The sequence below is a fragment of the Zea mays genome, chromosome 4, assembly GCF_902167145.1.
Source record: "Zea mays cultivar B73 chromosome 4, Zm-B73-REFERENCE-NAM-5.0, whole genome shotgun sequence".
NCBI lineage: Eukaryota > Viridiplantae > Streptophyta > Magnoliopsida > Poales > Poaceae > Zea > Zea mays.
The window spans coordinates 178,867,929-178,938,014 of NC_050099.1; the positions used below are offsets into that span (position 1 = coordinate 178,867,929).

The 70,086-nt window shown below is 44.2% G+C and overlaps 5 protein-coding genes, 1 long non-coding RNA gene and 1 pseudogene across 11 annotated transcripts; 5 read left to right on the forward strand and 2 right to left on the reverse strand.

The window, feature by feature from the left end:
* Window positions 1–4,288: 4,288 nt before the first annotated feature.
* Window positions 4,289–4,901, reverse strand: LOC103654171 (60S ribosomal protein L39-like). Its single transcript, NM_001377485.1, has 3 exons — window positions 4,841–4,901; window positions 4,644–4,747; window positions 4,289–4,555 (listed from the first exon to the last, which is right to left on the reverse strand). The coding sequence occupies exons 1-3, from the start codon at window positions 4,841–4,843 to the stop codon at window positions 4,507–4,509; spliced, it is 156 nt and encodes a 51-aa protein (NP_001364414.1). The 5' UTR covers window positions 4,844–4,901; the 3' UTR covers window positions 4,289–4,506.
* A 6,999-nt stretch (window positions 4,902–11,900) lies between these two features.
* LOC103654172 (ethylene-responsive transcription factor ERF003) lies at window positions 11,901–13,109 on the forward strand. Its single transcript, XM_008680995.4, has 2 exons — window positions 11,901–12,235; window positions 12,381–13,109. Exons 1-2 carry the CDS (start codon window positions 12,153–12,155, stop codon window positions 12,760–12,762), a joined length of 465 nt encoding a protein of 154 aa, XP_008679217.1. The 5' UTR covers window positions 11,901–12,152; the 3' UTR covers window positions 12,763–13,109.
* Window positions 13,110–13,879: 770 nt separating this feature from the next.
* LOC100274234 (uncharacterized) lies at window positions 13,880–16,547 on the forward strand. Of its 2 annotated transcripts, NM_001148604.1 has the most exon segments (7): window positions 13,885–14,168; window positions 14,959–15,261; window positions 15,368–15,402; window positions 15,483–15,545; window positions 15,674–15,806; window positions 15,888–15,938; window positions 16,020–16,547. In NM_001148604.1, coding segments are annotated over 6 exon segments (702 nt in total). In that variant the 5' UTR covers window positions 13,885–14,032; the 3' UTR covers window positions 15,920–15,938; window positions 16,020–16,547.
* A 606-nt stretch (window positions 16,548–17,153) lies between these two features.
* LOC103654173 (uncharacterized) lies at window positions 17,154–28,864 on the forward strand. Of its 3 annotated transcripts, none has more exons than XM_008680996.4 (12): window positions 17,154–18,095; window positions 18,198–18,272; window positions 18,728–18,850; window positions 19,106–19,151; window positions 19,226–19,386; window positions 20,781–20,860; window positions 21,776–21,881; window positions 24,026–24,202; window positions 24,280–27,201; window positions 27,382–27,617; window positions 27,695–27,830; window positions 28,330–28,864. In XM_008680996.4, the coding sequence occupies exons 1-12, from the start codon at window positions 17,895–17,897 to the stop codon at window positions 28,507–28,509; spliced, it is 4,443 nt and encodes a 1,480-aa protein (XP_008679218.1). In that variant the 5' UTR covers window positions 17,154–17,894; the 3' UTR covers window positions 28,510–28,864. The 3 variants fall into 3 exon arrangements, 2 of the variants coding, with proteins under 2 accessions (XP_008679218.1, XP_008679219.1); XR_004857877.1 differs by having other exon boundaries at window positions 17,446–18,095; window positions 27,533–27,617; window positions 28,330–28,836; XM_008680997.3 differs by having other exon boundaries at window positions 17,465–18,095; window positions 19,071–19,151.
* A 3,291-nt stretch (window positions 28,865–32,155) lies between these two features.
* On the reverse strand, window positions 32,156–39,223 carry LOC118476986 (uncharacterized). Its single transcript, XR_004857878.1, has 2 exons — window positions 38,920–39,223; window positions 32,156–32,690 (listed from the first exon to the last, which is right to left on the reverse strand). It is a non-coding gene; the product is annotated as an uncharacterized lncRNA (long non-coding RNA).
* LOC100383601 (uncharacterized) lies at window positions 34,871–39,451 on the forward strand. 3 transcript variants are annotated; one of them, XM_008679395.3, is made up of 6 exons: window positions 34,871–36,057; window positions 37,125–37,161; window positions 38,165–38,401; window positions 38,510–38,557; window positions 38,651–38,915; window positions 39,114–39,451. In XM_008679395.3, exons 1-5 carry the CDS (start codon window positions 35,531–35,533, stop codon window positions 38,912–38,914), a joined length of 1,113 nt encoding a protein of 370 aa, XP_008677617.1. In that variant the 5' UTR covers window positions 34,871–35,530; the 3' UTR covers window position 38,915; window positions 39,114–39,451. The 3 variants fall into 3 exon arrangements, with proteins under 3 accessions (XP_008677617.1, XP_020407276.1, NP_001169720.1); XM_020551687.3 differs by having other exon boundaries at window positions 39,012–39,448; NM_001176249.1 differs by having other exon boundaries at window positions 35,584–36,057; window positions 38,651–39,409.
* Window positions 39,452–44,732: 5,281 nt separating this feature from the next.
* LOC109945869 (L10-interacting MYB domain-containing protein-like) lies at window positions 44,733–45,675 on the forward strand (annotated as a pseudogene).
* The last annotated feature ends 24,411 nt before the right edge of the window (window positions 45,676–70,086 follow it).

Sequence of the window (70,086 nt, forward strand, 5' to 3'; positions counted from 1 at the left end):
CACCATCCCCTTTCCCTTAGGATCCATCTCTTCGGGCGATTAGTCCCTTAGATGAAGAGTACGGCTCCGATACCAATTGAGAGCACCTAGAGGGGGTGAATAGGTGATCCTGTAAAAATCAAACACTAATAGCCACAAAACTTAGTTATGAGTGTTAGTACGGCTAAGTAGCTTGAAGCGAGTTCTTGTGAACACAAACAATCACAGAGAGATCAACACAAGAGACACGCGATTTTATCCCGTGGTACGGCCAAGTAACACTTGCCTACTTCCACGTTGTGGCGTCCCAATGGGCGAGGGTTGCACTCAACCCCTTTCAAGTGATCCAATGATCAACTTGAATACCACAACTTTTTTCCTTATAGTCTTCTTCCCGTTTGCGAGGAATCTCCACAAGTTGGAGCCTCTCGCCCTTACAAAATTGATCACAAGGAATGCACAAGAGTAAGGTTGGGAAGAGCAACACACACAAGACTCAAATACGCAGCACAACCACGCACACAAGTCACGACTTGAGCTCGAAACACAACGCACGGAGTTCACAACTCAAATGGAGCTCAAATCACTATCACAAAGAATCGAATGCGTGAAGTTGGAGTCTTAGGATGCTTAGTGAATGCTTGGGTGACTCCTCCATGCGCCAAGGGGTCCCTTTTATAGCCCCAAGGCAGCTAGGAGCCGTTGAAGATCAACATGAAAGGCTATCCTTGCCTTCTGTCGAGTGGCGCACCGGACAGTCCGGTGCGCCACCGGACAGGTCCTATAGACGGTCCGGTGCTTGATCTCATTCCAAATTTGGCATATCCGACCATTGCTCCTCTGGGCTGATTGGCGCACCGGACACTGTCCGGTGCACACCGGACAGTCCGGTGCACACCGGACAGTCCGGTGCACCAGCCGACCGTTGGAGCAGTCCACGTGTCGCGCAAAGATTGCGCGGCCGACCGTTGGCGCATGAGACCATTGGCTCACCGGACAGTCCGGTGCACCACCGGACAGTCCGATGAATTATAGCCACGTCACCCCTTTGCTTTTCTCGAGGCCGACGAGTTCACCGCGAATGACTCATCGGACAGTCCGGTGAATTATAGTCGTACGCCGTCGTCGAGTCCCGAGAGCGGCCTTTTCACGCGGACCAGTCTGGCGCACCAGACATTGTCCGATGCACCACCGGACAGTCCGGTGTGCCAAGCCGAGCTGAAGATTGGCTGCATAGAGCCAAGCTTTTCCCTTTTCCTTTCTTCTTCTTTAGTCACTGTTTCTAGCACTTGGATAACCATGTTAGTACACAAAACAATTCACCAAGTCTAGAAACATACCTTTTTCCTTGATTTGCACTTCTCACTTTATTTTGCACATTAGAACTCAATTAAATGTGTTGGACACTTAATCACCAAAACATTATAGAAATTGTCCAAGGGCACATTTCCCTTTCACACCCATCTAACATAATTGAGCAACCATATTCCTTCCAAGCCTCTTCGTGCTTAGCTCTCAATGTCGATGTTCTCTTCACTGCCCTTTCAAGCCAAGGTACCCTAGCCTCATGATACGATAGGCCACGATATCCAGGATCGTACTGACCAATAGATTCCAACATAAGCTGCCAACTTCTTGAGTTTACGACATTCAATGGAATCTTGTTCTCATATAGAAAATCAACTACATGGTCGTCAACAATTTGTTGCGCTTGTGTCCCTTTCTTTGCGCAGTGCTTAAGGGTGGCCTGAGAAGTTTTGTTTTTATGCCTCTCTGCAACTACTTCTGGAGTCTTGCAAAGCATGGCACTCATTGATTTGCTTGCCTTCTGGGTACTTAGTTTTGGAGGAACGGATACAAGAAATGAGGACATGGCAGTTTGGGCAATTTTCTTCTTTGCTTGCTTGTTTTTTGTCCCAGAACTTGGTTCAGGACCTTCATCATTCCGCTCTTCTCCCTCTTCACCTTCAATATTATCAGTAATCACAAGTCTCATGTTCCTTTTCAGATACATGTGCATTTCCTTTGAAACCAATTCTGGTACTCTAGCACACTTCATGGTGTCACCAAACCCACTGGCAATATGCTGCTTGAACCTTTTGATTCCGGAAGGAACAATCTTCGAACAGAAAATACACTGAGCAAAATCTTTTTTGTTGTGTCTCGCCACCACCCAAACTTCCATCCTGGGTCCTGTTACCTTGCCTTTCTTTTTGGGTCAGTTGCTTGTGCACTAAGCTCAGGAGGGAGTGCTGCAATAGCCTTTTCAGCAAAACTTTTTGAGTCTGCGGCAGCTGATAATGCCGAAGCAGGGTCTGTGCTATCAACATTTGAGGTCACCGGAGGAACAGAATCACTTGCAGTTGCATTGCCATTGCCAACCACATTGGACCCGGGGAATAAGACCTCAACATCAGCACCTCTTCGTCCACCAGCAGCATGAAACTCTGAACATGTCAACAAATAGAGGTCAAGTCACTACTAGGCACTAGATATGTGCCATTGCTGGACTGATGGAAACTGGTAAGAATAAGATCATTGGTGCTGCTGGACTGCTGTGATAAACTGGTCGCTGCTATGAAGCTAAGAACTATTGAAGGCAATAGAATATAAAAGTATAGAACACTAGATGAGCAGGGCCAGGGCAGACTGCAAACAAATGGGTATTGTTGCACAGAATGCAAAACTGCAAACAAGGGGGAAGGAGGGGAGCAGGGATGACCTTCGGATGACGAGCTCATCTTGTGTGTCATCTCATCTTGTGCCTTGTAGATGAGCAGGGGGCAGGGATGACCTTCAAGCATGAGCTGCATGCCGACGCTGGTGGACGATGGAGAGCCCTGGAGGCTGGAGCAGCCGACGCCGACAGAGCCACAGAGGACAGAAAGTTTAGGAGAGACGAGAGGGGCGCAGGCACAGGGGAGGCTTTAGAGTTTAGGGGCGCAAACAGATTTATACAGATTTATGCAGCTACTTGACCAAAAAACGGTGAAGCCCAATAGCACATCTAGCCCGCTGCACACTGGTCGACCAGAGATGGCTAATCGAACGACTAATCAGACAATTTGGACGCCTAATCAATGATTAGGACGACCAGAAAAATAAATGACGTCGTCCCCCTGGTCGGACACTTACAGGCGACCAGCCCGACGAATCGCAATTAAATTTGTAAATAGAGGCGTTGGGGCATCCTCAGCGTTCACTGGAAATGCCAGTAAACACGTCCGAAACTATACAAACCAAAAAAAAGCAAAAACAATAAGTTAGTTGCAACGTTTAACATCCTTGAATTTCACAAGCAAAGAAAAAAAAGACAAGAATGAACAAAATAGCGCCAGCACCAGATCAACACCACGAGAACAGCGCACGACAATTACTCTGTAAAACGCAATTCAAAACCTGACAGTATAACACAAGGTTTCGACAAAATCATGTAGCTAAGCTAATAAAAAAGACGGGCATGTTAGCTTGGCTTTAATCCGTATCTACTGTTCTATTTCTTTTGTGTTTGTCTCTATAGATTGCATGCTTAATGAGAAGTTAACAGCCCCCACAGATGACATATACAGAGTAAAAGCGAGTGCAACCAAGAAGCCTGACATCATACACCGACCATACAGATTAGTAAAAATGATCATCTCATCATCGCAACTGGCAACGCGGAAAAGGTTTCTAAAACAATATAGTGATCGATCATTGATAATAGAAATAACAGGTAATCCTATCCTACATCCTGAGATGTAGTGGCCCTGACCCCTGAGCAACACACGCAACGGCACAGACTAATGAGACAACAGTTCATTGCCTGCCCCATTTTTTGCGTCCGTCAGCCACGATGCCCCTGAACCTGAAATTCTTCTCTTCCCTGTTTCCGGGCACTGATGCCAGATGTTGGAAGATTTCAACGTCCTCTCAACCATAGAAGAGGATCATCTAAATACCAATAGGTTACCAACTTACCATCATGTACATAACCACTAGGTTTATCCTTCCAAGAACCACACAGATCTACTACAACATATGACTGAGTCAAGCAATGAGCTCATTACCAAACACAGGCATTCACTATTCATATACACAGAGCTCGTTAACCATCTACAAGTCAAACAATGTTAAAACCAACAATGCATGCACCACTGCAGACAAAAACTTACATGGGGCACCTGCGCTGACAATTTATTCTATGAAGGTATATGAATGGCTTATGTATTCATTTCATTCCAGCGTAGTCAAAGAGAGACACCACAATCCATGCATCGGAACTGACCCAGTGATCAAATCTAGGACTCAATCACTGCAACACTACACATAAAGTAAGGTAACAGAGGTTCTTTAATTTAGCATCGCAATGCAGCATGGAATCCTGAGTACAGCATAGTAGCATCAATCCTCTTAGCGTCATCAAAATCTTAACAAAAGCTTTCTGGAACTGTTTGCTAGCTTACAGAAACACAAGAGACATCGATAAAACCAAAGGAAAGGTAGAGACCCTAGAATTCCGACGCAGGAGCCGGCCGATCCGCGCGCTCAGAAGCCGAGCTTGGTGCGGCGCCAGTGCCTGCGCTTGGCGTTGTACCTGAAACAGCACAGTACGCAGCCGCTGGGTCAGCAACAGCCGGATCCAGATCACACGAGCGGGAGTTTAGTGAGGTCGAGGCCGTCACCTGATGGTGTTGTCCGTGCGCATGCGGATCCAGTAGGGGATGGGGCGGTTCTGGCGCATCTTCTTCGCCAGCTTCTTCTTGATCCGGAAGGTCTTGTGCGACGGCTGCGCGAACAGAGGAGCAGACCGGCAACCATGTCAGAGAAACAATGGGACCAAGGCGGCACAGTGCAACACCATGGAAAAGGCGGCAGTTACCATCGCTGCGGCGGAGACGACGAAGCGGCGGCGGCGGCGGCGCGAAAACCCTAGAAGCCTGAAGGCATGAAATGGCGGATAGTGAGGATTATATAGTGGAAGCGAGAGGCGCGGTGTTTGGGTTGGGCATGCTTGCCTCATGGGCTGGACCCCCGTGGGCCGAAGCTGGCCTGTTCCTGGGCAACGTAATAGGCCTTGTATTGCATAGAGCCCATTAGTTTGATGTAAGGGCAAACATATCTTGTGCTTTGGATAGTAGAAGATATTCTTATGATAACAGGCGCGACAGGGACGGATCCAGCGGTGGGGCGGGCGGGGCTCGAGCCCCCCCTACCGCTTCGGATCCCATGGAGCCTCACTATAGCCTCCTATAATCTAAAATATATACAATATAGTGTAAAATAAGTTTTTATACTACAGCAATTTAGTCCAGTCCCTCCTAAAGTTTTTTCTGGCTCCGTCCCTCGGCGCGTATATGGTGATTTTCTATTGAGCACCGAATCTACCAGCCAACAAGTACGACGATCTGGCCTTATGGCTCAAACAATTCGCTCCTCAGTCCGTGTGTCAACCTGGATAGTATAGGATTAGATTAGGTCGGGCTGAAGTCCTTATTCTTCACGGGATTATTCTAATAACTCACGAGGAACTGTTGGGTTTTTTTTAGGAACGGGTCCAGACTCCCTACATATACAAAGGGGTACGATCGATTAAATCAACCAACAATCGATCTATAAAGTAGTTTTTTACTTTTTTTTTCTTATGCATTAGATCTAGAAGTTGTTGTAGCCATAGTTTAACTATAGTTGTAGTTTCTAATCTTAATCTTTATCTTGCTTCGGCTCTATGTCATTTTTAATCTTCACCGTCCCACACCTCATGCTGGAATGTCTGTTGTGACCGGAATATGAAAGTCATATCGGAAGCCATATGACCACCGATTTGACACCATCCCATACCCGTAAGAGACTAGAATATTGGATTTCCAAAAGTTTTCTAGTGAGTGTGGGTAAAATCACACACAATCGCACATGCCAATTTCTAGCATAACTAGAAGAATTGGACCATAGAGAAGCTTTCTGTTTTCGCATATTTTCTTTGCCCCTTAGTAGTAACGCTTTTGCATGGCATATTGTCTTGCCTCCCAACTATATTAGCTCTTGGGGTGATTTAGAACATAATATATATGAGCATTTTCTCTCTCTAGGAATATGAGTTAGAATTAGTTGACTTAGCATCACTTTGGCATGAAAGAGATGAACCAGTTAGTGATTATGTTTAGAGATTTCGAGATATTAGAAACCGATATTTTCAGATCCATGTTACAGATAAACAATAGGGCAGGCTTTTAATGGATTGTGCTCGTACTTAAAAGGAAAATTAGACGACGACTAGTTCTTCTCGCTAATTCAAGTGCATCTTACATGATCTTACATGAGGAAAGAAGAAGATGTGAAGTGGCCAGTGCAAAAGGCCTCACACATCTGGCTGAACCCTTGGTAGAGCCTTAGGAAGATTTGAGTAGTTTGATTTTTTGATCCCCTTATGGATCTATATTTGTATGCCTGTTTCTGGCCTCCGTAAGGAGGACTGTAAACCTTTTGTTTTGTTTTGTTTTTCTATTTCTATGCTTAATATATAATGGAGCGCAGTTCTCCTGTGCGTTCGAGAAAAAAAAGACTTGTGAATTTCGTAGTAAAGAACCATCTAAAACATCTCTTCATAACAAGCACATGGTAGGATGCGATTAAAGTACCTCAGATGATGAGTCTAATGATACATATGCCACTGAACTTGTTCAGCCAGCTAAGGTCAAAACCTCCAACATGATTATCGATTCAAAAGAATTAGCAAGAATAAGTTAGATTTACTTTTAGTTTTGTCAAGTGCGATAAAACAATCGGTGAACCATTAAAGATTGACAATGTTAAAATAACTCGTACCATTTAATCTCTAGATAAATTAAAGAGAGAGATGCTTATTGTAAGTGGCAGAAATTCTTTTTCTTGTGCCACTAACTATTACAGTGATTTCTGTCGACAGGTGCAATCCGATATAAATAAAAGTCTGTAGAGCTTTCAAGAGATGCAACGATATAAAATCTGATTCCTATATGTACTGGATTTCGTTTGCAATGCACTTCACAAAAGGTACATATGGACAAAATAGCTTAGAACTGTGAGAGTACTACGTAGCTGTGGTAGTAGGAGACAGATATTCACCACTCACCAGGCATCCTACCATTGGGTCGTCAAGCTAAGATCAGGATTTTAATTAACTTTTGGTGCACGATTCCATTCCCATCGATCGGTTTGTTGGCGCCAGCCCTTTCTGCCAATTTGGCAGTTAAATAACAACCGTCATGGCATAGATCCTCCGTGCTACAAAGGCTCCAAGTCGTAGCCGCAATTCCCGGGGCCGTCCAAGTCCAGATCTCTCTGTCTCGCCAGCATACGGCTACGCAACAACCAAAGCCGGTCACGCACGGCTCGACACTAAACAACAAGAAGGAAACAGAAACGTCCCTCTCAAGCACAGCCCCAGACATCTCTCTCTCTCCGACCCAATCCAGCCCCCAAAGAGAGCAAGCAAACCGCGTCGTGGAGACTGGAGACTGAAGACCCCCGGCCGGATGAGCTAGATGCATGCATCAGGCAGGCACAGAGAAAGCTGCACCTGATGATGCAGGGTGCCAGGATCCTACGGGACATGGTCGGCATCCTACACACGAACGTCGCCGTCACGGACATGCAGCTTATTATCCCGTGGCCGCCACATGGGGGTTCCGGACGCTGTCCCGCGCGCGCGCTCTCGCCGGTCGTCGTCGCCGCCGGAAGTCCAGCCGTTCGGACACCACAGAGCCGCTGGACGATGCCGACGACGACCACCACCACCACCAGGCGGGATGGAGCTCCTCCGTTGATGAACCGACCGGGATTCGGCGAATACGTACCGACATGCATGCCACACATGCGTACGTGGCAGCAGCGCTAGCGGCTTCGTCGTCCGCTGAGCATTTCGCAGGAGTGATCCCCATGATTGACATCTCGTTCGCGCGCGTTCTAATTAAGCTGCATGCATCATGCATGCTGCCCGGCCAGTGCCCAGATACACTACACATGAGATAACAGGTCGCGATCGATCACCCGATCACGGCCACATGGGCGTTCTACGTGCTGTCTGCCATGATCCATGGCGCCTAGCTGCCACCTGCCATGCTTGCTTTGCACTTTAATTTCATCTCATCTCATCTCGTCAGCAAGCTAGCCGTCGGCGCTGGATAAGGCAAGGCAAGCCGCAAGGCATATGCATGCAGGTTTCATCGCGAATTAATTGCACCAGGATCTAGATATAGGGCCCCCCTGTGATCTTCATGGCTGATTGTTTGCCTGTACATGTTAACAATAGCAAAGACTCTATTAGCACATACTAGCAAGGTCAATTAACTGATGGACAAATGATTTGCTAACTCTCTTGTTAACAATTAGCTAATTTATTAGTCACCTCGTTTGCAACCTAATATATGCTAAAGCCGGCAAATTATTTACCGGATGGACGGTAGCAGTTTCTCTTGCATTGGTTGGGTGCGCCGATCAGCTGGGATGAGCTTCTTCAGCTCGCTCGTTAAGTCGCCTCTGGAATGGAATACAGCGGGAAAAAAGCACCACCGCGGAAGAAAACAAAAGCAACAATATACGGCAGGGAGGGTTTGACTGGCATATCATTTTTTCTCTCCTGAAAATATAAATCCAAGTGCTGGCCACGTACAGTACGGGGTTGCTGTCGAGTTGAACGAGCTCATGGCATCCTAAGACGATCTTGTCCCAATCATTGCGTGTCACCCTGTGTCAAAATACGATCCCACGAAATGCGGATCGCGGGCGAGGGCTAATGACTGCGTTTGGCCGGCCGCGCAAAAAAACATCGCAAATCCGGCTCCTGCAAACTACTAGTACGTGCTAGTACTTAGCAACAACTGCTAGGCAATGATGTGCAAAACTATCTTGAAAACCGTCCTTGTACCGAGCTCACGCTTGGACAAACATTGCATGAGAGCTAGTTTGATGGCATGGAAATGGAGGGTATCTTTGAAAAGAATTCTCTTGCTATTAAAAATTGAATAGTAAGAGGTTATTACCTCATTATCTCTTTCACCTATATGATCATCAAATCAGCTCTAAAGGCTTGTTTGAAAGCAAGGGTAATAGAGGAGATTGAGAGGGCTCAAATCATTTACTATTCAATTTCGAATAATAAGTGATTTAGACATCTCAATCCCTTACATTACCCTTGGTCCCAAACGAGGGGTAACGAGACAAAAATCCCATCAAGAATGGTCTCATCACACCGTTTTCAATGCTGCAGCTTCAACAAGAGTAAAATAAAATTAAGGACCTGTTTAGGAACATAGTATTTCCTTAGTTCCAAGGCAATACTGTGTTATTTGAATTTTGAGCATACCATTGTATTTTAGACCAAAAAGTGTTTGAGAGCGCACCTAAAAAATTGTATTTTTAAATCATGATTTTACCAATACCATAGTATTTTTGGGGTCAATTTTTTTTGGTGTGGACAAAGTTTTTTTATTCTTGCACACAACTAATGTCTTTTCTTCTCGTACACCGCAACTAAAATAATAAGATATTGTGTCTTCAAACAGGTGTTGAATTGAATTGATGTAAAATATACCATAATTATGTCATGACATACAATAAAGTATGGTATTATAAATCGTGGTTTTGAGAAACATAGCTCCCAAACAAGGGCTTGTTTGGATCTCATGAGCTAAAACCAAAAAAATGACTCAAGTTTAGTTATTTGGCAGAAAGAGCTAAAAGCGACAAAATAGCAAAAAAAGTAATAATTTAGTCACTTTCAGTTGTTCTTGTTTGGATCTTTATCTCCTAAATGATAGAACTTCATTCACTTTTGCTTTAGTAACTAGAATTTAAACAGGCCCTTTATTTTAGTCCTGTGGTCTAAATAGTTACTCCCTTCGTTTCTTTTTAGTCGTCGTTGGATAGTTTAATTTTGTATTATTCAGCGACAACTAAAACGAAACAGAGGGAGCACTAGCTACGCATCTGAGACCGTTAGCGCTGCGCAGCGGGAACGAGAGACAGGGCTTGTTTCGTTGACAGTCTAATTTGCATATTTTATTTAACATTTTTTTTATGTAAGATTAGTTCTTAAGTTCGAACAAGTATGACACTACAACTAAATACGCCTAGAGTCAGCCGTAGGCTCGCAGGTATCTGAGCCTACTCTACTCTGCGGGCTGCGGCGCTGCGCGGGGCGTGGGCGTGGGCGTAGGCGTAGGCGTAGGACTGCTTGCGCTGACGAAACCAATGGGCGCGCGCGCGTCTCATGCGCACTACAGACCGCACATGCTGACACTCACTAGCTGTCACCGGTCACCTACACTTGCACGCACGCCAATCCAACCCCCAACCCCCCCCCCCCCCCCCCCCCCCTTGCTCTTCTTCCCAAGGCCGACGTGGAAGAAATTGGCGCTGGCCCTCTACGCCCGCCGCCTGCGCTAGCGTCACCGCCTTGTCGGCTGGCCGCCCGGCCGGCATGGCATCCGAGTACCGCCATGTGCTATCTTTCATCTGGTTCTGCCTGCACACACATGCACACGACGGCCGCCGTGGCCATGCATGTCTCTTCGAGCTCGAGCGGATCAATGCACACGGGCACCATGTACTAGTAGGCGTAGGTGTACGCGTGCTGTTCCTACGAACGGCACAGGATCGTCATGTCGTCGTCCGCTCCTCTTGACGGCATACATGATACGGCCACACCCCAATCGCTCCCTAGTAGTCCTATCTCCGTCCATCCATCAACTTTAGCACAGGATCGATCTCTAGCTAGCTATACTGCCCATATATAGGACGACTGATCGATGGTGGTCACATGTGATGTGTCTTGTGCATGCATGTATATATGCTGCTCAGTACAAGTAGCTAGCTAGCAGGTAATCTAATCCGCGGATAGCATAGCACGCACGCACCAGAGAATTCGGGGTTTCACCCCCACGGCCCCACCCCACGTCCCCACCACCCGCAACACCCCGGCCGGCATCTCATGTGCCCGGGTTCCATGTGGCCTTGCGTTGTCTGACTTGCACCGGTGCACGTTCCCCCCCGGCCCGGCCGACGCCGCTGGCCACTGGGAGTGCCAGGACCAATCTCCTGCATGCCCCCTTGTCTCTACGGCGAAAGGTCAGCTTGCTAGTAGTACCAGCTAGCTAGTAGCTAGCGCTAGCGCAGCAATCAACAGGGCTGCGGCCCTGGCGCCCTGCTGCGTCGCCCACTGCTTTTGTTTTTGCTTTGCTATGCTCTCGATCGGCTGATTGGTAGAGACTAGAGAGAGCATCAAATCCTTCGGATGATGTGCGATCTGCATCAATCGACCAGATGAGTTGCTGTGCCTAAAAGCTCAACTCGATCCGCACAGCTGGACGACCAGTTCACGAAACACACACACACACACACACACGAGTACTACCACCTCCGGAATGCAAACCTCACGTTTCCCTCCTTGAGGAGCCAAACGATTTTTGATTCAATGGAATATATGAAAACAATAAAAAACAAACATTTATGATACTAAAAATTATTATTATTTAATCGACTGTAGAATTATTTTTAATAAGTTTTATTGGAGATACAAATATTGATGTTGTTTTTTTATGATCTTAATTATTTTTTTAAAACAATTGGTGTAAGCATGAAACGTTTTTTTATTTTTTTGCGACGCATAAGACTTTTGTTAAGGTCTTGTTCGTTTACGTCGGATTGCACACGGAATCGTTCCAATTAATCAAAGTTTATATAAATTAGAGAAACAATTTAGCTAGGATTTATTCCGACCCATCAATCTGACATAAACGAACAAAGCCTAAAGAAGGGAGCAACCGTGACGCTCGCTGCCTTCCGGATTTGCGAGGGGGAGAGGACGAAGAAGAAGGCGAGCAGTGACCAGTGGAGCCAGCAGTCCAGCACCAGCCGACCACCACGCTGAGAATGAGATCAATGACGGCACGAGGCGGGGCCGTGCTCGTGGGACCCGCCTGGTGGTAGCCTTTCTCCGGGCGTCGTGTAGATTCCAAATTTCCCCATCTCTCTCCTATTTATAGGCGCCCCTTCCATATCCCGCGAATGGCGAATGTCTCGCACACACTCCCCTGCCGCTGTGCCGCACCCGCACCCCTCCAGCGCGCGCGGGCACGAGCACGAGTACGAGGCTCCATCGCCGGACGACCAGGTAGTTGCACTGCCGCCACCGTCGACGACGACCGAAGGCGACGATGGCCAGGCCGCAGCAACGGTACCGCGGCGTGCGGCAGCGCCACTGGGGCTCCTGGGTCTCCGAGATCCGCCACCCTCTCCTGTACGTAGCTAGCTTAGCCCAGCAGCGTATAGTATAGGCCACGGCCACCTACGCTACGCTACGCGCGCCGCCCCTGTTCCTCACCTCGCATCGTCCCGTTCCCGGAGCTGACCGCGCCCGGCTGGGGCTGTTGATTTGCATGCAGGAAGGCGCGGATATGGCTGGGCACCTTCGAGACGGCGGAGGACGCGGCGCGCGCCTACGACGAGGCGGCGCGGATCATGTGCGGGCCCCGCGCGCGCACCAACTTCCCCGCCGACGCCAACGGCCCGCCGCCGTCGTTCCTCTCCGCGGCGCTCGTCGACAAGCTGCACCGGTTCAACCTGGCGTCCGTGCAGGCCGCGCAGCGGCAGAGAGAGGCGGCGGCGGCGGCGGCGGCAGCAGCAGCAACCTCCGCGCCCGCGACGCCTCCGACGCCGCCGGCCACGCAGTGGGGCGGCGGCGGTAGGTCCCTGGAGGAGCAGCACGTGGAGCAGATGATCGAGGAACTGCTGGACTCCGACTTCTCCATGGAGATTTGCTGCTAGTGCTAGGCTAGCCGCGACGCGACCTGCCTAGCGACTGGCTAGCGCCCCCGGCCGGCCCGTCACCGCCGCGCTCCGCTCCACCTCTCCTCTGTTCTTGTTCTTGCACTTGCACCATGCGTCGCGCTCGCGCTCTTCTTTGTACTCGTGCCGACGTGCGTAGTATCGCTCAGCCGCTGCAGCGTGCGTAGGAGCCTGATTTGTGTACGCCACGTGTATAGCTGTAGCTGTACGTATAAGTATATATATGTAATCGAGCATTCTCATTCTTGCAAATTTAAAGGCCGCGTGCGTGCAAAACATGACAGCAGCGGTCAGCACCCATGAGGCCGTGACCCCTGCTGAGGCCATGCCATCTCGTCTCTCCCATGTTTCCTGCACAGGACTCAGGGATCCGAGTGTCCTGCTGCACCAGCACCAGTGCACCACCGCCAAGGGCCAAGGCTGCTTCGCGTGTGTGTGTGGGCCTGGCCCACCTGGCAGCTACCGCACGTTAAGGAACTGCTCTCCTGAGAATGAACCGTTGCTCCTGCGGTCTTGCTACCATGCTATGCCATACGCCCATACTCGCGCGCAGTTTCTTATTTCTGGGCTCTCAAGGACAACATGTGCGTACGTCGGTCGAGGGTTGTGAGAGGGACAGGGAGGAATTAATCATGCATGATGTGTGTGTGGTTCGTGGGACATAGCTCAAGCATCCCTTGTGCTCCTGTCTCCTACTCTGCTGCCATCGTCTATGTTCCTCCCTTCTCTTCAGGTGCCTTCTTTTCTTCTTCTTCTGCTGTCCATTCCTGTGCTGTGTACAGAGATCCTCCGGTTGCTGTTGCCTATCTCATTCGATTTCAAATATGCAGAAAAAAACCATTTCCAATTTTCAAGATCCAATAAGAATTAGATTAATCTAGATGAATTTTATGCTGTCCGACTGTAGAGTGTAGAGTACGGATATACTGTATATTTTTTTCTAAAAAAAAGACATCTAGAACAAAGCGGTCTGTGGTCGCATGCTCCATGTACTGGGCCGTAAGAACTAGTCCGACTCGACTCGGCCCACATGCTGGAGATAAAATCAATCAAATGAATTTTTAAAAACCTGACCTCCGGGAGGCTCCCACAGGCCCGTACCGAAAATCCTCCCACACGCTGACGCTGGTGCCCGTTGCTCTGTCCTCTGTTCGAAAAATTTCCTCTTGTTGAGACCTGGGGCATCTCTCTCTCTCGCCCCCCCCCCCCCCCCCCCCCCCCCTGCTCGCGGCGCAGCGGAGCCGACGCGATGCCGCCGAGGAGGAAACGGCGAGCACCACCGGCCAAGTCGCAGAGGCAGACGGAGCCGGATCCGCAACCGCAAGTGCCCCCTGGCGCCGACGCGCCGCTGGAAGAGCGGCTGATATGGGGCAGCCAACAAGAAAGTACGGCATCGTAACCTCCTCCCTATCCCTCCCCATCTTTGCTACTGGTAGGGGCTGCGCTAGATTTCAGCTCCTGGTTGATGCATCATGCCAGCTGCCAGCATATCATCTGGCCGTAGTTTCTGTTAGTTGGGGCAAGACTACGGTGCGCAAAGAGGATTTCGTTGCTCTGAAGTGGAGTACTTTGTACCGGCTCTACTGGTTGGTTAACCGGAATGGGTGGCTCAGTTGGCCCTGTTTATCAGGAACTCCTGTTGGCACCAACAACCAAATGTTACTTGAGCTAGCTATTCTACTTCCTAGACTGAAGAATCATTTCAACCTGGCAAAAATTAAGCGAAACAGCCTGAAGGTGGTAGGTGAAATAGCATAGGGCCTGTTTGGAAGGCAGGAATCTTACAAAAAAATAGTTAAATCTTACAGGAAAAACACAGGAATAAGGAAAGAAACCAAACAGGCCCTTAAGGCCTTGTTCGGTTGCATAGGGTTTGGTCTTTGGAGAGAATTGAAGGGGTCAATTTTGACTAGCAAGGGATTTAATCCCCTCCAATCTATTTTTATCCACTCCTAACCAAAGAAGCCTCCTAGCCGAACGAGCCCTAAAGTAGTTCTGTTTTTGCACATTTAGAACAGCAGCGTGGAATTATGTTTCCCTACATCCTGCTCAGGCGCTAATGTTGAAGGCCAACTGTTTTCTTTCTGCATCAGCAATGCACGACATAAACACTGTTTACATATTCTCATGCAACGATTAGGATTCAGATTGTTAATCCAGAGTTCCGATAAACAGGCGAGCGCCGGATTACTGCCATCAAAGCCATAAAAGACGCGGAGGCTGGGAACATACATTACCAGTTGCAATTGGCACGGTCCTATTATTCCGAGGAGCAATTGGAGGGAAACGCCATGCAGTATTTTCAGGAGAACTTGCACAATCTGTCGGTTGTTCCGAACGAGGAATATGATGTGCTTGAGCTGAAATGGAATAACGGCGGCGAATGGATGATTGGAGACTTTGCAGATGACAGGACTCTACGGGCTTCGATTGCATCATTCACAGCTGCTGATGGACTTCAGTTCCCAAGGGATTCAGGTTTGATGAAGTCATCTAGCTACTAATGGTTTTTTAACTTCATAGTAACCAGCTAACGTCAGACTGCTTAACTGACATTTTACCATCACATATTCAATCGAGGAAGACTTCTATACGCGCACTAGCAATTTCAGTGACTTTGTAAGTATTTTCGCCTGTAGCGACATCGTATGTTTGTGTTCTAGACGTCACTAGTCTTATGAGTGCATGTTGCTCTGAAGGCTTGGAGTGAGCAGCCTGAAGGCCAAATGGCAGGAGCATCAGAAGCTTTTCAGACACCTGGGGTCTGCATTTTCTTTGTTCCACTTTATGCATTTGGAAAAAAAATTGTATTCCATTGCATTTCTATAGCATCATGTTTCCCAAGTAAATGCCTGCTCCTGGATTGCGTATAAACATACTCCTTCAACAGGCTGTGAGTAACCGGCTATCCTGTGGCATGACACCCAAAACTGTGAGGCTACCCAAGAATGGTGAGATGCTCCTATCTGTGCATGGTTCACCTCTTGGGGTCTATAAAGAAGAAAATTTAGCAGCCATTGAAGGTATTGCTCTTGTTCTCTTGCTAGTTTCCCAGGCAGAAGCCCCATTAGGTGTTTTCCTGTTAACCACTTTTCTTATTCCAGAATCTGGTAACGGAAGTGAAGATGCTCCCTGATAACTCACTGATATCACCTGTAAGAAATCCGTGTGATCGATCTATTGCTACAATTATAATTACACAGCCATCATGAGATTGGCCATTATTTGTATTGCAGGATGGTGCCAGCCTTTGACAATAACAGTAATGCACTTTGAAATTAGTGTTTAGGTCACTCTGTATTTTGATGAACCCTATTGTAGCATGCCGACTTTTATTCAGCTGACATTATTGTGCTTTGAACAGTGTTGTTAGCTTTGCTGCCAAGGAGGTCGGCAGAATCACTTGGCTCCGGCCTCCGTGCCATTTCCACCAGACGAGTTTATTTACGAACTGAGCCGAAGTTTTTCTCTACACAACCCTCGTTACAGGCATTACTGAAATAGATCATTAGAACAAGTCCATTGTTGACCACGGCCACCAAAATCTAGCTTGAATTCAAATTGATTATAATTGGGTGACAGCTTTAGACGACGGGATAGATAAACACAATTGACTCAGAGCTGAAGCAGTTTCGATGCAAAAGTCCAAAAACCTATCTGTGGGCCTGTTTGGTTCAGCTTTTTCTGACCATGGAGAGAATCTGACTTTAGAGAGAATCTGAGTATCGTTATGATTATATACGACGGAAGATAAAGGTGTCCACATGGCTCAGGATCTAGAGAGTGACGAATTCATACTATTACAACGACTTAACCGATTATGTGTTTATATTGATTTTTAATGGTTTTTAGTAAAACAAATTTTATAGAAGCTGATTGGAAAGCTGATTGTTTAACAGTCTGCAACAGCTTTTGGTGGCAAGAAGCTAAAAAAACTGAAACAAAAAGGGCCTATGTCTTCTATTCTATGCGGTAGAATCGGAACACAAGCCGTTTCCTAAATGGGAAAAAGTTCATTTTACTTCCATCACCGCAAGGCATTTTTTTTCCAACTATAAAATTAAACATAGCTTCTTCCTTATCTTTTAAAACCGAACACATGACCTATATATATATATATATATATATATATATATATATATATATATATATATATATATATATATATATATATATATATATATATATATATTCTTCCTATCTCTTAGGTTTGTTTTGATAAAACTTTGAAAAATTATAGTAAATCACAGGAAAAATAAAATAAAATATAAGATACAATTTTGTTGAACTTCATGGTATATTTTGATATAGAGTTTTTGTTATATCTTTAGATATATGATTTTTGCAATTAATTTATAGGTACAATTTATGTGAGCGAATTACGATAAACTTTTTATAATTATTTATTTATTTCACGCTTTAGCTATACCAAAAATCCGTGCCTATTAGATCATGTACGACTGAGCTATGGGTTTATCAGTTATAGATGATTCAACAAGCACGGAATTTTCTAGAGCTCGGGCATGCAATACCTAGTGTACCATAAAAAAAATATTAGAATTAGATCATAGAACTGTAGTTATGGAAAACATATATCTAAAAATATGACAAAAAATTATACTAAAATATGTTATATTACATGTTTACCGCATAGATCATGTTATATAAAATTGAATTAAATTATATTTCTATTTTTATTTTTTTAGTTTACTATAATTTTTTAAGATTCAGTTAAAGTAAACGTAGGAAAAAAATACATATGAAAACAGTCAAAGAGCTTATGTATCTGGTTTTAAGAGATGCGGAAGAAACTATATTCTGTGATTGTTGAGTTTTTTTTGGTTTAGTGAACGGACTTTTTCGACGCCAATTTCCTAATCCTACTGGCCGTGGTCTGCAACGAGGTGGGGCAGCGTGTTCGAGGTTCGAGCCCAAGTGCCCAACACACCGGGCCACACATGACTTGACTGGCTGGCTCAATTCGATCGCCTACGCGGCTACGCCCCACGCAACGCCACGACGTACCCCGCGACCGCAAAGCGAGCAGCGAAGCGAGCCCCAGGCGCCGGCGAGCCGGGAGTGCGTCGCCGGCGGCGGAGGTGGAGGCAGTAATGGGGAATAAGATCGCGCGGACGACGCAGGCGTCGGCCACGGAGTACTACCTCCACGACCTGCCGTCCACCTACAACCTCGTGCTCCTCGACGTCGTCAGCCGCGGCCGCTTCCTCAAGTCCGTCCGCTGCAAGCACGACGAGGGGCTGCTCCTCGTCAAGGTCTACTTCAAGCGCACCGGCGAGCCCATCGACCTCAAGGTAACCCGCGTGCGCAGGCGCCCTCCTGCCCCACTCATGAATTCCTTCGGATTTGGTGCCGGATCGTGGTCGTGAGATCCCGCCGCTGTTTTTTTTTCGCAGGAGCACGAGCGGAGGCTGGAGCGGATTAGGAAGGCGTTCAAGGGGATTGATGGGTCCCATGTATGGCCCTTCCAGGTGAGGATTTCCGTGCTTAGGACTTACCGTCCCGATTCTTATGAACTTTCTCATGTAGGGCGTAGGCTGTAGCTTCAGAAAAGTGGGCCATCGGTGACGTTTTTCCAATGCGCAATTGCATGTTCTAAGGGAAATTTAAGTGGGTTTAGCGATTTTTAGCCCATGTACTGTGTGTATGTTTGGTTCAGCTAAGTTTACACTAAGGTTTTGCGATTTTGGCAATAATTTGGTTTAACTGCCTTTTCCAGCAGTGTAGTATTTTTTTTTCGCTTCTATATGCTGTGGGTTACCTATTTTGATTAAGTCCTGATGATGTTAGTGTAGCCACTTTATTTGGATGTTTTTGCACAAGATAGCAAGTTTCTGAAATAGCCACTTTATAGTATGAATCAATGAATGTACATTGCATCTCAGTTCACATGCTGAATTGGCTTCCAAATTCCTATGTTGTTCAGGTTTGGCTGCAAACAGATAAGGCAGCATATCTCCTGAGACAGTACTTCTTCAACAACTTGCACGATCGACTGAGTACACGCCCTTTCCTCAGTCAGATTGCAAAGAAATGGCTTGCCTTTCAGGTGACTTCTCTTTTCTTTGGTGTGCATGCGTGTGTGGGCGCGCCCACGCGTGTGTCTGTGTTGAATGACTATGTGTGTGTACAAAGGCGTAGAAGTTGATTCTGCTGGTGTCCATAACCCATAAGGACATATATTCTCACTGCTAAGTGAAGATATAATTATTACACTAGAATTAGTGGGGCATGTAAGAGTCATTCTTTATTTTTCTTTTCCTTTCCAGAGATGCTTGCCAACTCAGACCATTTGGTTGTGCAGTTAATTCATGCAGTGGAGCAGAGCCATAGTAAGGGAATTTGCCATGGTGAGAAGGGTTTGTCTGAGTTGCATTGGAAGAAAATTCTCTTAGCTGTTATTTTCACACCTTTTTGTGTTTAGGTGACATAAAATGTGAGAATGTGCTTGTTACTTCTTGGAATTGGTTATATCTTGCGGACTTTGCATCATTCAAGCCAACGTATATCCCGGATGACGACCCATCTGATTTCTCATTCTACTTCGACACCGGAGGAAGACGAAGATGCTATCTAGCACCTGAAGTGAGCTCCTTAATCTAAATTACTTGAAAATAATATGCTATATATCACTGTTCCTGTGGAAAACCGGGAGGTACCTCCAGGAAAATTTGTAAACAACAAGGTTTTAAAGTCGGCTAGTCGACTCTAGTCGCCAGAGCACCGATAAGATGACTAATCGCGATTAGTCGAGCCTAGTCGACTCCTAGACGTCCACCTATAACAGGACCATGTGTGTGTGTGTGTGTATATATATATGTATATATATATAGTTGTAGCAAGACTTTAGGACAACAATACACTATAGCTGTAGCAGGACAACATTAATACTATATTGTAGATCATCAGATCTAAACATGTTTTCACTAAAATTAAAAGGTAAAGATCACTTACCTTGGATTGTACAACAACACACTGATTTCAACTCTAGGAATTATTAGAATGCCCAAATTTGTAGGCTGTTGTCAGTCACTAGGTCGGGACTTCAGGAGCATATGTAGAGTGCTGCCGGAGCATAGCAAGGCGGCAGGAGAGGAGGGCGGCGGCGCTGGAGAAGGGCGCACACGTGACTGTGCGCTGCGTATTGTGTATCGTATTGGTACAGGTAGGGTAAAACAGTGTTTGTGCTGTAAAGATGGTGGGCTGGCCCATGTAACAAAGACCGGATTAGTGGCCCAAAACAGGCATAACTAGTCCACCTTTACCCCTAGTCGGACGACTAATCACGATTAGTCGGCGACTAGGATGACTAATCGCTTCCTAGTCGCTCTAGTCGAGTCAGAGACCCTAATCGAGCTCGCTCTAGCGATAAGGCCGACTAATCGCGACTAATCGTGATTAGACGGACGACTTTAAAACCTTGAACAATTACTCTGGATAGTTTATTACTTGATTATACCTGTTGCTTTATTTTTCCCATTTGTTCCCTTTTTATAAATGCAGCTCGCTTCAGTACATATATTTGCCTCCTGTGTGTAACTGCAAGATAGTGCAGGTTAAAATTATCACTGAACGTAGATGTTAAGACTTAATAGTTAAGACTGGTTAGAATCAATGTCTCATTTAGTTATTTCTGTCAACATTAATACTGTAGTTATTCGGACTGCCCTGCAGATGTTCGGAATGCTACAACTGTAATCCATAGAGATAAAATATTTTAGAAACTGCAGCCGGATTATTATGATTTTGTCTTTTTCATGCCACTTGAAACATTGCATCCTGAAACCTGCTATTGTTACCAAGGATGGAATACTTGCTATACTAGTGCTTATTTTTTGTTAGAAGGGATATGCTCATATTATGATGCGATCTTATCGATATCTGTTATGTGTGTTGTTACCGTTTGTGCTACATCTTTGATCTAACACAACTGTTTCGTTGCTTCTTCTGTATTTTGTGAATGAATTCAATTTACACAGAGATTCTACGAACACGGTGGTGAGTCCCAAGTTGCAGCAGATGCACCTCTGCAACCATCTATGGATATATTTTCTCTTGGGTATGCACATTCATGTTAATTTTCACTTTTGTTCATGACCTTAGAAACCAGGCACGTTCCTCGTTCCGGGAATTAGGGAATGTTCGTTCCGTTCCAGGAACATGGGAACAATCTCGTTCCTGTAGTGTTAAAACCTTGTTTTAGTAGCGTACAACGTCCCATGTTCCCCCGTTCCTCGATCCCATCGATCCAGGAACTTGGTTAGTAAGGTTCATGACTTCATGTTTGACCTCTGCACCTGGCATGACAGTATATGCATTCCATGTCAAATAGTTCGCCTATGATTATGTTTTGCTTGGGCATGCTAGTTTCATCCAGTGGGCTGTATTGCCATTTGTTCTTCTGTGGCAAGGGGGAACATGTTGTTTTACACTTTTAGGTTTAGACTAAAGCTGAATGGTGATGATTATTGTAAAACGATTCTTATAAGTTACTGCACAAAACTCCTGTTATACTCATACCAACAACACTGACCCCCTCATTGTCTCTATTCTTTTCTTTACCCTTGAGACACACGCTGAAATACACAGCTTGAGTATTAACTGGGGGACAGCTTGAAAATATTATGGCTTCCATTGGGGCTTCACGTTTATTCACAAATATCATGTTAATTGCCATTTGATTGCATATATTGGAAGCAAACTCAATTAGAGTTCGTAATAGCTATTTTTCGTCCTCATTAACTTTGTTTTTGTCTACATTGCTATTTTCACATCTCATGGTTTAGTTTCATGGACTGTAGGCCATCTTTAGAAGTAGATTAGTGGTTGCTAGAGCTCTGGATTTGAAACGTGATTTTTGTGAATTTCTTTTCTAGCTCCGTAATTTAGCAGTACTATATTAGGTTAGAATTCTATCAGTCTTTTTCTTTTTTAAAATGCTGAGCATTGGATGTATCATGTATCTTCTGTCCAGGTGCGTTCTTGCTGAACTTTTCCTTGAAGGTCAGCCACTTTTTGAGCTTTCCCAACTTCTGGCTTATCGGCGTGGTCAATATGACCCCATACATACCCTAGAAAAGGTTTTTATGTTTTTTCTTTGCTCTTCAACAGTTTAATCCTTTGTTTGAATCATTGCAATGCTTGTATTCTTCTAACATGTAATCTTGGGTTGCATATCTCGCCACTTACCTCTTAGCATCTATAATACCGGTTGCAACATGAGTTTCTACAGTATTACATCCATCTCTGACAGGACAATTAGTTCATATTTATTTTTTTCTGGTTCGAAAAATGTAGCTGGGTAATAGTTTTGAAACCAAAACACTTATTTTTTTTCTCGAAAGCGTAGAAGAGCTGCGCATCATTATATTAAGAAAGGAAAGGTCCAAAGTGGACCGAATTACAACACCAAGACCAAACCCTCAAGTCTCCCCCACAAGGGGGAAGCCTGACGGGCCCTACGAGACCCTATTTAAAGCGACAATAATTCCCAAACTGTCTAAATGCTTCGCTCCCGCCTTACTCCAACTAATCAACTCATCTAGAAACAACCTCTTTGTCAAATTAATGGAAGGGCTCACTCTATCAAAAACAGCCCTATTACGAGGGAGCCACAAGCACCAAGCTCCAAGGATAATGACACTATTGAAACCCCTCCTCTTGCACCTATGGACTCTTTTAGAGACCCTCTCCCACCATGCAGCAAAGGACTGTTCAGCAGCAATAGGAGTGAAGTTACCAAGCCCGATGGACGACAAAATGAGATGCCAAAAATCCCTAGAAAAACTGCAGTTGCAAAGGATATGCTGGATTGTTTCCTGCTCCTGATCACATAGGGGGCAACTCGCCGGGTAATGTAACCCTCTCCTCTGAAGTCTGTCCGCAGTCCAACATTTATTCCTTATAGCCAGCCAAAGAAAAAATTTGCATTTAGGGGGGGGCCCAAGTCTTCCACAATCGTTTCCAAGGCTCAAAGAAAATGGACCCCAGGAAGAAGGCATTATAGCAAGACTTTGAGGAAAACTGCCCAGAAGTCGTGTGTCTCCAAACAAGCATGTCCGCCTCTTGTGAAAGAGTCACTTGCCCAATCTCATCCCATAATTTTAAATACTGCTGCAGCCCAAGCATAGAAAGATGACTCCCAATATCCTTAACCCAACGCCAGTTGTCCAAAGCTTGAGCAACCGTCCGGGTCGAGCTGACTCTACTGTCCACCAAACAGACAACCTCTGGTGCAATATCAAAGATAGCCTTCCCATTCAACCATTTATCAAACCAAAAGAGAGTGCTAGTTCCATCTCCGACCACATGAAAGACCGAAAGATTGAAAAACTGTCTCACTTGCTGCTGAATAGGAAGATTCATTCCCTGCCATGGTCTGGACGGATCGGTTCTTTGCAGCCATAACCATTTCACCTGTAAAGCCCAACTTTTGAATTGTAAATTAGAAACTCCAAGACCGCCATACTTTAGAGGCCTGGTTACTATCTCCCAAGGAACAAGACAGCTTCCACCATTAACATTCTTCCTTCCTTTCCATAGAAACCCTCTCCTGAGATATTTATTGTTTCTGACCTATTAAAGATCTACATTTTGTAAAATTTCTTGTATTATGATATTTAGCGTGTACGAGGAACATGGGAGTGAATGATTGCTATGCATGATTTTAATTGGTGTATCTGCAGTTCTGCATAAGTATTCCATGTCCTGTCCTAAATGGTTAAAGCTGGACTTTTCATTCTTTTTATGCCTGAGTAGTACCTATGTATCCTATTGGCAGTGGCGAACCCATCCCATATGTTTAGGGCGTGCACAGAAAAAAAAATTGGGAAAAAGAAAGAGAAGTCAGGGTTCGAATTGTGTCTGGCTAGTTCAAAACACAACACTTTCATGTTCTTAGGGTGTGCCGTGGCCCATATGACATGGAATGCATATACTTTCATAGACGAACTATTTGATATGGAATGCATATACTGTCATAAGCGTACCACCCGAGTTTTCCAGTTTGTGTCTTTGTAATATTTATTTGTCAAAACTTTGCGCTTATAAAAGATGCATGTAGACAGTAAGACACCATTTATCCTATGTACCTTCATTCGCATGCTACTATATATCCTCATCATCAGATTCTTTACTGATTTTCTGGTTTGTTTGACTAGAGGATTGTTGGATTCCATTCAGATATTACCTACACAAAGCCACTAAAATAAACTTGTGCTCACAGATACAAGATACTGGTATCCGTGACATGATACTTCACATGACCCAGTTGGAGCCCAAAAAAAGGTTACCATGTCGAAGCTATCTGCAGAAATATGAAATTGTTGTGTTCCCATTTTATTTCTCAAAATTTTTGCACAAGTTCTTCTCAGATATTGTTCCACTTGACTCCGATGCCAGGGTAAGTGTCATTCAAGTCTGTAGTAACCTCAGTTTCACTGTTACTGTTCATCAATGTAAACATAGTTCTCTTTGAAGGTTGAAAAGACTCAAGAAAATTTTGAAAAGATACATGAAATAATGATGGGCAGCTCAACAATTGAACAAATTGAGAGGTCCACATCGTGTGAGCATAGTGAACCATCTGGGAGAAAAGGCATGGGAGGAGAAACTTTATATTCACCAGGAGATTATAGAAACAGCACATCCATAGGTAAGAAAAATACTTCTGTAGACCATCAACATATTGTCGGAGGTATCAATTTCCTCCTCAAAGAAGTGGAGAGCAGGAGCAACAACACAAGCACAAAAGTCACAAAAGACACTGAGCATTTTGTTGCACCGAGCATTTCATGTGCAAGTGGTGTTCAGTCCTTGCAGCTAGTTAATCCAGCAGGAAGACAAATTGGAAGTGGTTTGATGAGCCAGAACAATGCTGTATCTCATGTGAAGAAGATCTCAAAGACTAACTTATGCTCCTTAGTGGCTGCTTATGATGATCAATCAGATACCTATAGTTTTGACATTTTTCAGCAGATAGACACCAAGGTGAGCTGTGAAGGAATGGTTTTGCTTGTCTCGTTACTCTGCTCATGCATACGCAGTGTGAAAAAACCTGAGCTAAGAAGGGCCAGCCTAATTCTTCTGAAGTTCTCCTCCACATACATAGATGATGATAGGCGCTTACAGCTAGTGCTCCCCTATGTGATTGCGATGCTTTCAGATCCATCTGCCATTGTCCGTTGTGCTGCTTTGGAAACCTTATGTGATGTTCTTTGTCTTGTGCAAGATTTCCCTATCAGTGATACTGTTATATTCCCTGAGTATGTCCTCCCAATGCTCTCTTTGCTCCCTGATGATACGGAAGAGAGTGTTAGGGTTTGTTATGCTAGTAACATTCACAAGCTGGCTTTAACAGCTTACAGGTTCCTACTTCGTTCTCGTAGCATCGCGAATATTCGACCTCTGGATGAATCACTGGTAGCTCACAGATCCCAGTCTGCAGATTCACCAGCGAAGAGGCAAGATATTTTTTTTCGCCAACTTGCAGAACTGAGGAAATCTATTTATGAGATAGTGCAAGATTTAGTGATGGGACAAAAGCAGACACCTAATACCCGTAGAGCTCTTCTGCAGGATATAGGTTATTTGTGTTACTTCTTTGGGCACAAACAAAGTAACGATTTTCTTCTGCCTATACTCCCAGCATTTCTAAATGATCATGATGAGCAGCTCCGTGCAGTTTTCTTTGCCCAGATTGTCTATGTTTGCTATTTTATTGGAGCAAGGAGTGTTGAGGAATATCTTCTGCCATATCTTGAACAGGCGCTAAGTGATGGTATGGAGGCTATCCTTGTAAATGCACTTGATTGCTTGACCATGATGTGCAAAAGTGGTTATTTGAGGAAAAGAGTAATTGTTGGTCTATTGGTAAAGGTTCTCCCCCTGCTCCGGTATACAATCAATTGGGTTAAACAGTCTGCTGTAAGATTTGTTGCTGCCTGCAGCGAGAGCTTAGGATCTGTAGATACTTATGTGTATCTTTCTCCTCAGCTACGGCAGTTCCTACACAGGGAGCCACCTTCATTGGACTCTGAAACTGCTCTTCTTTCATGTCTTAAGCCTCCACTACCAAAATCAATGTTCTACGTACCTTTAGAAGATGCTCAGGACATTGGAAACATTTTACTGAAGAGCAGTGGCAAGAAAGAACAGATATTACATGGTGGAAGATACTCTGGCATGGCACAAAGTGGATCTTTGGGCAACCTTGAAGATATTCGTCGACTGAAAGGCACTAATATTTCCAGCAGCGTGTCCTTGGATGTCAAAGACTCCTTTTCTTTTGGCAAATCACTATATTCTGGTTTTGCTCTACATGCATCTGCTGCAAATAGCTCCTTTTATGATGGCTTATCTAAAGGAATACCATCATATTCTTTTTGTATTGATAACCGGGGTTTAGGAGAAACACACATGGTCCCTGATTCATCAGTGTATAAAGCTTCGATAAGGCTACCTTGGTTGGAACCGAATCGTCCTGGCATGCAGACTAGAGATGATCATTTCAGTAGCAAGCGGCGAGATTTAAGCATCAATGACTCTTTGAAGAGCAATTCTTCTTTGCAAGGGGATAGCATTTCAAACTCTGATACTGGAGGATTGCCGTTCTCCAGATCAGCAGTGAACCTGGAGACTGGATGGAAGCCTCGAGGAATTCTAGTGGCACATCTCCAGGAACATCGCTTTTCTGTCAATGACATTGCCGTGTCGAATGACAATACCTTTTTTGTGACTGCTTCTGACGACTCGAGTGTCAAAATCTGGGATACAAGAAAGTTGGAAAAAGACATTGCTTTCAGATCTAGGTTAACATATAGCGTGGGTAATAGCCGAGCTTTATGTACGGCAATGGTTCATGGTACTTCACAGGTTATTGTCGGTGGTAGCAATGGAACATTACACTTGTTTTCTGTGGATTGTGCACGAAGCGTTGGGAGTGTCGTGGAAAGGTATGCTGGAATTGTTGGTGTAAAAAGGAATGATATCAAAGAAGGCGCAATTCTCAGCGTTGTAAATTGTTCACCCGACAGCTTTAGCCCAACTGTTCTTTTCAGCACTGAACATTGTGGTATCCATAAATGGGATACAAGAACCAACTCAGAATTTTGGTATTTTAAATCCTCTCCAGAGGAGGGCTATATATCAGCACTTGTTGTGGGCCAGTGTGGGAATTGGTTCATCTCAGGTTCTTCAAGAGGTGTCCTTACATTGTGGGATAATAGGTTTTTACTACCTGTTAACTCGTGGAACTATTCAATAGTAAGCCCAATAGAGAAATTGTGCTTGCTTATACCTCCACCAAGTTCAATATCTTCTGCTGGAAGGCCACTAGTTTTCGTTGCTGCCGGATGCAATGAAGTCTCTCTGTGGAATGCTGAGAATGGAAGCTGCCACCAGGTATTGATTAGTATATTACGAGGTTTGTTGGTAGAACATCATCGTTTTAAAGTGAATGTTTTGATTCTTTTAGTATTTTTCATAAGAAGTGTTTTTCATGTTCCTTATGCCATTTTATAAGAAGTGTTTGCACCTTTTTGCATCTAAATTGGCATCTGGTATATTTAACAAACTGCGCAGATGTTTAGAACAGCGAGCACTGATAATGAAGCTGTGATGTCAAAGGCACCATCAAGGCCTGTTAACAAGCCAATCATTAAAGATATAATAAGAGCACGTAATTATAAGTACAGAATCGATGAGTTGAATGACCCACCTGTGCGTCGTCCAGGCATTCGTTCTTTGCTACCCTTACCAGGTGGTGATCTGTTAACTGGAGGAACAGATTTGAAGATTCGTTACTGGGATCAAGCCAGGTTCAATTCTATCTGTAGCTTCATAATTTTTTCTTAACACTTCCTGTCATCATGATGTTTTTATATTGACATTGAAGGCCTGAGCAAAGCTTCTGTATTGCTGGTCCCTCGGCGAAAAAAGTCCGTTCAGCTAAAGCTGACATTTTAGAGAAAGCAGCTGGAAACGATGAGTGTTACGATATAAGATCCAGTTTTGGAGTACAAGTCGTGCAGGTAGCCTTCAGTCCATGTTCGGTAGTCCTTTCACCTTGGTCTCCCCATTCACGTTTCCCCATTATTTTTTTACCTAACAACCATGGAAATTGACAAGGCCTAGCTTTAGGATGTGTTTGGTTTGAGGTCAAAGTGGGATGAGGCGGGGACGACACCGTCCCCTCGATTTTTTGGGATTAATGCCGTCACTAAAAACTATTCCGGTGTTTATCTCGCCCCCACATGACTCATCCAAACACTATATAAATTGTGGCCGCCCCTTCCATTCCTCGGGGCTTGTTTGGGTGCTCTAGTATTCACCTCAGTACACATGGATTGAGGGGGTTTCGGGTATAAATTAAACTAATTTACACCTCAATCCATCTCAACATCTGTATTGTACTAAATACTAGAGTATCCAAACATAGCATCCATGTACATCCAACCAAACACACCCTTAAACAAGGTATCCTGCGTATGCAAACTGCTGTTTGTAAATATATGTTTGTGTTGTGCCCAGGAAATGTACAAACAGAATACCACGGTATCCGGTTTGACGCCCAAGACTCAGTTCGCGGAGGCAGCTGCAGATTCTGCCGGGTGCCATCGTGACGCAATACTCGCGCTGGCATCCTTCAACTTGTCTAGCCAGAGATTGATATCAGCCAGCAGAGACGGTGCTGTCAAAGTGTGGAAATAGCTGCTCCAGCATGGGTAAGATGACAAGTCCTTTGGCGTGTACATATTTGCCTGGTTAGTGCTTACACAGTACACATATGCCACTAGTTATTGTTGTACAGAAGATTGATCCACACAAGAGTCGAAATTGACACGTAAGCTTTCATCCTGTGTGACCTGACCTGTGTATATAAATACCAATGGCTTACCTACCTTACAGTAGTATATTCATGGATTAGTAAAAGATATCATAATGAATAGGAGGTAGGAAGGCTGTCTAACTACAATAACATAGGGCTCCAACCATAATCCTCCACACAAAAATGATCTTTTTTTGTCGGTGCTGTTATTTTGGACAATGAAAGGAAATCTTGTTAGTGTTCGGGTTGCAAATTAAAGAGGCCCGAAGGCTGAAGTAGCTTAGCTACATGGTTTGTTGCTTGTGTGCGCCTGTGTGTATTCTATTCTGGTAGCCACATGCAGCCAGGGCCGTAGGGGGAGTCTTCCGTTGATTGGACCCCCTTCTCCCTTTTACCGCTACAGGAGTACAGGCCCGTCAAAGGCAGAGCTGCATGTGGTCCCAGGAAACTTTGGTGGTGTGGGTCCTGACTGTGACTGGTAGGTAGAGGGAATGATGAGGTCATGGTCCTCTTGATGTCCTAGGCACATTGGTCATTTGTGGTACTGTGCATCTGTCATTCAGCATGTGTTAATGGTCGATCCAATCCAACCATAGAAGACTACTTGTATTATATTAATACAAAGTCCAGACAAATTTCCTCCACGTGTTTTGTGTACAATTTTATGTGCAGTAGGAAAATCCCTTGGAACGAAATGCGTGCGTACGAATTCCAGGATGCAGCTGACGGTGTACGACTCCTGTTATCACGTTTTCCCGTTGCCTGGGATAGTGAAATAAGCGGCAGTACTCGTTAGTCGTGACTTTGGTAAAAGCGGCATGCATAATTGCATATAAGTACGTAGAGATGATGCATAGGAGTAGAGATGATGGGAGGAGCATTCATTCGCCAGGAATGCACAAGGCACATTGCACTGAAAAGTAGAGCCACAAAAGGAGAGCTTGTATAGCTGTTTATAGATGTCATGCACTCGTAGAGTACGCCTTTTTCAGACACAGGTCATTTCTCTTCTTTCCTTACATCGTGCGTACGCACATACAGTAGATACGTACTGCCAGTATACTGCCCCTATACTGTCTTGATAGGTCCTGTCTCTGCTGATGCGCCATACAGTAGAATACGTACTACGTACGCACAGATGGTTCCACAGGCTGAGGATTTGAGACGTGCGATGCGACAACATCGCCACGCCATCCTTTTTCCCCCATGGTAAGACGTCCGATGCATGCATTCTCTTTTCCTTTCTTGGTCCCTCCCTCTCTTTGCCACGCGATTATATCATTCTTACGCAGAGGGCAGATGCTTCAAAAGATGAGAGGCACAATGAGAATGTTCTGTCCAGTGCTATACGCGTTAATCATGCGATGTGACTTTACCCTCTCTCTCTATCTTTTTTCCGAGGAGTACAAGTTGCTGAGCATTGCGTTGCGTTGCGTTCCTCAATTTGGGAAATACAGAGCTCACACAGAGGCTCACTGTAATTTTCGTCACTCAGCTGCCAGCTCCATTTTCCTGGCGTCCTTGGCAACTTTCAGCAACCAGACTCACCATCAGCGAGCAAACTCCATCTGCTGCTGGGGCAGGGCCCACGGCATGAGCAGCCATCTCAGCCACTCATCATTTCACTGTCTCCAGTGGCCAGTCCAGTTTGTGCTTTGCTTCGCTTCGCTTCACTTCACTTTTGACCGAATCTTGACCACCCCCCTCCAACGAATTCGTTGCTTCTGTTGATCTGTTCTGTGCTCGGCTCACACAGTCGGAGTTCTCCCTGTCCTGTCAGGGACGCGTCACGGCGTCAGCCTTCACTCACCTCACCTCACCTCACCTCACTTCCTCGGCTTCGGCTCCTGGAAAAGTCAGTTCGCTACGTACACAACTCCTGCTCCTAGTACTGTGTCATCTCCAACGATTCACCCCATATTTCTTCCCACATCTATACTTTCTATTAATTTTATTATATCATCCACATCTATACTTTCTATGATATTTTATTATATCATTAAAAAAATACTCCTCTCATATACAGGACATCTACAACCATTCATCCTATTCAGCTCTCCTATATACTATTCCCTTTGTTTTTTTATTTGTCACGTTTTAGTTTAAAAATAAACTAGCGAACGACAAATATTCGAAAACCGAGGTATTATAATTTAGTTATTTAACATTTTTTCATCAATTTTAAAGTTTTAAAGAATCATAAACTATTTTTGTACCATGTCCCTGCCTCAAATGTCATTTCTAAATGGGAGAAAAAAAGAAAATCCTTATTAGAGCATAAAATATTGTCTAGAAGTCAGAGTGAGTTGTCCTGTGAGAAGAAACTCAGTCTTCTTCACGTCGTCTCCTCTTCGCTTGCATCCCCTACACAAACACGTCGTCGTGCACGCGCAGAAGCTAAGCCCGACCACGTAAACGGGCAAACTGGGCTTAGGCTATCCGCATCGACAGCTGTAAAGCCCGACCTCATATATTTACGGTGTATGGGACAACTGCAGCGACGAACTATAAAGCCCACCGCAAACATACATTTGGCAAAGAAAACCTCACATGTAGTGTACCATCTCCTCCTACTGAAAATTCTCTCCCCTCTTCTGATTGGTTGGCAGCTGTACCGACTCTGCAGCACCACGCGAGATCGGTGTAAATAATATTATATATGATAATTGTTATAGGGTTGAGATATATAGTAAACATGAGTGCAGAGGATTGTGCTATAGAGTTAAGAATTTTGCTGACCATGACATAATATTCTTTTTAGAGTAGAAATTTAGAGCAGCATGAGTGCGGATAGCCTTAGAAAGTTGGTATATTTGGGACCTCGTTTGGAACATGATTTTTGGTTAATAGTACTATAAATTACGGAGATACTCTAATAAACTATAAAATCTTTAGTTTAACTAAAATTTATATTATTATTATTAGATTAATCAAGTAATAGGTGTACTACTACTTATAGGAGTTCTGGAGAATGTCTATGTTATATAGATTTTTGAATTAAATATTTATCCTATTAACAGTTAGTTTAGTATATACTGGTTGCATCAGAAAAGTAAAGAAATAAAAAATTGAAATAGTTGGACATACATTAGGATGGTGCAAATTTCTAGTGCTAGAAGCGTACTGTATTTGCCTCGCAGAGAGCACACGCAAAAGAGAGATGATACATTTGGTTTTATAATAAAAATAAAAAATGTTAGCTAAGAGAAAAGGCTAACAAGGAAAAAACGAAAAAGAAAAAAAACAAGAGACTCCACATGTCCACCCACTTGCTCAAAAGTATACATGTCCAAATGGACGTGTCGGGCCAGCCCAGCATGGGCACGACTGTCGTGCCCAGGCACGACACGCCAGTTATACGGGCCGGGCCGGGCTGGCACGCGGGCCATCCGTGCTGCCCAGGCACGACACGCCCAAGGTTAAACGGGTCGGGCCGGGCCGGGGGCACAGTTAGCCCGTTAGTGCCGGGCTGGGCTCGGACCGAGTAACCAAATATACAGAATATATCAAATTTAATAGAAATGCACATAAAACATCACATTAAACCATACATGTACACAGAATACATCCAATTTAACAGAAATACTTGTGGAGCCTTAGTGCAATGCTGCCTCATTAAAAACCTTTCTAGGTAAAAACTCACACCTCGTGAGAAAACTCTAGAAAGGAAAAGAGTACAGCCAGCTCCTTAAATTATTTATAGGTTCATAGTTCAGTCCACAGTCCACAGTCCATATGAGCATATTACAAATAAGAGAACATAAATAGGTGGGAAAAGAAAGAGAGAATAAGTTTAAGGTTGTTTGCTTTTAGAACTCTTTAGTGCTGCTTCCTTTCTCGTATCTCCTCCTCCTTCATGTTCCTTTCTTTTGCTCCCTGGTGATACTCGTTGCTCATCATCTAGGTACATATCTTCAAAGGTTGCTTCAGGTCTTTGGTTTCCTTCTCCACAGTATGTTGCTTGTGCTGGTCAGCCAACTTCCAATCCTTGATACATGAGAGCACTTCCACCATGTCTGTCGTCAACCGTCGTCGCCGCTCCTCGAGCACCCTGCTAGCTAGACTGAAAGTAGATTCTGAAGATATTGTAGAAACAGGGACAACCATAACATCTTTAGCTAGTATAGAAAGAATAGGGTAAGTTTGATTGTGGCGTTGCCACCACATAAGAATGTTGAAATCAGGCCCAAATTTAGTTCCAGTGTCACTATCAAGGTAAGAAGCTAACTCAGATAAACCAGTAGATGTACCAGCTGTACCAGTATTGCTGTAATTTTCATCATCACCATATATATCATCCCATGCCTCTATGGCCTTACTAGAACCACTACCTGATTGTGGTTGAGGAGTCAAGCAAACTCCTCCAAATTTGGCCTCATAAATTTGATACATCTTAGCTAACTTGCATCTAACACATGAAGGATATCTACTATAGTCAGTCCCATTAAGAGAAGATAATCTTTAAAGAACTTTATGAAAGCCCCTCATCTTTGCTCGAGGATCAAGAATGAAAGCAAATGCATAAAGAATGGGTATTTCCCTCCAATATTTCAGAAATTTTGTTTTCATAGGTACAACATCATTTCTTAAAAGTTCATGATTCTCATATGCATTTATATGTCTAGCAATTTTCAAAATATGATGCAACATTAAAGATGATGTAGGGTAATATATCCCAGAAAGTGCAACAGTTGAGTCATAGAATAATTGAAGGAAACAACAATTTTTCAGCAACAACACAATGATTATCACTCAATAAAAAAGACCCATCCTCTTTGCAAGGATAATTAGTTCTAATCCACACAGAGAAAGTGCTATGATAAGGAACTAAAAGTTTAAGCATCAGGAATGTTGAATTCCACCTAACATCCATATCTACTCCAAATTTACGTGGTCTAACACCAACACTCATGCAGTATTGTTTATAAGAAGCAATTCTTTGATGTGAAGAGTTTAAAAATGTTATAGCAGTCCTAAAGTCTTCAAGATATGGTTGCAAACATTTCAAACAACTTTTAACAATCAGATTAATAATATGGCAAGCGCAACGCTAATGCAAAAAGATATTACTCAAATCACTCTCATTCCTACTAGGTGCAGGTATCAAATGGCCAATATAACCAGAAAAGACAGGTTTCAGAACATCAATAACAGTTTTGTTAGATGAGGCATTATCAAGCACAATAGCAAAAATCTTATCAGTAATGCTATAGTCATTTGCAACCATTTCAACACGCTCAGCAATGTTAATACATGTATGAGCAACCTCTATAGGTCTAAGACCAAGCAATCTCTTTTCTAAACATCAATCAGAATTCACAAAATGAGCAACAACACTAATATAGTCCTCTTTAGCTTTACCAGACCATATATCAGATGTCAAAGCAACATATGAAACATGTTTAAGGACTTCAATAAGTACTTCAACATGATCATTAAACAATCGAATCAAGTCTCTAGCAGCAGTTTGCCTAGAAGATTTAATAAACCTTGGATTATGGGCACGAGTTATATACTCCTGAAAAGCACTAGATTCACCAAAACAAAGTGGCAGGTCTAGCCTAGCTATTAAGCGACAAAGCTCAGTTCTAGCAACAAAAGGAGAATACTCCTAATGATTAACAGATCCATCTGAATTATATTTAAGCAAAGATTAAGATTTCCCAGATCTATCCTTCTCTTTCTTAGCAGGGCAAAGATCCAAGTGTCTGATCAAATGGCCAGTTCCAGATGAAGATTTAGTAGACATGCTATTCTTGCAGTGAAGACAAATGGCAGATACTCTTACCTCCTTACCATTTTGCATCACAGTTACCTCCTCAAAGTGCAGCCATACCTTAGAGGTTAGAGCTCTCCTCCTAGAACGTTTATCAGGCACAAGGACAGAGGTGCTCGCGTCGGCCGTTGGGCTTGTGGAGCCCGTGTATGTTCGGGTCGTTTGGGCCCCGGCGCCGTCCAGATCGATGGTAGCGACACCAAGGAGGAGGCACCGAGCATCCTCTGCCTCATTATGTGCTTCAAGCCACCGCTCCTCGACCACGACATCGATATTGAGCTCATCGTCAACCGAGTCCGTGGACATGGCCACCGCCTTAGTCGACTTCTCCAGCTCCTCACGGTGCGCGGCGCACACACACGGCGCACACCTGAACATATCGAGCTTACGGTTAGGGTTATGTGCTCACGGCGGCGAGCGAGAGAACGAGAAAGAAGACGGCTCACACGGCGACGGAGCGAGAGAACGAGAAAGGAAGACGGCACCTAGAGACCAAAAAAGGAAGACGATACACACACAAACGACTCACGGCGACGGAGCGAGAAATGAAGAACCGAGAGAACGAGATTTAGGGTTACCTGCAACACCGGAGCACCGGATCCACCAACGACAAGGCAGACGGCAGAGCCGCAGAGGTAGAGGAGCGAGCTTGGCGTAACCGTTTAGGGTTAGGGTGCACCGTTACAGTGAACAAGCGGAGCGAGAAAGGAAGAGGATAGGACGGACCGAGAGAGGAAGAGGAAGATTAGCGTCGGCCGTCGACCGGAGTTCTCCACCGGCGCCGGCCGCCAGCAAGCGCTAACCCTAAATCTCCAAGCCGAGTCGCCCGTGACCGCGAGAGAGAGGAGAAAGGAGCAGAGCAGGCAGCAGAGTTCTGAAATTTGGAGAAATGAGCGACCGCGTGTCCGCGAGTCTTACAGACTCGTTTTTTAACGGGTCCATGCCGTGCCAGCGCCTTAACCGGGCCGGGCCCGTGCCACCACCGCGTGCCAAGCCGCCTGCCAAGCACGATACGCGCACCGGGCCAGGTTGGAACGGGCACGGCGGCCTGCGTGCCGGACCAGGTCTAGGCCGTGCTAAGGCGTGCTGGGCCATGGGCTGTATATCGGGCCCGGCCCGGTTTGGACATGTATACTCAAAAGGACGGGGAAGACGAGGCCGCAACTCCGCGGGAGCAACAGCCAGCCAACCACCTCTCGTTGGAACCTGCGACTGCGAGTTCCACCTCCGCCCGCCCGCTCGCCCACGCTCACGCCCGGAATAGGCAGTTGCAGCAGCCAGCCAGCCCCGCGCGCCCCGCCATCGTGGGAGGAGGCCCATGCCGCGGGGGCAGCAGGGGGAAGGGTAGAATGGGCAACGTCACGTCGTCGGTGGCGGCGCGGCTGGCCTTCTTCCCGCCGGAGCCGGCCACGTACGGCGTCGAGCCCGCGGCCGAGAACGGCGCCCTGCTGCGGATGACGGGGGTGTTGCCGGACGCGGGCGTCGAGGTGCGCGCGCTGCCCACCAGGGCCGGCACGCGCGTCGTCTCCGCCTTCTGGCGCCACCCCGCGGCGCGGCTCACGCTGCTCTACTCCCACGGCAACGCCGCCGACCTCGGCCAGATGCTCGGCCTCTTCCTCGAGCTCCGCGCGCACCTCCGCGTCAACATCATGAGGTCGGTGAGCTCACATACGCCGCTCTCCCCTCCACTCCATTACTTTTGCTGCTCGACTTTTGGCTCCTCTTCGTTGTTTGTACGCCATCCAATTACGAACACACGTATCATCCCTATCCTCTTTTGTTTGCAACAACTTAGACAGTTGCTAACTGATTTGAGGAGATCTGATTTTGTCCGTGTTATTGAGCAATCGGTTCAATTTTAAAACTCTATCTGTGAACTCATGTAGTCATGTGCTCTTGTAGTCTTGCTTAATTTTCCTTTCCTGAACAGTGAATAGTTCGGTCAGAGCTGCAGGCCTGCAAAAGTACAGCTTTAGTGTCTCCGTTGTTTTCTGCATGGCGGTTATAATCTGTCGTGATCTCCTTGCAACGAATCCTAGGCTAGAAAAACAACCAAGTAATCTCTCTACTTCCTCTTCCTTACCATGTAGAGAAGGCATGTGATCTCATGCCTTATGAACAGTACCAATTATTGTACTAGTACATCGTTTCACAGGTCTTTGTTGTGTTGCTGATAAATGCTGCACCGGCCTGTTGTACCTTCGCCGTCCTTGCCTTCAGAAATTTCAGTTAGTTACGGGTCACCACTCTGACACAAGATCAAAATGTATATGTGGGGCTCTAACTATGTTGTATGTATATATGCGAGACCGCGAATCTGGGTCAATTTCGTGCCTCTTATCAAAGTTGAGAGCAAAGCAAAACTCAAAAGAGCGCCATGTCCTTTGTTCTTCTAGCCCATTGTTTTTGCCCAACCAAAGATAACCCACCACCTTTAAAAAAAAAGGATAACCCACCAGGATATATCTGCTACTCTTGTATCAAGTCTAAGTTTCATCACAGGCAGATGGATGTATAACTTTCTAGTGATCTACACGACACCTACTGTATGACTTTATGAACAAAAGTTTTTTCACACCAGAAAAGTTGCTATCTGGATTTGATGGGATACTTTGCTGACTTTTCTCTTCACAGCAATATAAATGTCATTACTATTATGCTAACCTTTTCATTCAATAATTGTTACATTGACTAAAGCTGTTTCCTCTGTTTTCTTTTCAGCTATGATTATTCAGGCTACGGTGCTTCTACAGGAAAAGTAAGTCCCCGAAATCCTAAGTGATTTCAAGCGTAGAAGTGTGGTTAGGTTCTCTTGTTGCTTGAATTTGACGTTGAGTTGTCCATCTGGATTAAATTGTCACGTCATATAGTCCTTTTTCCATTGAACAATCACCGATTGTTTTTGTCTCGAGATCATTTTGTCTCCTGTTTATGACTGGGCCACATTGACAGGGATGACTCCTACTAGCCACTGTTAGATTGGACTGTTCCCTATCCTTTTAGCATAATCAATCCTATGTCTTCAATAGATCCATGAGCACCCTTTCGCATAGCCACGAATTATTGAACACTCTATCATCGAGGCCATCTCTAGTAGGCCATGTAAACGACCGTACAAAATAATGTTTGCAAAGTGAAGTTTGAAATAAAGAGTGAAATAGGAAGTCTGCTGGAGATAGTCTTTAGCCTTATCAAGAACAGGACTTCGGCAAATGTCTGGTTAAGGGGTGTTTGGTTCCTACCTACTAAACTTTAGTGACACTTTTAGTCCTAAAATACCAAACGAGGTGACTAAAATAGGTATTTCAAATAGGATTTCTAGAGGTTCAAGTTTAGTCACTAAAGTTTAGAAGAGTGACTAAAAGAACCAAACACCCCAGTCTCTTTCAATTTTCACCTACATCATCAATGCTCCCCAAGGAAGGGGGAACGATTGACCATTGCTTTCTTGATCTAGACCATGATGGTACCTTTGTTCCGGTAGCCATACTCTTTACAGAAGTTTTTAAACTTAGGGACCATCAGCTTAGGTAATCATGCCTACTCAAGAAATTGCTCGGACCGTGAACAGTAATGTTGCATGTGTGCTTGTTCCCATAAGTCACACATAGCTTTATGAACTAATGAACATTTCAATTTAGAAGATAATAAATGATGGTAGGCACGTTCCTGTCTATGTACTATGCACCTAGCTGTATCTGTTTTCCAGATTGTATGTATGTAATCCAGACTAACCGAGTTCCCTTTGTGGTCTAACACAGCCATCAGAGTACAACACCTACAATGACATAGAGGCTGTTTATGATTGCTTGAGAACGGAGTATGGGATAGAAGAAGAGGATCTAATCCTGTATGGGCAATCCGTTGGAAGTGGACCAACGTTGCATCTAGCCTCACGTCTCGAGAAGTTAAGAGGGGTTGTCCTCCACAGCGGCATACTCTCTGGCATACGGGTTCTGTATCCAGTGAAAGTGACGCTTTGGTTCGACATCTTCAAGGTATGTTAATTTGCACCACCATAATTTGATTTGATGATTTCTCCCTCCTACTGCAGAACAGCGTTGACCTTGTTATCCTAGTCTGGTTAACTTTCATGTGTTTTACAGAACATCGACAAAATAAAGCAGGTGGACTGCCCTGTGTTAGTCATACATGTGAGTAGGCTTCTATTCTGACCACCAAGTAGTTTCTACTGTCTGTATATATGTTGACTTTGTGAACCAACCGTGTATCCATCCATATGGCAGGGCACAGCCGACGACATCGTGGACTTGGCTCACGGCAAGCGGCTGTGGGAGCTAGCCAAGGACAAGTATGAGCCGCTGTGGATCAAAGGCGGTGGGCACTGCAACCTGGAGACGTACCCGGAGTACATCAGGCACATGCGCAAGTTCATAAGCGCCATGGAGAAGCTGGCCAAGGACAGCAGCAAGGCGGCCCAGGCGCCGCCGCCGTCGAGCATGGCCGCCGAAGAAAGACACACCAAGTGCTTGAGATTCGGGAAGAGATGAGGTACCGTATCGGCCTTCTTTAGCTGTGTACGCCCAGTCAAGTCACGAAAACGCTGATGCACTGCGTTGCCTTGCTGCCGCTGCTTTCGTGTGCAAGTCCAAGAAGCGATAGCACAGGTCGTCAGTGAGCCGGCCAGGCGGATGGATGGATGGAGGTTTCCTGTTGAGTTTCATGGACTCTCTCTTTCTCTCTCTGCAGATGCCGGCGACCTGGACCTGGGAAGGAAACGCGGTGCAGCAGCAACCCTAGTTCGTGTATCATCCGTGTGAGATTGAGTTCAGACTTCAGAGTAGAGAGTAGACAGAGTGGAGTGACAGACAGACCTGTGGCTGCTGTAGTATGCTGTACGTGCTGGAGTTCAGGACTAGAGAGATGTCTTTGTTTTCCTAGGGGCGCCACGGATTAGCCTGTTCGCAGCTGAATTTTTTCTTGTTTTTTTTTTCTGTTTTCGCTATCTGTATTGTAGTCACTGTGCAAAAAAAATCGTTTTGATTGATTGGCTGCAAAAAGTGAAGTGCGCTATTGCGCTGTGACTAGGGCCACGAAATGTCCGTTGCTCGCTTGGTTCTTGGATAGCTCAATTCGGATAAGTTCTTTTAAATCGGTTTGTGGTTAGCTCGATTCGGATCAGTTCTTTTAATTTTTTTCACAAGCTGAACTAATATCGTAAGTCAGTTCGTTAACGAGCCAATTCACAGGCTAAACAAGTGGTCATATTTCTGCTAAACAAAACTGTCGGCGTTCCGAGACCGGGGGTCCCTGGACCGACGAGTGAAATGTCACCGCGTGCCCCAGCCCAGATGGGTCGGCGCGAGGCCGAGCGCGAAGGGGGAAAAGGCGGCCGGAGGCGGGCGTGAGAGAGGTGGAAATCCCGCGGCCTTCGTGTTCGTCCCGCGCCCAGGTCGAGTGCGCTTGCAGTAGGGGGTTACAAGCGTCCACGCGGGAGAGGGAGCGAGCGGCCTCACGCGAGCGCCTGTCTCGTCCTCGTCCCCGCGCGGCCAACCCTCTGTAAGAGGGCCCTGGTCCTTCCTTTTATAGGCGTAAGGAGAGAATCCAGGTGTACAATGGGGTTGTAGCAGAGTGCTAACGTGTCTAGCGGAGGAGAGCTAGCGTCCTAAGTACATGCCATCGTGGCAGCCGGAGAGGTTTTGGGCACCCGGTTCGTGTGGTGTCGTGGCCGTTGGAGGAGCGCTGGAGCCTGGCGGAGGGACAGCTGTCGGGGCTGTCGAGTCCTTGCTGACGTCCTCTTGCTTCCGTAAGGGGGCTGAGAGCCGCCATCGTCATAGAGCGTGCGGGGCACCATCATTACTTTGTCTGGCGGAGCGAGCCAGATGGGACGCCGGTCTTGTTTCCCGTAGCCTGAGTCAGCTTGGGGTAGGGTAATGATGGCGCCTCTTGTTGACGTGGCCGGTCCGCGCCCTAGGTTGGGCGATGTGGAGGCTCCTCCGAGGTCGAGGTCGAGTCTGTCTTCCGTGGACGAGGTCGAGTCCGAGCCCCTGGGTCGGGCGAGGCGGAGACTGTCTGCTGAGGCCAGGGCTGAGTCCGAGCCCTGGGGTCGGGCGAAGCGGAGTTCGTCGTCTTCAGGGGCTGAGCCCGAGTCCGAGCCCTGGGTCGGGCGGAGCGGAGTTCGTCGTCTTCCGGGGCTTAGCCCGAGTCCGAGCCCTGGGTCGGGCGGAGCGGAGTTCGTCGTCTTCAGGGGCTGAGCCCGAGTCCGAGCCCTGGGTCGGGCGGAGCGGAGTTCGTCGTCTTCCGGGGCTTAGCCCGAGTCCGAGCCCTGGGTCGGGCGGAGCGGAGTTCGTCGTCTTCAGGGGCTGAGCCCGAGTTCGAGCCCTGGGTCGGGCGGAGCGGAGTTCGCCGTCTTCCGGGGCTGAGCCCGAGTCCGAGCCCTGGGTCGGGCGGAGCGGAGTTTCCTATGGTGTCTGAGGCCGGGCCTGACTGCCTGTCAGCCTCACTCTGTCGAGTGGCGCAGCAGTCGGAGCGGTGCAGGCGGCGCTGTCCTTCTGTCAGGCCGGTCAGTGGAGCGGCGAAGTGACTGCGGTCACTTCGGCTCTGTCGACTGAAGGGCGCGCGTCAGGATAAAGGTGTCAGACCACCTTTGCATTAAATACCCCTGCGATTTGGTCGGTTGGCGTGGCGACTTGGCCAGGGTTGCTTCTTGGCGAAGACTGGGCCTCGGGCGAGCCAGAAGTATGCTTGTCGCTGGAGGGGGGCCTCGGGCGAGACGGAGATCCTCCGGGTCTGCCCTTGCCCGAGGCTGGGCTCGGGCGAGGCGTGGTCGGGTCCCTCGAATGGACCGATCCCTGACTTAGTCGTACCCATCAGGCCTTTGCAGCTTTGTGCTGATGGGGGTTACCAGGTGAGAATTAGGAGCCTTGAGGGTACCCCTAATTATGGTCCCCGACAAAAACTATATGCATATCATTAACGCATCAATCTCTACTAACTATTAAGAAGGTAACGTAGACCAAAACGGCCCCCACTCACCTTATCGCGCGACATGCAACTACTCTCCCACTCAACTATGTAAGCTACGGGTGCCCCCTCATGTTGCATGCTTGCCCCCCCCTCATCCACTCATGTTGCAAGCAAGCATGTAACTAGCCTCCAAAGCTAGGCCCCGTGGCTCCCTCCGCTCACCCTGCATGTGTTCTTGTTGAGGTAAATTTTTGCATGTGTTCTTAATTAAAATGAAAATTTAAAGAAACTCAATGTAGCTCAGTTGGTCGACAGTATACATGTACGCCCACACCCGATCCCTAAAGTCCAAGTTATTGTCGAGACAATTTTTTGTATGTGTTTTTAATTAAAAACCCTTAATTAAAATCCCTTCTATGTTGGTCAAGTTTTTTAATAGATATACCCCATTTCTTAGGCATACTTCTCTTTGTATGTGTTTTTAATTAAAACCCTTAATTAAAATCCCTTCTATGTTGATGAATATGTTATATCTATGTAGAGCCGGTCATGGGGGTGAGCAAGGTGGGCGGCCATCCAGGGCCCTCGAAGATATGGCCCCCTAAATATGTACTAAGTATAAGTATATGATATGTGCTATGAATATTTAGTAATTAGTTTTGGTTGAGACACTAGTCCGTTCGCTAGCTGTAGCTTGTTGGGAATACGAGAACCGATGAGCATATTGCAGTCACATAGAAAACAAATCGTCGCTTCTCACGCGATGCGACGACACACAGAGTGCGTATTCGCTAGATGAGTGTAGGCGTAGTGTATAGTGTACTATTTCTTATATTATATGTCATTGTATGTTTTTTTTTTCAATCTCACAAACTAATGATTGATCATTAATATATACTCTATATAGGATTTTAAAGTTAGAATTTCTATCCCAAACTCTTATTTGTACTTTGGCACTAAGTGAGTAAAAAGGTTAAGATAAGAGATTTTTGAATAGAGTATTGTCTGCTACATAATTTTTTCAGAATAATGTAGATGTGGATGGCTATCCTAACATATTGAAACTTAATGACCATTCCATTTGCAAAAAAAACTTTTAAAAACTAAAATTATTGGAAAACTAGTTGTAATCAACAATCATGTTTTAAAAAAAACTTTATATATAAATATATATTACATATATATAGAGAGAGATGAGAGAGGCCTCCAAGTTAGATTTTGTACAGGGCCCTAAGATGTCAGGACCGACCCTGTATCTATGTGTGGTGCCTATGATGAATTGTATTTATGTGTTCAACTAATTTGTACGACTGTAAGTGTGGGTTAAACTGATGAACATGTGTATGAATTGTGAATTGATGATGAATTGATGAGTGACGAGTTATGTTAATTTGGTGTTACATTGATGTGGTTTATAAAACTATGAGTGCAATTATTATTTTATTGTTGAATTAGTTTAAAATTAACTAAAAATTATATATATATATATGTATATTGTTTTTCCGTTATGACTCGCGAGCTAAACGAGTCATGTAAACAAGTTAAGCTTGAGCTCAACGAGCCATTTTGCTTGGCTGGCTCGATATCCATCACGCATCACTAGGCCCCTGTTTGGTTCAGCTTCTGGGCGGCTTCTGGCCGCCAGAACCAGAAGCTAGAACCAAACGCCCAGATTTTCGCGCGGCTTCTGCGCGACGCGCTTCGGTTAGAAGCCCCCCGCCCACGGTCCGCTGGAAGCGGCCTTCAGCTGGCTTCGGTTAGAAGCCCCCCGCCCACTTCGCTAGGGTTGTATCCCACGCAACGCGCCTCCGCCACCGCGAACCCAACGCGCCGCCGCTACGCACCCAACGCGCCACCGCCGGTCCCTCTCCTCCCCGAATCGTCGTCTTCGTAGGTACGGGCGACCTCCTCCGCGAACTCCTCCACCCCGACCGTCTGTTCTCCTCCTACGCCGCGTCTCATTCCCGTCTTGGCTAGGGTTCGCGCACCCACGTCGGCGCCTCGGCCCCGTCGCGAAGGAACCTCTCCCCCCGTCTTCGTCTTCGCAGGTACGGGCTATCTCCTCTATCCGGACCCTCTCATTGACCACCGCCGTCGTGGTCGTTCCTTGACCCTTTACTGTCGCTAGGGTTGCTGCACCCACACCGGCGCCGCTGCTCCGTCGTGAAGGTTCCTCTGCTCCCCCCCGTCGCGTCGTCATCTTCGCAGGTATGGTGTAGCTCGCCTCGATCCCGACCCTCGCCACCCCCTCCTCTCGTGTTGCTAGGGTTCGTCCTGCCCCGTTTACTATTTCTTTAGGCTTCATCCACGGCCGGCTGATCTCCAGTTAATTCAGTACATCATAACGGGTATGGATCGACGTACTAACTAATTTTTTGTCCAATGTCGACTTCAGATTTCCGTATCAACTCGGGGTCTTCGTCTTCGGTTCCAAGATCCAGTGCAACCAAGGTAATGTGATACTCAATTTGTTGCGCACTTTACTGTCAACATGGGCTGAACCATTTATTGTTTATGGTTTACTAGGGATACCATTGATCTTTTGTATCACTATTATTTGTTCAGGGATTAGTTCTTAGTTTGTTTGTCACAACCTGTATGTTCAGGGTTCAGTTCATACTTTGTTTGTTACTACCTGTATGTTAGTTGCTTCAACCAAAGTTTGTCCATGTTAGCACGCAATTCATGTCAATACATGGAAGTTAGTAGATTGTCCCCTTGTCTAGTACACTAACCACCTAAATCCACATCAGATGGATTCAGCAGACTCCATAGCCGACAAGGCAATTGGAAGGATGCAAGAGATTGCGGACAAGATATTTTCCATAGCTCGGGAAACAATCCGTCCTGGACGCGGGTTGACCTCATTTGACGCTACCAAACTTCATGTAGCATTGGAGGACATTGCTTGCATGATGGAGCAAGATTCTCTGGTGTTTCAAGAGTATTTGGACAAGGTCAACAACGTTACCCACCAGCCTGACAGCAACTACGAACCCTCAGACTTGTCCTCACCACCCCCTGGTGAAGACAACCTTAGTCTAGACTGGGACTTTGCCGAGCACTTCGAAAAGTTTTGGGGTATTGAATATGACTCCGATCAGATGCCTTCATTTAGTGACAATGAGGTTTAAGTTAGAACTTGGTTAAGCTTGTAGTAAGGTCTTAGGGAAATAGGGATAGGATCAGGCTTTTGCTTAGTGCGCTGTTGTAATGTGTTCCCTGTCCTTTTGTGTCCACCAGCAGTTTAATTAAGGTAGTCTATATGTAATTAAGGAAAACCGAATGTTACTACTTATGGTACTACCTCATGTTATTATGGTCCCTTGAGTGTTAATTTTGTTTTCTTCTTAATTCGACTGCACTACGTATTTTAAAAACTCTACACTTGTTTTGCACTAGATGAACAATTCTGGCAAAGTGATTGCAAAGTGGGATAGTAGAGCAACAAAAATTTACACAGAAATTTGTGTAGAAGAGGTGAATGCACGCAACAGGCCCCAACATTTTCTAAATGCAGAAGGGTATGCTAACCTCATAAGGAAGTTTAAGGAACGAACTGGTCGCACTTACACCAGGGATCAAATGAAGAATAGGTGGGACTCCTTAAAGAGAATGTTCACCCAGTGGAAAACACTTAATGAAAGGGCTACAGGTCTTGGTCGAGACCCTCATACTGGTTCTATCAGTGCACCAGATGAGTGGTGGGCTAAGCAAAATGAAGTAAGTAGACAATTTTTTTTGTTTTCCTAGTTTAACAATACTAATGGACATCTGAAAGTAGGAAATAACATTTACTGCAGGCAATGCCAGGGTGTATTATGTTCAAAACAGCCCCCCTTGAGAATGAGGACGAGCTTAAGGTTATGTTTGGACCCATTGTCTGCACCAATGAAACAACCCTTGTTCCTGGAGTTGAGGATGCAAATTCTTCATCTGATGACCACGTGTAAGCCAATTTAGGTGGGGGTGAAAACAGCACACCAGACCCCTGCTCAAATGCGACAGGGAAGTGTAAGGTGTTGCATGATTCTCCTAAACCTAAGAAGAAAAAGATACGAAGGATGAATACATGAAACGCCTTGTGGAGGCTTTTGAGTCGCGTTCCATGAACACTAACAAGTCCATAACATCTTTTGAGACCGACCCAGTACGTGTAGAGGTTGCTGCTCAGTTGCAACAAGTAATTGAAGATGGATCAGAGGAAGGCAGCGACTTACATTTCTTTGCCACTCACTTGTTGATGGAGAAACGGTATAGAGATGTATTTGCAACCCTGAAGACCAAAGAAAGAAGGAACGCTTGGCTGCGCCATGCTTTCGAGATGAATGTTAAGTCCAGTTAGATGGTGCTCGTCCGACAACGATGCTGCTATGTCCGAACTATGTTGGTGCTGCTGTTAGAGTTTTTAACTGTCATCAGTTTGAGTCTTTTTCGTCGTGCAGTCATGTTACAAACTATACATGTCGTATGCATCTGTTCCGCATCGCACAATTTTCCAATTATTCGAGTTGAACATGTATTTTCAATAATAAGAGTTGTATGTGTGTGAACAATGTCAATCTGTGAACCTTCTTTGAGCTATGATACATGAATATGTGTGTAATATATTGTGCTTATTCAAGAAATGTGGTTATTGTTTCTGTGTTTGTAGATGTGTGAACCTGATACACACACATCTGATGATGATGAGAGGGCTGGAGAATTGCTTGTTGTCCTATGTGCTATAGACATATGAGGGAGCTCGCCCAGTGGGCTTTCTAGAAGAACAATGGTTGAAACAGGTATCCAATGGGTTGAGCGAACATTGGAGAGTAGTGACGACTGTTTCGACATGTTTCGCATGCGGCGAACTGTGTTCCGACGTTTGCATGATACGTTGGTGGAAAGTTATGGTCTGCTTCCAAGCCGAGGTGTCAATACAACAGAAGCTTTAGGTATTTTCTTGTGGGCATGTGGGGGTCCACAGTCATTTAGGCAGATAAGGAATAAGTTTGGTCACTCTTTGGAAACTATTAGTCGCAAGTATAGTGAAGTCCTTAATGCACTATATAAGATGTCTTCTGACGTAATCAAGCCCAAAGACCCAAATTTCATAGAGATTCATCCTCGTTTGCGAGAGAGTAGATTTTGGCCCCACTTCAAGGATTGCATAGGAGCAATTGATGGTAGTCACTTTCCCGCGTTTGTCCCGGCCACGGAGCAAGCCAAATATATTGGTCGGCACGGTTACGCATCCCAGAATGTAATGGCCATTTGTGACTTCGATATGAGGTTCACATTTGTTGTCACAGGTTGGCCAGGTTCAGTACATGACACTAGAGTATTACAAGATACTTTGATAACTTATGCGGACAGGTTCCCGCATCCACCGGAAGGTATATAAGTATGTTGTACTTTTGTATCATATGTTATTAATTTATGTCTTATGTATTTAACTTTATATTTTTTGTTTGTGCAGGTAAATACTATCTTGTGGATTCAGGTTATCCAAATAGAAAGGGGTACCTTGCACCTTATAAGGGTCAGAAGTACCACATTTCAGAATGGCAAAATGCGAGGCAACCTATTGGGAGCAAAGAACTATTCAACTTTGCACACTCTTCGCTACGCAATGTTATAGAGCGATCTTTTGGGGTGCTTAAAATGAAGTGGATAATTCTCCTAAGTCTCCCTTCTTTTTTGCTTAAGAAACAATCGAAGATAATTATTGCTTGTATGACATTGCATAACTTCATTAGAGACAGTGCTCTACACGATAGAGACTTTGATCAACTTGGACCTAATAGCCTTGGTCATGATGTACCCGTAGGTGAGAGTAGTAGTAGCACATCTGATGAGTTAGACATGAGTGCATTTCGAGATGGAATTGCTAATGCATTAGTGTCGTAGTTTAATGTGTCACTGTAATGATAGTTATGTTGTAATGAACTCTACTAATTATAATGTAATGACCTTTTGTTGGTTCGGTGTTTATGTGTATCGTTTGGTCAAACAGAATCTGCAATCTGAGAATCTGTGTATCCAAACACCTAGATTCTAACCAACAGCTTTTCTGCACAGCTGGCGAACCAAACACCTAAATTCTAACCACCAGCTTTTCCCCACAAGCTTTCGCCCACAGCCAGCTTTTCAGAAAAGCTATTCAGAAAAGGCCGAACCAAACAGGCCCTAGGTATGACTTGTGAGGGAGTGCCTGTTTGTTTTGGATTAAAGCGAGTTATTCGAACTACTACAATTATAATCTATAGAGACAAAACACTGAAAAATAGTAAATTTTTTGAGACAAAAGCAAAACGAACAGGTTGCTTCTCCCTCAGTTCGGGTAGGTTAGCCGTTTGGTGGGTGGGTGGGTGGGTGTGTTGAAACAGGCGTGGGCCCACGAAGGTAGCTCAGCTAGGTCCTGATCTTAGCAGTTTGTTCGCTGCAGCTTTAATCCATCGACTTTTGTTTTTTCTACAGTATTTTGTCTATATGGATTACAGTTGCAGTAGTTCGAACGATTTTTATCTAGTCACAGTGAACAACCCCCCACATCCTATTCGCTTCAGATTAAAACCAGTTGTCCTGACTGTTGTAACTACAATCCATAGAAACAAAATAATGTAGAAGTAGTAGAAGCCGGTACAGATTAAAGCCAAGCGATATCTCGCTCGTTCGGATCACATAAAATAGAAAAAGTTACACTGTAAATGATACAATTTACACAGTGAAGTTGAAATAGATGATTTAATTGATAATGAGATATGAGAGCTACTGGAGACGACCTTATGCTATTAGGAAACTAATTTGGAGTAGTCTTATGTCGTTTCATGTAGTTCCTTAGCTTGAGCCAAAACTAGGATACATTGATTCTAAACTAGTTTAGGTCTAATTTAAGTGTCTAACACACTGATGACCTAATCCGTTTGAATGATGACACGTGGTATTCATGTAAACAGATCCAAGGTTCAGAACAAATAAGGAGATTTGAATTTGATGCTCAGATGCTGCCGAACCCAATACCAACTCGACCAGACCGCCACACATCACGACAAGTAATATGCAATTATATCTTATGTGCAAGTATATAAATGATGTTTCTGGTCTGTTAGATTATGATATAATTATAGACATAATCACGTTTTGTTAGGAGGTTTTATATAAATTTATACTAGGTGAGTGCCCGTGCGTTGCAACGGAAATATATAATATCACGGCAAGTTATATATGTGTGTTATACTGTTATTAGAAAATGTTTCGTAATCCATTTGTGATCCTAGCCATGTATACATTTTGTTATCTTAATCTAGCTATTTCACCTCTACATAGTACAGTGCCAGTGTGTTGCGATGGCACAGTCATATTTGATGAGGCAGGGATATAGAATTGCTCATATGTTACTTTCTATTCATGCTTGAAGTTGAATTTACTTTTATGTGAATTTTATGCATAATAGCCATGCCACCACACATTCTCTTCGCGAAAAATAAAAGATGAAGCAGGACTTCTGGTACAATTCAGGCGCCTTTAGCCAAGTTTGTGCTTTGAGTGGCTCACCTTGGCCAAACCATCTTTGGCTAAGTTCTTTTATTCTCCCTTAAATACTGTGTACTTTGTTTTTGAAAAACACCCTTCTATATTAGTACAGGCAATGCAGAGTCCTGCCGGCGGTTTAAAAAAATGTTTACTAATGGTAATTGCAAAAGGATGTTAATATGTTATTTGTCGACTGAATTGTCAGATGTATTACTGAAAAATGTGTGATTGCGTTATCTGGTAGCCTATCTGAATATTTGAGTTATGCAACTCTTGTGATCTGTCGCCGATTACAATTAAAGCGCTCTGTAATATCTATCTGCATTGGCAATGAAAATGAGAAAAATAACTGATCAGAAAGTAGTGTCAGACAGAAGAATGTTGTATCAAAATTATCATATGACTTGTTGGCACTAATTTGCTTTACATGAGAGGCACATTACAACAAGATTGTGATCTTTGAGAAAAGTGCACAGTAAAGAGTGAGGGAAACTTTATTGGTTCGAAATGTATTGATACAAATGTGTGAGACATGATGTCGTATGCCAGAATTTGCTTCATGGTATTCGAGACTGTTGCATGACCTTTCACAATGAAAGGTTCCTCTTACTATTGGAGGAATAGGAACCATCCTAGGTCCATGAACTAATTACAGTGCAGCTGAGAAAGAGGGTCTGTACTCGTCAAATTTTCTTGGACATCAGAGAGCGCCGATGTCGACATGTCGTTAAATGGTTGTACTTTGCTCATGGTGCCATGAGAAGCTTCTTTATAAAGCTGATGACCTTTGGCACATCAACCGTCCATGCAACAGAAATCGGTTTATACCCTGACCATGGGTTCTCTGAATTCCACCTGCAGCATAGGAGGAACAAGAAGAAACAAGTGTGAAATCTGCTGAAACATATAGATCATGTGGGGTAACTTTTGCCTTGGTTTGCTTACTCCAAGAGTTATAAAGTAATTTGGTGAGATTTATGTCATATCAATGTGTATGTAAGAATGCTGAAACTAAAAAACATCAGACGGGTCAATCTTTTATGAGTTACTCAGAGAAAAACATACTTTTTCAATCCTTGATCCATCAAAGTGTTGCCAGTGCAAATGCCCTGGATCTCTACTCTCACCACACCCTTCTTGAATGTGAAGTACTCTGGATGAAGTGCGACAGTGAAGCTCACAGGATCATGAAGGAAAATTCCTGAACAGAAAGCGATTTTCTGTCAGAAGCGTGTTTCTTCTCATATTTGATGGTAATTGGCCAAAGCATATAACAGTAGTATATTATTAATTTCAAATACCATGAAAACCATCAGAATTGGCATGCCAATCTCTGTAGAACTTGCACATCTCATATAAGAACGCTGCATGCTTCCCTTTCAAGTTGTTTTTGTAATAATGTATTATCTTTTTTTCTTTAACAGGAAAATGCATCCATGACAGCAACACCATAGTTTTATTAGGAAATTTCAGCTGAATCATGGTCGAAAAAATGAAATCTAAATGGTATGGGCATGATTACTTTACCTAACAATACATGATAAAAAACAATTCAGCTGATTTATGGTCGGAAAAAAACCAAGGATTACAGAGTTCACGCACCTTAAGTGGGGAAATCAACCAGAACTGTGTGCTCCAATATGTTATCTGTAACATAGACATTATCACCACTTTTTGAGACCGACAGAACACCCGAACATGCATGAAAATATGAACAAGAATGACAGAACAAGAAACTTACAACTTCATCACTGAACAAGAAACTGGGGATTATTTTCATGGCAACTTCAGTTTCTTGTTCATATATTTTCATGGCAATATGTATATTTAAAAAAGACGTGGTTGATTGTGTGTTGTTTATAAGTTTATTATATGTTTACTACATACCATTTATATGTTTAATTGTGAATCTGTAGAAGCAGAAGCTAGTGTGAGAACAGCCACACTACCAGCACCACCAGTCTTACAAACTCAGAATTAAACAAGTCCGATCTGCAGTAGATCATTGACCTTTGTTTCCCACAGAAACCACACAGAGGAACCATGATCCTAGACAGTATTAGAGAAATTCCACTCGTTGTTCAGTGCTAGTACCAAATCCACCTTCTGGTACCCCGTTCAGCAGCTCGATCCAGTGGATTTCGTACCAACATATGTACCCCATTCAGCAGCTTGATCTATCTAATCCTAGAAGACGAGTCAAAACTTGCAGCAAACATAAATAGACGAGTCACTGGCTGATATTGCTTGGTGAGAGGCTTGGAGTACTCTTAGGGGAGATAGGCGTTCGCTTCATACTGCTACAGGGTGTGCTGAACTTTGATTCTATCCATCTTAATCAAAAAGGGGAAAAAGGTGATGTCTACTCTTTCTCTACAGATACAATAAGGGGCAGAAAAGCATGGCAGCTGAATAAATATTCAGACTTGCATTAGCAACCATCAATAGCTTTTCTCTAGAGGAAGCAGTGCTGAACGTATTATACTGCAGCTAAGTACATCGACGCCTACGTGTGAAAATAAGGGGCAGAAAAGCATGGCAGCTGATTTTCAGTGGCGCATAAAATTATTTCACCTTTAACATATAATCTGTTTTCATATGTTCATTGTGTATCGGCAAAAAACAGATCACCTTCAAGCAAAAATAAACATGAGACATTCACTCACCTTGTTGTTGTGCCTCGTAATGCTGATCTATTGAAGTTCCTTTTGCAGCTTCAATTAGCAAAGTTCAACTGCTAGAAGAACTGAAATAGAGAAGAAAAAAGTGTTTAGCTACATAGGACGCTTCCCCTCATGCCCTCACAGAAAATTTCAGATTTACATATTCTTCCTAGATCTGCCAGCCAGCGCATTAGATAACTACAAGAAATTTCAGAATAGAAGTACATACATGTAATCTAAGGGGAATTCCACCTAGAACACACTGTATTTTTTTTCTTTCTAAGAAGAAGAATAAACTATAAATTGGGACTACGCTATGAAATAAAAAATATTTCGTGAATAGTTTAGCCAAAGCAATGGGAAATTAGCTTTAGCTGGGTTCAATTATATATAAAAATTGCCCATTTTGAGTAAAGAAGTGCAGATTTCACTGAAAACACAAGTGTCAGAATCTTTCATTTGGTCTTGTATGATGAAATCTAAATGGTATGGACCAAGAAACAGTGACAAAATAAAAAAACATTATGAGCAAATGAGCCAAGATCACATTTGTAATCTTCTAGCATGTAAGCAATATTTTCTTATTCAGATTAATAGTTTCAGAGGTAACAAAAATTCTATAAACAAAGCTAGTGATTGAGCCCATCCTAAATATGATATGTCTGTAACAGCTCAATCGGGAATATGCTATGCATGTAAAAGCACAGAAAAAAACAAATCCCTACAGTTAGAAAAAGCAAGCAATAGGGGATGCAAAGGTTGAATAAGGCTAACCAAGGGTTGTGCAGAGCCGCAACACCTCTCAGTTCGCTGTTGGCGTTGTCGTCGCCGTGAAGAATCACCTTGCACCAACCACACCTATAGATAAAAATGAGTTACTCCAAGCATGAAGAAGCATACTAAAAAATCTATGCTTTGATATGTTACAGACTTCAACTGCCCTAAGAAGATGGAGTACAAGTTGGAAAATACAATTGTTATCCACCTCCATTACCCAATTGAAATAAAGAAAACATCCACCTAGGTTTCAGTATGAAAAATTGGAAAAATGTAGGATTGAGAAGCATAGGATTAAGTGTGACAGTGAGGTTTGCGACGTGATTTTGGGCTACTGACTATGACGATGCTGATTCTAAACTCAATAAAACAAACAATAACTCAAGGAAGATAGACGATCTGAAATTGATCTAGTTGTGTCTAACTTTAAGCCCTGAGAGAGGTCAGATTTCATTTATGTTTTTATGAAGTGTACAAGTAATAGGGTTGCTAACTGTACGTACCTGTAGTAGGTCTCCACTAAAAGCGCCGTGAAGGAAGGCCGTTGATTTTGCACTCATACAACACCACTGTACAAACATAACAACAGATGAGAGGGTTCAATGCATGAGAGGGTTCAGAAAGGACAGCTGGCTACTACAGAAACGCAAGACCTCGTGAAAAGATGGATTAGTTTTGGATGTTGTTCATGATATTTTATGAGACTACGCTCACTCGTTTGCATAAACATAATCATGTTTCATTAGTTTTGTACACAATAATTAAGACAAAATGGTGATACCTTAGTTCAGACTATGAACTGCACTGAGTTGTATAGACAAATGGGTAGTTAACAGGTGTAGACACGGCTAAAATGAACATGAATTCAACACAGTAGTTCATGTAAGTTAACAACTTCCATTATTTATATTAATTTATATCCCTGCTACTAAGTAGCCTAATAAAATTGGTTTCCATTGGTTCAGTTTATACAAAATCACGTATTTCAGTTAACCTCAACTGCAAATGTTGTTTAATTCAGACAAAATGAACTGCAAATGTCTCACTAAAGAAATAGGAATCCTTGATTTCCACAAGTGGCTTCAGGATCTCCTCGACTCGGATCACAATGTACAAGGAACGGAGGATGTGAACGCCCATGTTCTTACAGATGCACGTAAATAGCTAATAAGAAATGACAAGTAATCAACAAAACAAAAATTCTTTTTAACGAACCTTGTTCTTTATAATTTTTGCATATAATAAATCTAATGAAATGACCATTAGAGGCACTGTACTTATTGCTTATTGCTAGGACATAAATCATCCTGAGTTCCTCACTTGTAATCAGAACTACTATTTAGAAACGTAGTGAGAAAAACAACTTATTAATTATCACCATTGGAAATTGATCACAGTTGTTATAAAATTAGATACAAAATGGTGATAGTGGAATGTACTTGTACACAACTTATTTTGATTGGTTCAGTTTATACAAAATCAACGACAAAGTAATCAGCAAAAATTCTTCTCTATTATGTTTACTAATCGAACCTGTAGGAAACATGTGACGCCTAAGAGGGGGGTGAATTAGGACTTCTAAAACTTTCGCTAAACTAGGCCACAAATAAATCCTTAGAGCAAAACCTATGCAAATAATCAAACTAGAATGTGCAAACTAAGTTTTGTCTAAGTGTTGCTATCTCTACCGCAATGTCTAAGTTTCAATCTACACTATATAAGCATGAATACAAGATTGAAACTTAAATGCTTAATATAAATGTGGAAACTTAAAGAGCAAAGTAGAGAAGCAAACTCTCGTGGATGACGCCGGTATTTTTACCGAGTTATCCGGAACTGCGCAAGGTCCCGACTAATCCTCGTTGGTGCCCCTACGCAAAGGGAAGCCCACGCGAGGGCCAAGCACCTCGATCGAGTAACTTCGTAGAGAGCCACGGGCCTTCTCCACACGCAAGTGGTGCTCCGCTTCCGGCTCCTCTCGGACGCTCCCCGTCGTCTCCACTATCGAGCTTCCGGCCGAAACGCCGCGGGCCTCGTTCCCTCCGGTATACGGTGGCGGTCGTGACACAAACACGGTTGTCACGGTCTCGCAAGACTCTCGCCCCACTCGGTACAGTCACAATGGCCCGCGCAAGAGCCGAGGGGTTGTGTGGTTTGTCTAAACTCACTCAACTAACTAGGATTCACCTAGAGCAAGCGCTAATGCGGTCTAACTAACCTAAGCACTTCGCAAAGCACCTATGCTAATCACCGAGTGATTCTATTAAGCACTTGGATGTTTGAGCACTTGGAAATGTCTACAATATGCCTTGGTATGTTGCTTGGGCTCCCACACCTCCAAATGGCCGGTTGGGTGAAGTATATATAGGCCCCAACTCAAATATAGCCGTTGGAAAGCAGTTCTGCAGCTTTCTGGGCGCACCGGACAGGTGCACCGGACTGTCTGGTGGTGCACCGAACATGCCATGTGTACTAGCCGTTAAAAGTAGTCGTTGGAGCTTTCGAAGATGGCGCACCGAACGGTCCGGTGTGCACCGGACAGCCCGTGCTCGCTTGTCGTATTTTGGCCATAACTTTTAGCTCCAAACTCCGATTTTGATGATCTTGTACTTTTTGGAAAGCTTATGAAATTCTATACATCCCATAGTTGAAGCATACCAGTTTGAGCAAATTTGGCACACCGGACAGTCCGGTGTGCACCGGACATCCCATATGCTACTCTTGTTTTTTCAGCAATTCCGACTTCGTATTGTGGGCATAACTTTTAGCTCCGAACTCCGATTTTGATGATCTTGGACTTTTTGGAAAGCTTATAAAATTATCTACATCTCATAGTTGAAGCCATATCAGTTTTAGTAGATTTGAGTTTGTGAAACACTTCCAATTCAGTCAGCCCTTCCTCTCAACTTTGTCAAGTTCACTTTTGTTTTGCATCTTTGTATCTCACTTCTACTTCTTGATGTGTTGGACTCTTAGCATGTATAAAGTGTCTTAAATATGACTTTGCAATGTCTTATATGGGTATTATAATGTCTTCTTTGAGGTGTTGCATCCTCAGAGCCTCAGTCCAATCCACTTTGTATCCTGTGAACTACAACACAAAAACACTTGGAAAATACATTAGTTCACAGGTTGTGTTAATCATCAAACACTAAAATCTATTAAGCCAAATGGCCCGGGGTCCATTTTCCTTACAATCTCCCCCTTTTGGATGATTGATGACAACACAACCAAAGCAAGCAAATATTACAAACATTTGAATATAAATATACAATCTACTTGCTAGGATGCATGTTTGTCCTCATAATGTGAGATTATGGACTTAAGCCTCCCCCTAACTCCATAATTCACTTACTTCCTATTTCAGACAAAAATACAAAAACCACTTGAAAGGTCAAAATTTTAATTTGGTGGTGTTTGGTGTTTGATAACATTTTCATTGCTTTGGTCCCTACAACTTCTCCCCCTTTGGCATCAACCACCGAAAAGGAAGACATTAAAAGCATATAAGAAGCAAATAAGACTTGCCCTCTCTAAAGAATTACCAATTAATATCAATAGAAGCACTAAAAGATTACCCCCCTAAATGAGTGTTCTCCTTTAGAAAGAATTTTCTCCCCCTTTAGAGACGAAGAAAAACTCCCCCTGACAGAGATCTTCTACTTAGGAAAAAACATGTGAGAAATAGAGGTGCAAGACATAATTTGAATAGACTAACTTCCCTTATGCATAGGTAACAAAATATGAGTTAATAGTATATGCATTTATAGCAACATGGGAAGTATAAGATATGAAATATAGTCTAATCAAATATTGAAGAAGACATGTAAATGATACTTAATGTAGTCTCAAAGATACTAATCGAAAGTCAATGGCGAACCAATTGAAAACCAATGGCAGGCTTGTGAGACATGAAAGTTCTTGTAGATTTTGCAGTGGAAGTTTGTTGTCATTCTTCGGGGACTTCATTTTCCTTACAATGAGACTATCACATAAAAATAGACTTGAAAAGGTGTTAGTCTCAAAGTCTTAGATTATAGAGTAACCTCCCACTGGATTTGTGCATACAAGTTTTGAATACTTGTAGGAGACATGCACTTTGATTTGATATTAAGAGGGGCAAATTATCTATAATTCGAACTTTGGCACATATAAGTTAAATGATACAACTTGTAGAATATGAGTGTTTTACCTGTAGCATTTAAAATTATTAATTGATGTATCATTTACTATGGAGTGATAAAGAAGCTATGTGACGTGCTTAAATACACATTTTAAACCATGTAGGTTTGCTTAAGTGTATGAATTGAAAACAAGCAGTCCTACCATGTGATTTACCTAGTATGCATGCGTTTAAGTAAAAGTAAGTACAAATTGTAATACTAGGCATGAGAGGTAAAACTAGATACAAGGAAAAATAGATACACATATCTAAAAATAAGGAATGCAATAAATCTAGTTACCTTAGTCATAGGTGAGGAAATTTGGGTCCAAAATATTCACTAATACACTTGACAATAAATTTGATCTAATATGATGTATCCCATGATATACATCCCAAATTAGCCAAGTCACCAAATTTCCCGTATGACCTTCGGTCCACTCACTTCCCTTTCGGGATCCAAACCTTTTTTGTGCTTTTCATGGTTGAAATTATTTCCTTTGGCACCCAGATGCGTTTGGCCCCCTTTCCTTTGTTGGCTTGCTTGTTGGCCTTGATTGCTATCACCTTTCCATTCTTTTTATTCTTGATCAAATATGGTGTAGCAGCCTTTTTGTCCACCTTTTTGATGTAGGTGTTGAAGATTTTGCTTGATGGCTTTTGCTTGAGCTTTTGCCTTTGCTTATCCCCGGTCATCGCCTTGCATTGGAAAGAGTTGTGGCCTTCCTTGTGGCATAATCTACAAATTACATTTTCACCATCCATAGGCTTGTTCACTCCCGCAGTGGTGTTATCCTGTGGAGGTCGGATTTGTTTGGCTTTGCCTTTCTTGTTATACAAGGCTTTTCCAAGGCGAGCCACTTCTTGCTTTAATTGCTCATTTTCCTTTGCAATCTCGTCAGAACAGGTTTCTATAATAACATTCTTAACAATAACTTGATTGCAGGGATTAGAATCATCAATTAAATCAAAGCAGGAAGTAGAAGCATCTTTCTTAATAATTTCAGGTATTTCAATCAAAGATACTTCTGGGGTGCTACCAATGTTTTCTAGCTTAGTAGTTAGCTCATTGTTGTGTATGCTAAGAATTTCCATTTTCCCTAGCAAATTTTCAATAGCTTCTTGAGAGCTAGCTAACTTAGTCTTAAGTTTTTCATTCTTTTTAATAAGGCCATCATCGGTAGCAGCGGATGGAGCACTAGACTCTAATAGCTCAATTTTAGTTGACAGCTCACTATTTAAATTTGCAAAAGTTTCACATTTTTCTAGCAAATCTTTATAATCATTTTGGGAGCTAATCAACTTATTTTTCAAAGTTTTAAGTTGAGCTTTTTGCTTAGTGCAAACATCCTGAAAAAAATTAACGACTTCCGCTAGCTCATCTACGGAGGGCTTTCCCTCACCTTCATCATCACTACTACTTTCATCACTAGAAGATGGAATGCTTTTGTTACCTCTTGCCATAAGGCATTTGTGTGATGACCGTGATGAGCGTGATGAGGACCGGTGGCTACGTGTCCTTGGAGGTTCATCATCACTTGAAGAATCATCCCAAGTTCTGACACTTGTTAGCGCCTTGCCTTTGCTCCTCTCCTTTTTGGGTTCGGCCATAGTTGGACAGTTGTCCCTGAAGTGGCCCTTCTCCTCGCATGCGAAGCACCCTCTCTTTCTTTGCTTTTTCCTGTCAATGTTAAAGAGAAGATCTTCGACCTGCAGGGGCACACCCATTAGATTAATCTTGCGGATCATCCTCATTACCTTTCCGACGCGTCAGATTGTTTCTTCGTCCTCGGAGGATGATGTGCACGATCGACTATCTTCATTATCATCACTTTCTTCTTCTTCCTCTTCTTCACTTGAGGAACTAGGAGGGGAGCCTTCTTTTTACCCTTCCTTTCATCACATGCAAAATCATATGGCCTTGAGGAAGTTGGCTCCTCTCCCCGACACATTTTTCGTGACATCTCAAAAGCCGCAATTTTCCCAATCACAATGGTCGGGGTCATGGTACTCAAGTCCTCCATGTTGTGAAGGATGGTGATGATGCTCCCATATCTTCGTTGTGGTAGCAGGGACATAATCTTCCTTACAATGTCCGCATCACCTAGCTTATTTATGCCTATAGAGTTGAGCTCATTGATGATTAGATTTAAATGAGAATACATGTCTCTAACAAGCTCACCATCTCTCATAGCAAAAGAATTATACTCATTTAAGACTAGGCAATGTTTTTGCTCACGGACATTTGATGTGCCGTCATGGAGCTCATGCAATTTTAGCCAAATCTCATTAGCAGTTTTCAAGGTAAATACTTGATTAAAAATATCCATGCTAAGAGATTCATACAAGCAATTTTTGGCTCTAGCATTTAAATGAATTTCTTTTTCCTCACTCGTGGTGGGTTTCTCGGGATTCTTGGGGGGTTTCATCCCGTCACGAGTGACTCGCCAAACACCTAAATCAACGGCCTCTAGGTAACAAGCCATTCTAGAACTATAATATGGGAAGTTAGTGCCGTCGAAGTGTGGTGGCCTATGGGTATCCATCCCTTCCTCTAAAAAGCGTTGGCTCTTTTAGCGGTGAAGCTAAAGCGTTTCAAATGAGCCAAACCAGGCTCTGATACCACTTGTAGGAAACGAGTGACGCCTAAGAGGGGGGGTGAATTAGGACTCCTAAAACTTTCGCTAAACTAGGCCACAAATAAATCCTTAGAGCAAAACCTATGCAAATAATCAAACTAGAATGTGCAAACTAGGTTTTGTCTAAGTGTTGCTATCTCTACCGCAATGTCTAAGTTTCAATCTACACTATATAAGCATGAATACAAGATTGAAACTTAAATGCTTAATATAAATGTGGAAACTTAAAGAGAAAAGTAGAGAAGCAAACTCTCGTGGATGACGCCGGTATTTTTACTGAGTTATCCGGAACCGCGCAAGGTCCCGACTAATCCTCGTTGGTGCCCCTACGCAAAGGGAAGCCCACGCGAGGGCTAAGCATCTCGATCGAGTAACTCTGTAGAGAGTCGCGGGCCTTCTCCACACGCAAGTGGTGCTCCGCTTCTGGCTCCTCTCGGACGCTCCCCGTCGTCTCCACTATCGAGCTTCTGGCCGAAACACCGCGGGCCTCGTTCCCTCCGGTACACGGTGGCGGTCGTGACACAAACACGGTTGTCACGGTCTCGCAAGACTCTCGCCCCACTCAGTACAATCACAATGGCCCGCGCAAGAGCCAAGGGGTTGTGTGGTTTGTCTAAACTCACTCAACTAACTAGGATTCACCTGGAGCAAGCACTAATGCGGTCTAACTAACCTAAGCACTTCGCAAAGCACCTACGCTAATCACCGAGTGATTCTATTAAGCACTTGGATGTTTGAGCACTTGGAAATGTCTACAATATGCCTTGGTATGTTGCTTGGGCTCCCACACCTCCAAATGGCCGGTTGGGTGAAGTTTATATAGGCCCCAACTCAAATATAGCCGTTGGAAAGCAGTTCTGCAGCTTTCTGCGGCGTACCAGACAGGTGCACCGGACTGTCCGGTGGTGCACCAGACATGCCACGTGTACTAGCAGTTAAAAGTAGCCGTTGGAGCTTCCGAAGATGGCGCACCGGACATGGCGCACCGGACGGTCCGGTGTGCACCGGACAGCTGAAAGGGAAATGTGCCCTTGGGCCATATCTAAGTATTTTGGTGATTAAGTGTCAAACACAAGTGCTTAAGTGTTAAATTGTGCCAAGGACTCAAGAAGTGCAAATCAAGATTAAAGGTATGTTTCTAGACTTAGTACATTGTTTTTAAGACTAATGTATTGTGTCTAAGTGCTAGAAACAGGAGAAACAATTTTTGGAGAAGTTGTCTTTGTTCAGCCAAAGACAGCTCGGTCTGGGTGCACCGGACTGTCCGGTGCGCCAGGCCGGTGTCTATCAACTGGCTGCTCTCGGGAAGTAATTAACGGCATACGACTATAAATCACCGGACTGTCCGGTGGTGCACCGGACTGTCCGGTGAGCCAACAGTCGGTCGGGCCAACGGTCGGCCGCGGAATCCGCGCGCGACGCGTGGCAGGAGCCAACAGTCAGAAGGGGCACCGGACTGTCCGGTGTGCACCGGACAGTGTCCGGTGCGCCAACGGCTCCAAAGCGCCAACGGTCGGCTTCGCCAAAGAAGGAAAGAAATCCGCACTGGACAGTGTCCGGTGGTGCACCGGACTGTCCGGTGCGCCAGGCGACAGAAGGCAAGAATTGCCTTCTTGAAATGTTCTCAACGGCTCCTAGCTGCCTTGGGGCTATAAAAGGGACCCCTAGGCGCATGGAGGAGAAAACCAAGCATTCCTTGAGCATTGTTGATCATTCACACTTCATTCTTGTGCACTTGTTCGACATTCTTAGTGATTTGAGCTCCGTTCTAGTGAGAACCTTGAGATATTGTGTTGAGCTCAAGTCTTGATCTTGTGTGTGCGTATTTGCTGTGGTTTTGAGTGTGTTGCTTCCCTCCCTTACTCTAGTGCTTCATTTCGATTCTTATTGTAAGGGCGAGAGACTCCAAGTTGTGGAGATTCCTCGCAAACGGGAAAGAGTAAAGCAAAGAAGATCACCGTGGTATTCAAGTTGATCATTGGATCACTTGAGAGGAGTTGAGTGCAACACTCGTCCGTTGGGACGCCACAACGTGGAGTAGGCAAGTTTTGTACTTGGCCGAACCACGGGATAAATCCTCGTGTCTCTTGTGCTTGTCCTTACTGTGTCTACTGTGTTTCACAAGAGCTCTCCTATCTACTCACTTGATTCCATTGTGCTAACACCTAATCTAGTTTTGTTGGATTAAGTTTCAAGTTTTTACAGGATCACCTATTCACCCCCCCTCTAGGTGCTCTCAATTGGTATCAGAGTCGTTCTCTTCAAGAAAGGGACTAATCGCCCGAAGAGATGGATCCTAAGGGCAAGGGGATGGTGGTCAACGATAAGGAGAAGGAGTCCTTCGTCAATGATCCAAAAGATGACAAGCCTACCGACTCGGGCTCAAGCCACAAAAGAAAAGACGGGAAGAAGAAGAAAACAAGGCGCATCAAGGAGATCGTCTACTACGACGACAACGACGAGTCCTCTTCTTCCCAAAAGGACGACGACAACTACGAGAAAAAGAAAACGGTCAATTCAAACTTTTCTTTTGATTATTCTCGTATTCCGCAAAATACAAATGCTCATTTACTCTCCATTCCACTTGGTAAACCTCCTCACTTTGATGGAAAGGACTACGGATTTTGGAGTCACAAAATGCGTAGTCACTTGTTCTCTCTCCATCCAAGCATATGGGAGATAGTAGAGAGTGGAATGCAATTTGATAGTACTGATAGTCCTACATTTATCAATGAGCAAATTCATAAAAATGCACAAGCTACTACTGTTCTTCTAGCATCTTTGTGCAGGGATGAATACCATAAGGTGAGCGGCTTGGATAACGCCAAGAAGATTTGGGACACCCTCAAGATCTCTCATGAGGGAAATGACGTCACCATGCTCACCAAGATGGAGTTATTGGAGGGCGAACTTGGGAGATTCGCAATGATCAGGGGCGACGAGCCAACCCAAACATACAACCGGCTCAAGACCCTCGTCAACAAAATAAGGAGCTATGGAAGCACACGATGGACGGATCACGACGTCGTCCGCCTAATGCTAAGGTCCTTTACTGTCCTTGATCCACATCTTGTGAACAATATTCGTGAGAATCCCATGTACACCAAGATGACGCCCGAGGAGATACTTGGAAAGTTTGTAAGCGGGCGAATGATGATCAAGGAGGCAAGATACGTTGAAGATGCATTGAACGGCCCAATCCATGAGCCTCAAACCGTTGCTTTCAAAGCAACGAGGAGCAAGGAAGTGCTACTTAGCAAGGTGGCACAAGTTGAGGCAGCGGGACTCAATGAGGAAGAGATGGCCCTCATCATAAAGCGTTTCAAGACGGCGCTAAAGGGACGCAAGGAGCATCCCAACAAGACCAAGACAAAGGGGAAGCGCTCATGCTTCAAATGTGGTAAGATTGGTCATTTTATCGCTAACTGTCCCGATAATGATAGTGACCAGGAACAAGGGAACAAGAGGGAAAAGAAGAAGGCTTACAAGAAGGCTAAGGGTGAGGCACACCTTGGAAAGGAGTGGGACTCGGATTGTTCGTCGTCCGACTCCGACAACAAAGGACTCGCCGCCACCGCCTTCAACAAGTCGTTCCTCTTCCCCAACGAGCATCACACCTGCCTCATGGCAAGGGAAAAGAAGGTAAGCACTCATAATACTAGTACTTACGCTTCCTCAAGTGATGAAGAATCTAGTGATGATGAAATAGACTATTCATGTTTATTCAAAGGCCTAGATAGAACTAAGGTTGATAAGATTAATGAATTAATTGATGCATTGAATGATAAGAATAGGTTATTAGAAAAGCAAGAGGATCTTTTGTATGAAGAACATGATAAGTTTGTAGAGGCACAAAAATCCCTTGCTTTAGAAATTAAAAGGAATGAAATGCTTTCTTGTGAATTGTCTACATGCCATGACTCTATTTCTAGCCTAAAGAGCATAAATGATGATTTGAATGCTAAGTTAGAAATAGCTAATAAATCAACATCTTGTGTAGAACATGTTGCAATTTGCAATAGGTGTAAAGATTTTAATGTTGATGCTTGTAGTGAACACCTAGTTTCAATTTCTAAATTGAATGATGAAGTGGCTAGTCTTAATGCCCAACTTAAGACTAGCAAAAATGATTTTGATAAACTAAAATTTGCAAGGGGTGCCTACACGGTTGGTAGACACCCCTCAATTAAGGATGGGCTTGGCTTCAAGAGGGAAGCCAAGAACTTGACAAGTCATAAGGCTCCCATCTCCATCAAGGAAAAAGGGAAGGCCCCTATGGCATATAGTATTCAAAAGAACCATGCTTTCTTATACCATGATAGGAAATATTCTAGGAATGTTCATCATGATAGAAGTTGCAATGATATTGTTTCACATGCTTATGATTCAAATGCAATGTATGCTTCAAGTTCTTCTATGATGTATGATAGAAGTTTGGCTAGGAAAAATGTCATTCAACATGTGCCTAGGAGAAATGCTCATGTACCTAGGAAAACAAGTAATGAACCTTCTACAATCTATCATGCTTTAAATGCTTCCTTTGCTATATGTAGAAAGGATAAGAAGATAGTTGCTAGAAAATTAGGGGCAAAATGCAAGGGAGATAAAACTTGCATTTGGGTCCCTAAGGCTATTTGTACTAACCTTGTAGGATCCAACAAGAGTTGGGTACCTAAGACCCAAGCCTAAATTGCCTTGCAGGTTTATGCATCCGGGGGCTCAAGCTGGATTATCGATAGCGGATGCACAAACCACATGACGGGGGAAAAGAGGATGTTCTCTTCCTACGTCAAGAACAAGGATCCCTAAGATTCAATCATATTCGGTGATGGGAACCAAGGCAAGGTGAAAGGGTTAGGAAAAAATGCTATTTCATGCGAGCACTCTATTTCTAATGTGTTCTTAGTTGAGTCGCTTGGATATAACTTGTTGTCTGTGAGTCAACTTTGTAATATGGGATATAACTGTTTATTCACAAATGTAGATGTGTCTGTCTTTAGAAGAAGTGATGGTTCATTAGCTTTTAAGGGTGTAATAGACGGCAAACTTTATTTAGTTGATTTTTCAAAAGAGGAGGCCAGTCTAGATGCATGCTTAATTGCTAAGACTAGCATGGGCTGGCTGTGGCATCGCCGTCTAGCACATGTGGGGATGAAGAACCTTCACAAGCTTCTAAAGGGAGAACACGTGATAGGTCTAACTAATGTAACTTTCGAAAAAGATAGACCTTGTGCAGCTTGTCAAGCAGGTAAACAGGTGGGAAGATCTCATCATGCCAAAGATGTGATGACAACATCAAGACCCCTGGAGTTACTTCATATGGACCTCTTCGGACCCGTCGCCTATCTAAGTATAGGAGGAAGTAAGTATGGTCTTGTTATAGTTGATGATTTTTCCCGCTTCACTTGGGTATTCTTTTTGCAGGATAAATCTGAAACCCAAGGGACCCTCAAGCGCTTCCTAAGGAGAGCCCAAAACGAGTTTGAGCTCAAAGTGAAGAAGATAAGGAGCGACAATGGGTCCGAGTTCAAGAACCTTCAAGTGGAGAAGTACCTTGAGGAGGAAGGGATCAAGCACGAGTTCTCCGCTCCCTACACACCACAGCAAAACAGTGTGGTAGAGAGGAAGAACAGGACGCTCATAGACATGGCGAGGACAATGCTTGGAGAATTCAAGACCCCCGAGCGGTTTTGGTCGGAAGCCGTGAACACGGCTTGCCACGCAATCAACCGGGTCTACCTTCATCGCCTCCTCAAGAAGACTTCATATGAGCTTCTAACCGGTAACAAACCCAATGTGTCTTACTTTCGTGTATTTGGGAGCAAATTCCATTCTAGTGAAGAAAGGTAGGAATTCTAAGTTTGCTCCCAAAGCTGTAGAAGGGTTTTTGTTAGGTTATGACTCAAATACAAAGGCGTATAGAGTCTTCAACAAATCATCGGGTTTTGTTGAAGTCTCTAGCGACGTTGTATTTGATGAGACTAATGGTTCTCCAAGAGAGCAAGTTGTTGATCTTGATGATGTAGATGAAGAAGACGTTCCAACGGCCGCAATGTGCACCATGGCGATTGGAGATGTGAGGCCACTGGAACAAAAGGAGCAAGATCAACCTTCTTCCTCAACAATGGTGCATCCCCCAACTCAAGAAGATGAATAGGTTCATCAAGAGAAGGCGTGTGATCAAGGGGAGCACAAGATGATCATTTAATGGAGGAAGAAGCACAACCGGCACCTCCAACCCAAGTTCGAGCGACGATTCAAAGGAATCATCCCGTCGACCAAATATTGGGTGACATAAGCAAGGGAGTAACTACTCGTTCTAGATTAGTTAATTTTTGTGAGCATTACTCCTTTGTCTGTTCTATTGAGCCTTTCAGGGTAGAAGAGGCCTTGCTAGATCCGGACTGGGTGTTGGCCATGCAAGAGGAGCTCAATAACTTCAAGAGAAATGAAGTTTGGACACTGGTGCCTCGTCCCAAGCAAAACGTTGTGGGAACCAAGTGGGTGTTCCGCAACAAACAAGACGAGCACGGGGTGGTGACAAGGAACAAAGCTAGACTTGTGGCAAAAGGTTATGCCCAAGTCGCAGGTTTGGACTTTGAGGAGACTTTTGCTCCTGTGGCTAGGCTAGAGTCAATTCGCATATTGTTAGCCTATGCTATTCACCATTCTTTTAGGTTGTTCCAAATGGATGTGAAGAGCGCTTTCCTCAACGGGCCAATCAAGGAGGAGGCGTACGTGGACCAACCCCCTGGCTTCGAGGATGAACGATACCCCGACCACGTGTGTAAGCTCTCTAAGGCGCTCTATGGACTTAAGCAAGCCCCAAGAGCATGGTATGAATGCCTTAGAGACTTTTTAATTGCTAATGCTTTCAAGGTTGGGAAAGCCGATCCAACGTTATTCACTAAGACTTGTGATAGTGATCTTTTTGTGTGCCAAATTTATGTCGATGACATAATATTTGGTTCTACTAACCAAAAGTCTTGTGAAGAGTTTAGCAGGGTGATGACTCAGAAGTTTGAGATGTCGATGATGGGCGAGTTAAGCTATTTCCTTGGGTTCCAAGTGAAGCAACTCAAGGATGGGACCTTCATCTCCCAAATGAAGTACACGCAGGACTTGATCAAGCGGTTTGGGATGAAGGACGCCAAGCCCGCAAAGACTCCAATGGGAACCGACGGACATACCGACCTCAACAAAGGAGGTAAATCCGTTGATCAAAAGGCATACCGGTCTATGATAGGGTCTTTACTTTATTTATGTGCTAGTAGACCGGATATTATGCTTAGTGTATGCATGTGTGCTAGATTTCAATCTGATCCAAGGGAGTGTCACTTAGTGGCAGTGAAGCGAATTCTTAGATACTTAGTCGCTACGCCTTGCTTCGGGATCTGGTATCCAAAGGGGTCTACCTTTGACTTAATTGGATATTCAGACTCCGACTATGCTGGATGTAAGGTCGATAGGAAGAGTACATCGGGGACGTGCCAATTCTTAGGAAAGTCCCTGGTGTCGTGGAGTTCTAAGAAACAAACTTTCGTTGCCCTATCCACCGCTGAGGCCGAGTATGTTGCCGCAGGACAGTGTTGCGCGCAACTACTTTGGATGAGGCAAACCCTCAGTGACTTTGGCTACAATCTGAGCAAAGTCCCACTCCTATGTGATAATGAGAGTGCTATCCGCATGGCGGATAATCCTGTTGAACACAGCCGCACAAAGCACATTGACATCCGGCATCACTTTTTGAGAGACCACCAGCAAAAGGGGGATATCGAAGTGTTTTATGTTAGCACCGAGAACCAGCTAGCCGATATCTTTACCAAGCCTCTAGATGAGTCGACCTTTTGCAAGCTGCGTAGTGAGCTAAATGTCTTTGATTCGCGGAACCTGGATTGATTTATAGCATACATGTGTTTTATGCCTTGATCATGTTCCTTAATGCATTTTGTTGTTTATTTATGGTGCTCGAGTTGTACACGCACTCCCCGGACCTCACAAGTCCATTTGCAAGTGATGCACATATTTAGGGGGAGATGTGCTACAACTTGACCCTTTGAAGACTAACTATGTGCTTGAGTTTGCTTAATTTAGTCTCAAAGGAAGTTTGAAAGGGAAAAGGTGGACTTGGACCATGCAAGACTTCCACTGCACTCCGATGAAAGAGTAACTAATTCCAAGTTCATCTTTGTATTCTTATTGCCTTTTTACTCTTATTTGAAGATTTTGGTGAGGCAATGGGGTTAAAAGGCCAAAATTGATCACGTTTTGGTGCTTGATGCCAAAGGGGGAGAAAATAAAAATAAGGCCAAAGCAACAAATGGATCAGCTACCACTTGAGAATTTTGAAAATAGTAGAATAGAGTTTTTGTCAAAAATCTCTTATTGTCTCTTTTGTCAAAAGTTGGCCTCTTGTGGGGAGAATGGTTGATTATGGGAAAATGGGGGAGTTTTTGAAATCTTTGATCAATTTTCTTGGAACAACTCTCTTTATGTCTCAACATGTGTGTTTGACTTAGAGATAGGAAATTGAGTTTGATTTGCAAAAAACAAAACCAATTGGTGGCAAAGAATGATCCATATATGCCAAATTTGAGACAAAACAAATTTGAGTTTTCATTTGTATTGATGTTGCACTTCTTTTAGCTGCTTTTTATTGTGTTGGCATAAATCACCAAAAAGGGGGAGATTGAAAGGGAAATGTGCCCTTGGGCCATTTCTAAGTATTTTGGTGATTAAGTGTCCAACACAAGTGCTTAAGTGTTAAATTGTGCCAAGGACTCAAGAAGTGCAAATCAAGATTAAAGGTATGTTTCTAGACTTAGTACATTGTTTTTAAGACTAATGTATTGTGTCTAAGTGCTAGAAACAGGAGAAACATTTTTTGGAGAAGTTGGCTTTGTTCAGCCAAAGACAGCTCGGTCTGGGTGCACCAGACTGTCCGGTGGTGCACCGGACAGTGTCCGATGCGCCGGGCCGGTGTCTGTCAACTGGCTGCTCTCGGGAAGCAATTAACGACGTACGGCTAAAAATCACCAGACTGTCCGGTGGTGCACCGGACTATCCGGTGAGCCAACAGTCGGCCGGGCCAATGGTCGGCCGCGGAATCCGCGCGCGACGCGTGGCAGGAGCCAACGGTCAGAAGAGGCACCAGACTGTCCGGTGTGCACCGGACAGTGTCCGGTGCGCCAACGGCTCCAAAGCGCTAACGGTCGGCTTTGCCAAAGAAGGAAAGAAATCCGCACCGGACTGTCCGGTGCGCCAGGCGACAGAAGGCAAGAATTGCCTTCTTGAAATGCTCTCAACGGCTCCTAGCTGCCTTGGGGCTATAAAAGGGACCCCTAGGCGCATGGAGGAGAAAACCAAGCATTCCTTGAGCATTGTTGATCATTCACACTTCATTCTTGCGCACTTGTTCGACATTCTTAGTGATTTGAGCTCTGTTTTAGTGAGAACCTTGAGATATTGTGTTGAGCTCAAGTCTTGATCTTGTGTGTGCGTATTTGCTGTGGTTTTGAGTGTGTTGCTTCCCTCCCTTACTCTAGTGCTTTATTTCGATTCTTATTGTAAGGGCGAGAGACTCCAAGTTGTGGAGATTCCTCGCAAACAGGAAAGAGTAAAGCAAAGAAGATCACCGTGGTATTCAAGTTGATCATTGGATCACTTGAGAGGAGTTGAGTGCAACTCTCGTCCGTTGGGACGCAACAACGTGGAGTAAGCAAGTTTTGTACTTGGCCGAACCACGGGATAAATCCTCGTGTCTCTTGTGCTTGTCCTTACTGTGTCTACTGTGTTTCACAAGAGCTCTCCTATCTACTCACTTGATTCCATTGTGCTAACACCTAATCTAGTTTTGTTGGATTAAGTTTCAAGTTTTTACAGGATCACCTATTCACCCCCCCTCTAGGTGCTCTCAACAGCCCGTGCTCGCTTGTCGTATTTTGGCCATAACTTTTAGCTCCAAACTCCGATTTCGATGATCTTGTACTTTTTGGAAAGCTTATGAAATTATATACATCCTAAAGTTGAAGCATACCAGTTTGAGCAAATTTGGCACACCAGACAGTCCAGTGTGCACCGGACATCCCATATGTTGTTCTTGTTTTTTCAGCAATTCCGACTTCGTATTGTGGGCATAACTTTTAGCTCTGAACTCCGATTTTGATGATCTTGGACTTTTGGGAAAGCTTATAAAATTATCTACATCTCAGAGTTGAAGCCATGTCAGTTTGAGTAGATTTGAGATTCTGAAACACTTCCAATTCAGTCAGCCCTTCCTCTCAACTTTGTCAAGTTCACTTTTGTTTTGCATCTTTGTATCTCACTTCTACTTCTTGATGTGTTGGACTCTTAGCATGTATAAAGGGTCTTCAATATGACTTTGCAATGTCTTATATGGGTATTATAATGTCTTCTTTGAGGTGTTGCATCCTCAGAGCCTCAGTCCAATCCACTTCACATCCTGTGAACTACAACACAAAAACACTTGGAAAATACATTAGTTCACAGGTTGTGTTAATCATCAAACACCAAAATCTATTAAGCCAAATGGCCCGGGGTCCATTTTCCTTACAGAACCTTGCAGTTAAATTCTTCTCTATTATTTTTGCATATAATAAATCTAATGAAATGACCATTAGAGGCACTGTACTTATTGCTCGGACATAAATCATCCTGAGGTCCTCACCTGTAATTAGAACTACTATCTAGAATCGTAGTGAAAAAACGAACAACCCATACCAACATTATCCACCTCCATTACCCAATTGAAATAAAGAAAACATCCACCTAGGTTTCAGTATGAAAAATTGGAAAAACGTAGAATTGAGAAGCACAGGATTAAGTGCGACAGTGAGGTTTGCGACGTGATTTTGGGCTACTGACTATGACGATGCTGATTCTAAACTCAATAAAACAAACAATGACTCAAGAAAGATAGACGATCTGAAATTGATCTAGTTGTGTCAAACTTTAAGCCCTGAGAGAGGTCAGAGTTC

Excerpts from the sequence above, each read along its gene's own strand:
- LOC103654171 (NM_001377485.1), bottom strand. Across the intron at positions 4,556-4,643 it reads CGCACGGACAACACCATCAG|GTACAACGCCAAGCGCAGGC; the intron begins GTGACGGCCTCG and ends GTGCTGTTTCAG.
- LOC103654173 (XM_008680996.4), top strand. The coding sequence starts at position 17,895 with ATGGGGAATAAGATCGCGCGGACGACGCAGGCGTCGGCCACGGAGTAC. Across the intron at positions 18,273-18,727 it reads CCCATGTATGGCCCTTCCAG|GTTTGGCTGCAAACAGATAA; the intron begins GTGAGGATTTCC and ends TATGTTGTTCAG. Across the intron at positions 27,202-27,381 it reads AGAATGGAAGCTGCCACCAG|ATGTTTAGAACAGCGAGCAC; the intron begins GTATTGATTAGT and ends CAAACTGCGCAG.
- LOC100383601 (XM_008679395.3), top strand. The coding sequence starts at position 35,531 with ATGTATACTCAAAAGGACGGGGAAGACGAGGCCGCAACTCCGCGGGAG. Across the intron at positions 36,058-37,124 it reads CTCCGCGTCAACATCATGAG|CTATGATTATTCAGGCTACG; the intron begins GTCGGTGAGCTC and ends TTTTCTTTTCAG. Across the intron at positions 38,558-38,650 it reads GCCCTGTGTTAGTCATACAT|GGCACAGCCGACGACATCGT; the intron begins GTGAGTAGGCTT and ends TCCATATGGCAG.
- LOC100274234 (XM_035966781.1), top strand. The coding sequence starts at position 14,033 with ATGCCGCCGAGGAGGAAACGGCGAGCACCACCGGCCAAGTCGCAGAGG. Across the intron at positions 14,169-14,958 it reads ATGGGGCAGCCAACAAGAAA|GCGAGCGCCGGATTACTGCC; the intron begins GTACGGCATCGT and ends TCCGATAAACAG. Across the intron at positions 15,403-15,482 it reads CTAGCAATTTCAGTGACTTT|GCTTGGAGTGAGCAGCCTGA; the intron begins GTAAGTATTTTC and ends GTTGCTCTGAAG.
- LOC103654172 (XM_008680995.4), top strand. The coding sequence starts at position 12,153 with ATGGCCAGGCCGCAGCAACGGTACCGCGGCGTGCGGCAGCGCCACTGG. Across the intron at positions 12,236-12,380 it reads GAGATCCGCCACCCTCTCCT|GAAGGCGCGGATATGGCTGG; the intron begins GTACGTAGCTAG and ends ATTTGCATGCAG.